The sequence below is a fragment of the Antedon mediterranea genome, chromosome 4 (assembly GCF_964355755.1).
Source record: "Antedon mediterranea chromosome 4, ecAntMedi1.1, whole genome shotgun sequence".
Taxonomy (NCBI): Eukaryota; Metazoa; Echinodermata; class Crinoidea; order Comatulida; family Antedonidae; genus Antedon; species Antedon mediterranea.
Window position 1 is genome coordinate 11,935,389 of NC_092673.1, and position 72,089 is coordinate 12,007,477.

General features: G+C 34.4%; 6 protein-coding genes across 6 annotated transcripts in view; 2 read left to right on the forward strand and 4 right to left on the reverse strand.

Annotated features, from left to right (window-relative positions):
- LOC140047554 (CUB and sushi domain-containing protein 1-like) overlaps positions 1–2,196 on the reverse strand; it is a 7,590-nt gene extending 5,394 nt beyond the window's left edge. The window contains exons 1-5 of the mRNA XM_072092594.1: positions 1,998–2,196; positions 1,717–1,890; positions 1,440–1,613; positions 1,161–1,337; positions 1–73 (exon numbers count right to left, since the gene is read on the reverse strand). The exon at positions 1–73 is cut by the window's left edge and continues 143 nt beyond it. Of these exons, the coding sequence (XP_071948695.1) occupies positions 1–73; positions 1,161–1,337; positions 1,440–1,613; positions 1,717–1,890; positions 1,998–2,196 (797 nt within the window). The remainder of the gene's footprint in view (positions 74–1,160; positions 1,338–1,439; positions 1,614–1,716; positions 1,891–1,997) is intronic.
- Positions 2,197–2,256: 60 nt separating this feature from the next.
- On the reverse strand, positions 2,257–8,073 carry LOC140047555 (E-selectin-like). The gene is made up of 7 exons (XM_072092596.1): positions 7,865–8,073; positions 5,257–5,395; positions 4,627–4,890; positions 4,233–4,454; positions 2,831–3,004; positions 2,555–2,728; positions 2,257–2,447 (listed from the first exon to the last, which is right to left on the reverse strand). The coding sequence occupies exons 1-7, from the start codon at positions 7,934–7,936 to the stop codon at positions 2,257–2,259; spliced, it is 1,236 nt and encodes a 411-aa protein (XP_071948697.1). The 5' UTR covers positions 7,937–8,073.
- A 134-nt stretch (positions 8,074–8,207) lies between these two features.
- On the reverse strand, positions 8,208–9,644 carry LOC140047556 (trypsin-1-like). The gene is made up of 3 exons (XM_072092597.1): positions 9,581–9,644; positions 9,005–9,379; positions 8,208–8,341 (listed from the first exon to the last, which is right to left on the reverse strand). The coding sequence occupies exons 1-3, from the start codon at positions 9,642–9,644 to the stop codon at positions 8,208–8,210; spliced, it is 573 nt and encodes a 190-aa protein (XP_071948698.1).
- A 13,095-nt stretch (positions 9,645–22,739) lies between these two features.
- LOC140046667 (ras-related protein Rab-14) lies at positions 22,740–44,960 on the forward strand. Its single transcript, XM_072091373.1, has 7 exons — positions 22,740–22,840; positions 27,562–27,675; positions 27,791–27,905; positions 33,056–33,185; positions 33,319–33,437; positions 36,317–36,385; positions 41,293–44,960. Exons 2-7 carry the CDS (start codon positions 27,570–27,572, stop codon positions 41,399–41,401), a joined length of 648 nt encoding a protein of 215 aa, XP_071947474.1. The 5' UTR covers positions 22,740–22,840; positions 27,562–27,569; the 3' UTR covers positions 41,402–44,960.
- A 343-nt stretch (positions 44,961–45,303) lies between these two features.
- Positions 45,304–49,069, reverse strand: LOC140048007 (tektin-like protein 1). Its single transcript, XM_072093020.1, has 5 exons — positions 48,602–49,069; positions 48,251–48,355; positions 47,635–48,105; positions 47,163–47,372; positions 45,304–45,896 (listed from the first exon to the last, which is right to left on the reverse strand). The coding sequence occupies exons 1-5, from the start codon at positions 48,992–48,994 to the stop codon at positions 45,714–45,716; spliced, it is 1,362 nt and encodes a 453-aa protein (XP_071949121.1). The 5' UTR covers positions 48,995–49,069; the 3' UTR covers positions 45,304–45,713.
- Positions 49,070–57,414: 8,345 nt separating this feature from the next.
- Positions 57,415–72,089, forward strand: part of LOC140046656 (uncharacterized) — a 17,375-nt gene continuing 2,700 nt past the window's right edge. Inside the window, exons 1-3 of the mRNA XM_072091357.1 lie at positions 57,415–59,266; positions 67,202–67,439; positions 71,287–72,089. The exon at positions 71,287–72,089 is cut by the window's right edge and continues 2,700 nt beyond it. Of these exons, the coding sequence (XP_071947458.1) occupies positions 57,536–59,266; positions 67,202–67,439; positions 71,287–71,480 (2,163 nt within the window). The 5' untranslated portion in view covers positions 57,415–57,535 and the 3' untranslated portion in view covers positions 71,481–72,089. The remainder of the gene's footprint in view (positions 59,267–67,201; positions 67,440–71,286) is intronic.

Here is a 72,089-nt window from a genome sequence, read left to right on the forward strand (position 1 = left end):
ATAATATCACCACCACTCAAGATGATGACGTCTGTCTGTGGTCTTGGTACTACACACGGAGATTGATTTGAATCTATACAAAAGCAAATGTATTAGTTTAAATAACAAAATAACAATAGTAGGTTCATAGTTATGATTATTACTACCAGTAGCAGGATACAAATAATACGATATTTATGTATTTAGTTAGTTCTGCATCTGCAGGCATTTATTGGTTGAAAGAAAAACAAAGTTTAATTGCAGTAAGTAAGTATTAATTATGCTTAATAATAATAGAGTATGACCTGTATATTTTCGTTGACATATAATTATTGTAATGAATGTAGGATGTGACTAAATCGTAGTGATCGCTCAATTCGTTTGTACAAGAATTAAATTATTCGAGTTACATTTTTTGTGACGAAATTGGTATCTACAGAGTACAGTTAGCTTTGAATTGCCTAAGTATGTCACTGAAACATTTCTACTAAATTTTACCGTTTGCTTTGAAAGATGTCTAAGCCGAAAAAGTTGCACATAGAGAGCTCAATGGAAAGGCAAAATCTAATCTACCAAGACTAATTTTAGATAAAATAGACGCAAAATTGTGTGAAATGGAGCGGGAACGATGAATCTTTATGAAGCTCCCAATAAACAGATTTTTTCTTCAAACTTCCAAAAGGACATGTCTTGATTGATGGAATGAATATATGTTTGAGCCACAGTCAATTATTACTTGGTAACTAATGACCAGTTTTTAGGGAAATCTTTATGTACGTATTCAACAAAAATCAAGAATTGTACAAATTGTCTACCAATAGTATATAGTTTGATTGCTATGTCTCATTTTTATGAAAATGTTTTCCTGTTCCTTATTTCAACATTCAATTTAAAACATCAGCAGCCGATTTTCCATATGGATTTATATATACAGTATATATATAATGAATGTAGGCCTACAAATTGGCATCATTATGATGTACACGTGTAACTGATCGCAAGGAAAAAATCCTGCAAAGAAATTTGTTTGGATGAGGCAATGGATAGAACAGCGACAATAGCATGGTCCGTAATAATAATAAGTAGAGGACATAGAAAAGCAATACAACAATGTTAGAGTACACCCACAGACAAATTATCAGACAAATACATATTGTCTTATTTTGTTAACCAATACCTACGAATAATACAAATAGTTAGTTCTCCAGACCACTGTCCATCTTGTTGACAAGTTCTCTGTCTACTGCCTTGAAGGTTGTATCCAGTGTTACAATCAAACTCTATGACGTCATTATATGAAGATCCCTGAGTAACAATAACGCCATGCATCGGAGGATCAAGTACTGGACACATAACAGCTGTTAAAAGTAACCAGAACGTCATAGCAATATTACTGTACATTCACATTCTGTATCCTTTAGTTTTTCTACACAAGTAGTCTATTTAGAAGCCATACTCACGGTTACAAGTAGTTAGTTCTCCAGACCACTGTCCATCTTGTTGACAAGTTCTCTGTCTACTGCCTTGAAGGTTGTATCCAGTGTTACAATCAAACTCTATGACGTCGTTATATGAAGATCCCTGAGTAACAATAACGCCATGCATCGGAGGATCAAGTACTGGACACATAACAGCTGTTTAAAAGTAACCAGAACGTCATGGTAACATTACTGTACATTCACATTCTGTATCCTTTGGTTTTTCTACACAAGTAGTCTATTTAGAAGCCATACTCACGGTTACAAGTAGTTAGTTCTCCAGACCACTGTCCATCTTGTTGACAAGTTCTCTGTCTGCTGCCTTGAAGGTTGTATCCAGTGTTACAATCAAACTCTATGACGTCATTGTATAAAGATCCCTGAGTAACAATAACGCCATGCATTGGAGGATCCAGTACTGGACACGTGACAGCTGTAAATTATACAGAAAACGTGATAACAGTACACAGTAACTGAAGATTCACATTCTGTATCCTTTGGTTTTTCTACACAAGTAGTCTATCTAGAAGCCATACTCACGGTTACAAGTAGTTAGTTCTCCAGACCACTGTCCATCTTGTTGACAGGTTCTCTGTCTACTGCCTTGAAGGTTGTATCCAGTGTTACAATCAAACTCTATGACGTCATTATATGAAGATCCCTGAGTAACAATAACGCCATGCATCGGAGGATCAAGTACTGGACACATAACAGCTGTTAAAAGTAACCAGAACGTCATGGCAATATTACTGTACATTCACATTCTGTATCCTTTGGTTTTTCTACACAAGTAGTCTATTTAGAAGCCATACTCACGGTTACAAGTAGTTAGTTCTCCAGACCACTGTCCATCTTGTTGACAAGTTCTCTGTCTGCTGCCTTGAAGGTTGTATCCAGTGTTACAATCAAACTCTATGACGTCATTGTATGAAGATCCCTGAGTAACAATAACGCCATGCATTGGAGGATCCAGTACTGGACACGTGACAGCTGTAAATTATACAGAAAACGTGATAACAGTACACAGTAACTGAAGATTCACACTTTTTATCATTTAGTTGTTCTATAGAGGTAGTCTGTTTAGAAGTCATACTCACGGTTACAAGTAGTTAGTTCTCCAGACCACTGTCCATCTTGTTGACAAGTTCTCTGTCTGCTGCCTTGAAGGTTGTATCCAGTGTTACAATCAAACTCTATGACGTCATTATATGAAGATCCCTGAGTAACAATAACGCCATACATTGGAGGATCAAGTACTGGACACATAACAGCTGTTAAAAGTAACCAGAACGTCATGGTAACATTACTGTACATTCACATTCTGTATCCTTTGGTTTTTCTACACAAGTAGTCTATTTAGAAACCATACTCACGGTTACAAGTAGTTAGTTCTCCAGACCACTGTCCATCTTGTTGACAAGTTCTCTGTCTGCTGCCTTGAAGGTTGTATCCAGTGTTACAATCAAACTCTATGACGTCATTGTATAAAAATCCATGAGTAAGAATAACGCCATTTATTGGAGAATCTAGAACAGGACACGTGATAGCTGTAAATAGAAACAGAACGTCGATACAAATAATCATTTACTTTTATTTTTAACTTTTAACTCAAAAGAATACTTAAATATATAAAGATATACCTAAGATAGTAATGTTGTCTTATGAAAGACAATGGGTGAAGTCACTAGTTTGACTATCAAGTACTAAGCATATAACTTGAATTCTGCTGGATTTAGACAAAAAAATACCCTATTTTGGAATCTAATTGCAAAAAATTTAGTTATTAGAAATGAGTTTTTGGACCATAAGCAACCATTATCGACGTTTGAAACTGAATGAATGAAATCTACACTAATAAATCATTTGATACTTAGTGTTCTAGTATGGTTTTTACTTTACTAGTTTTATTTACTGGTGGTATATGAGTTACTGTTTATTTTATTTTGTGATGTTCTAATGGCAATTGTAAACCTACCTGTATATTTTTATATAACTTCTGTCTATTTTTTAAATGCTTTAACTTTTTATATATGTAAAATACTCAAAATAAGAAAAACAAAAAAAAACTATAGATTATTGTAACAATTGTAAAGAATGAAATAAAAGTCAGTGAATCTCACAAAAGACAAAAAAAAATAAATCATTTGATTCAACAATGTGAATGAATGTGGTATTTCTTATTGGGTATCACGTCAACGAATTGTTAGTGAAATACTATACTATATAGGGCTTTAATTGTTCATATACTATTTATCTAAATTAATAGTTTAATGCAAAGTTTCTGACGTGTTGTGTTTGTGTGTCTATGCTCATACAAAACAAATTGTTGAAATCTAAATAGTCGAAAATCGTAAATTGTATTCATTTCATTCTCACAGATGTTTAGTCTAAGGCTGTGTTTATATATTATTATGATTTTGTATCAGTCTATAGTATTGTAAAGTAGTCCTGTTCATGCTTTTTATATTTATGACTCGGATTTTCCGTTTACACAATTTTGTAATAATTTGGTTGCAGCTACAGACTGTACAGATTAGTGTACTCATAGTGTAATAATATAGTGTCTTTTTTCTCAAACTAAATTTTAACACACATATTTATGAATATTAAAAAACTGTTTTGTATTTTGAGTGTATGGTCAGTATAGTATATAATAGATTGAGACTACAAAACAAAAAATAAGGGGAAAATAGGGTAAAAAAATCCAAGTTCAATTCCAAAAATTTCATTTTAGATTATCTCACTCTTCCTATCAAAATAGCAATATTTGCTTACCACAAAACGGTTCCTGTCCTGACCATTGTCCCTCGGTACAGATTCGCTTATTTTCAGTTGTAAGATGTAATTGCGTTTCATTAGCACATACTATTTGAAGCTCGTAGCCTTCCTGAAAGACGTGCTGTTGTGATGCGGTAAGTGGGACATCCCCTATTAGTAGAATTACGACGTCGTTTACCTCATTAGGTCTACTGCAGCTTATTTCTCTGTCAATAAGTACTATATGAAAAGGAAAAATATACAATTGTGTTCTAAAAAAATGCCATCAATTTACTATCGAGTGAATTAGAACGCACAGTGCCTACAATCAAATAAAATTAAACATACCACCAATTGTTTTGTATTATGATACATGTTATGAAGTAGTCATAGATTCAATCTATTTACTTACCACAATTAGGGAATGGTGAGCGCGACCAATCTCCATCCACACATACACTTTCTCGAACTATTTCTCCTAAACCATCTCCCAACACGTGATCAGGATCACATACAAGCTCTATATGATAACCGTGATCAATTAAGGTACCAGGATAAAGTGGAATTGTGCTTGCCTGATTAAACTCGTAAAATGAACCATTGTCGAGGTTCGGTATTATACAACTTCTTGGTACTTCAGGCATTGTGGAAGTTACTGGAGCCAGTGTCGTTGTTTCTAAAAAAATAGAAAACGGACTCTTAATGATGACAAGCTAAATTAATTACAAGAATTGTTATTACTTGAATAGGCTATTCCGTGTCTATGTTCAATTCTCCTTCATAATTATGTACGCGTATGAAACGCTGCTACACAAGTTTTTGACGATTCTATTTTTGACGTGATATCTTCATTCATCACATGTACTCCATCGTCATAGTTTTCAGTTGTCGTGAGCGTTGGGCAATTAGTCGATGCAATTTAGTTGATGTAATTTACCCGATATTTATCACATCAAAAAATCGGACAAAATTTGGCGTCGATTCAATATTCATTAATAAAGTAAAACATTGAATAGTCTAAAACTTTCTATAACGTTCTTACCAAAAAACATTTGCTTGATTGATTGCAACCATTCATGATGTCGATATATTCGTACATAAACCCCTGGAATTCCATCTCGAGCACATCCAACTCCCCAGCTAACAAGGCCAACTAACTTCCATTCACCGGTTTCATAATCCTGTAACAACATTTCTTGATTGTTTCTATGTAATATATGCTATTCATTGCGGTAACTTTAACAATAGTTAGCATGGAAGTACTGTACTGATTTGTTAACGATATCATCGAACATACATCAATTTTGATCACGATCATGTCACAGAATGGTTACAAAAATAGAAAATGACGGATTCAGACACACGTAAACAGCAAAGGATTTTCAACAAGAATTTTTTTCCACAAAATGGACGAAGTTCAAAATATCTAAATTGTGTTTTAATTAGTGATACAGCACACTATGTTAGACTTTCCCCAAGTCTGTATTAATTCATTGTCTTTTTTTGTATTTATTTATTTTTATTTCGATTTTCGAGTATCCAACATCAAGTAGTATACTTATGAAACGCCATATGTGCCAAAACATTTATCTTTTTACTAATATTAAGTAAAAAACTCCGTCTGGGACCCAGAATACACATATGTATACATTGTGTTTGTATTAAAAAGTTGTGATTAAAAAAAAACATAATAAAAAAAATCGCCAAAAAATTTATTTCGAAGCGGTTTAAGAAACATTTCTGTGAAGAATATTCCAGTGTTTTTTTAGATAAGATGACTTACAGATTTTGACCGACCATTTTCATATGATAAAAGCTTTAAAAATGACTAAACCACCTGATCATGAACAGTAAAATACCATTAGCTGGAGAATTTAGATGCCCGTTGCGTTAAAAACGCCGAAAAATATCGTGCATAGCCATAATTATACGTTATTTTGGCCACCGGCCACTTTTCCCGGTCCCGAGGGTGGCCGCGTACGAGGGTTCAACTGTATTGATTTTTACATTTTAAAAATATCAAGAAAAAACAAAACAATTTCAATACAGAAAATAGAGTTGTATTTCAATACAAAAAAAATTATTATGAATTGCCAACTCCAGACTTCATCACATGAGGAGACTTACTAGTCAACAATTTGTTTTGATCGCTTTGTAAATGAGACATCTTATTATCTTTAAATCAACAATTATTGTTCGTGTAAATTATTAAAAATCCAAATATGCCGTTATTTTAGGTATAGGCCTAATGCTAATTAGTAAGAAAATAATGTAATGTAATATATCACCAGCTTACGGCGTTTAATTCCTATTTAAATATATCTCTATGGAAAGAAAGACCATTTGAAGTTTTATTAATGCAATGGAGAAAAATCACCACACCAATGTCATGTAAAGGCGTCAGTAGAGTGTTTAAAACATATTATTTTTTTCTTCTGTTTTCCTTATGTGCTGTGATCTCATGATTCGATTATACGACATGTTAAACAAAAAGAGTTACTCAGATAAATTGAAACCATATTGTGGAGAGAACAACTGAAGATAAAATATTGTTCATAAGATTTTACTCAACTGTATTAAAGAGGAGAAAACAAATTAATGATGATTATGTTGTAGCCACTAAAATCATTACTATATAATACTATTTGTTGATTAATTAATTCAATTCAATTCAAATAATCTTTATTGCAATCTAAGTAAACAAAGATTGAATTTTAGATAGATAAAAAAAACACATTATAGTGATATCACATAGAGTAGTTATTGAAAAAGAATATAATGCTACAACAATTTGTTAATGATTTAAATAAAATTTTAAAAAACTGCCGTTTTTTCATAGTATGAAGAACCACTTGCATTTGATTATATATATTATTAGTATAAATTCTAAAACAACGCCTCGTTAAATATAACATTCATAATTGTATAATTATTCCAGTAAAAGAATGGTTGAACCTAGAACAAATTGCAACATATTTTTGTTTTACCTGGTTGATATGTTCCAAATGAGCATCATATCCAAAGTTTAACAAAATCAAACATCGAAAAGTGGGTTAATTAGCATATATTCAAAATGGCCGCCATTTGCTATTTTAAAGCCCCATATCTCCTTAACGGTTGGATTTAGACAATCTAAGTGCATTACGAGTAGATATAAATGTGATATTAAACATTCTAATTAGCATATTTAAATTCCCATATGACGTACATATGATGTCATATGGTAGTTGTGACGTCATACATTATGTTATAACTGCTTAAATGACTTTATATTATGCGAACAATTTAGAAACTGCAGGAAAACAAGTTTTTTAACGTTCTCCTTGTAGAAATGAACATCATTTTCAAAGTTTACCATAATCGGACGTCATGAAGTGGGTTAATTAGCATAAATGGCCACTATTTACTATACCATTTTGAAGCTCTGTATCTCCTTAACGGTTGTTTTAGACCACCTAAGTGCATTGCGGGTAGATATAGATGTGATATTTCCCAAGTAGCACATTTAAATTACCATATGACGTAACTATGACGTCATTGAACCATATTTACCAGACAAAACAAAACAAAATTCTGTTGCAATTTTTTCTAGGTTCATCCTATTTTTGACTTAGGCCTATCTTTACTGGACTCAATATTTCGTAATTTACCTGGTATGTAACTGGACCACCACTATCACCATTACACGCATCTTCTCCTGTATTACCTCCCATGCAAAACATGTTGTCAGTGATATCGCCTGTATGTGCTATACGGCATGTTCGCTGGCTAACCACAGGTAACTCAACCTAAACCATATACATAGGGTAATTTAAGTGGTAAGAATTACTTTTATGACACTAGAACAGCTATGAATCTAATAATAATAATAATAAGACAGATTTCTGTGCACACGCACAGAATGTCATTTATACTCGATAACTTCATGGAAGAATCCCTAATCTTAGAGCATACAACAGTTTAATATAAACTGCTAATGTGGAATGCTTTACATTAACATTGAAAATGCACCTTTTTTAAAAATCTTGATAGTTCACCGCCTTCCCGAAGTCTACCCCATCCAACAACAGTAAAAATATTATCCGGTATAATTAGACTCTCTGCTGAATCAGGCTCTGGTAGACATACTAATATAATATAAAAATAACTCATAAAAGACATAGCATGAAGGTGTTACTAAGCACAACGAATACATAGGACCACTTCGGCTAAATCGAAAAAAAGTTTAGGACACCAAAAACATCTCATCCAAAAATTCCCTGAATCGTAGTATTCTTAAATATAACAATTTTCTATCCCCACAAAATCTCAGACCCACAATTGCATGGTTTATCAATATTCCCAATGGCAGATCTTTATCCTCCCTAATTAACGCGTCAAATAGCCAAAATTGTTTACTTACTTTTACGATATGACCAGCAATTTATTCAGCAGTTAAAGAGATATGATTTCAACCTAATACGGCATCATTGTTCATTACCGACCCTAAACCTCATCTCACTCACCCCGTGGAGTCCAAGCCTTTGCAAAGGGTAGGATTAGGACATGGCGAATCTTTGCACAAGCCTCGGATATGACCCTGACATTGTAGTTTTAGGAATAAAATATTTACTCAAAATCACTACATGTAGTAACGAAAACTCCCATAACCTAGAATAATGTATGTGCAGTATTTAGACTACCAAGATGCAAAGTATTTACAGGAGTTAATAAGATATTACTTTTAGAAAAAAACAATTACTTAAACAATAAAATGACACTATGGGCTATAATAATTGTTTTAGGCCTACCTGGTATAACGTTGTCGGTAAAAGTAGCATCTCTGTCAAGTCGAACCAAAGCAATATCATTATAAAGTGCATCCAGATCAAAATCGGGATGTAAAAATACACGTTCAACTCCAAACGATTGTTCATGCGATTCAATTATTTCTCTGTTATGCTTTCCTAATCGAACAGTAAGTCCACTAGCATCTGTTACGTATGCATAAACACAATGTCCTGCAGTCAGAACCCATCTTTCATCAATTAATGCACCACCACAAAAGTGATCATTAAATGGTGATTGTGTGAAAGACACTGCCCATGGGACAGCCCCTCGTCGAACCAGATCACCACCAACTATTCTGTAATCCTGAAATATAGGTCTACCACACACGTAATCATCTGAAATGTTATGTAAACTATGTTATATTATACAATGACGTACATTCTGTTTAGCTAAATTGTAAGAATGATAATAAATTATAATGTAAGCATAATAATAAGCAAATCCATTAATAAATGTGTTAGATAGGCCTATAGGCCTACAGTATTCCACTACCACACACTAAGTTTGATAGTTATTGTATTATCCGTGAGGTATACCTATGCGGGTACAAGATGGAACGGCTCCAGACCACATTCCGTCTGGTTGGCATGTTCTTTCCATAAGAGTTTGATTAAACAAACGGTAACCGTCACGACAAAAGTACGTTGCAGTAGCTCCTACAGTCCGTGTGGAAGGTTCCACATCAACAAATACCCCGTTGTCATTGTCGTCGAAAAGTTCTTCGCATATGACTATGAAAACAAGATTACGTTATTAATGATTATCTATAATAAACACAATAATTACCATTAATTTAAAAAGATTAAAGATTTCACTACCAGATGGATACATTCAAACAGGATTTAAAACAATGTCTTCTTAATCCGATATTTTTTTTAAAGTGATTTAAAAAACATATTTTCAGTAATAATTCAACATTTATTAGTTTCTATCAATGGTATAACAATACAATAAAAAAAGAATGATAATTTATTCTTTTTTACACTATATCTTTAAAGTAGTAATGTAATAATATACTACTAATTCGACTACATACTAATAATGAAATGAAAACAAAAATATAATTTAATGCTTGCGCTTTTAGTTAGAGCCTGGAGGTGATTCTATAACGAATGCATTGTGAAAGGATGAAGAAGATAAAGGAGCTGTTCATGTGATATTTTGGTACTGATATGCTATTATCTTACCAGCTTTAATGCACACCGGAGAAGTTCCGGTCCATTGTCGGTCTCCTCGGCAAATACGGACTTCGTCACCTTCATCTGATAGCATGTAGCCAGTGGAACATGAAAAAGTAGCTATTGCTCCAAACCGAATAGGCAAAGGCGCTACTTCAACTTTTAAGATACCAGATGAGTTGAACTCTTTACAATATTCAGTTCTTTCTGTGTTACAAGAAATAATGATAATTATTATTAGGACGATCTGGCCAGGAAACCAAGGTGACAGGCCAAATTAAGCTCCGGGTAAAAATAGTTATTTTTACACTATATTACACTGTAAAACCAGAATCAAGTAAGTAATACTGATTTACTTAAAGATTCTGAACAAAACGACGTTTGTCGATTGGTATATTACGATAATATACTCAAGTTTAAAGTGTAAAATCAAACGTAGCAGAATGGCTACATACCAACCGAAAACTCCCGCCGCGGGTGCTATGAGCAACGGAGTAAACAAATCCGGTAGGCAAACAACAAGGAGGTGTGAAGCCTGTGTTTTTAAAAGCAGACCAAATTCCAGCCGATCTATGCATTACATTAACAAAAAGTATACCCGCCGATCACATCGAATTCATGTCAATGATAGGAAAGACAGAGTGCAACTAATAACTAACGGTATAAACATAAGACATTGTCAATTATCAAGAGGTCTCCGACAAGGATGCCCTTTCTTACCATACTGATTTATATTGTGTGCCGAAATATTGTCTTCTCATATTCGCCACAACCCAAGAATTAAAGGTGTTACAATTAATAATCGAGAAATTAAACTAATGCAATATGCCGACGATACAGTTATTCTCGATGGTCTTAAAGAGTCTATTTTGGGCACTATGAAAGTTCTTGAAAATGTTGCCAATATTTTTGGATTAAAAATATATCAAGGTAAAACACAAGTGATGTGTATAGGATCGGATTAACAGACCTACTAAAATTTGAAGAGGATACCAAACTAAAAAAACTTAATGGACAAAAGGTCCGATACTTGGAGTTAAATTTACCCTTGATCCTTCGGATCTGTTTACTCTGAACCTATTACCTCAGCTTGACAATTTTCTTTTTTAGAAACCTTGAATAAATTCAATTTAGGTATGTCATTTGTGAACTGGGTAAAAGCGCTGTATAACAATTGTATATTCACAAATAATAGTTGGCAATCAGAAAGTTGTGTTATGCATCAGGGTATTAGGCATACCCTGGCATACCAGGGTATTAGGCATACCCTGGCATACCAGGGTATTAAGCAAGGATGTCCCTTGTCTGCTCTACTGTTTATTTTAGTAGCTGAAGTTCTAGCTACAAAAATAAGAACATGTGATATAATCAAAGGCCTGATTGTTAAAAGATATAAGATTGCACAGCTGCAGATGACGCTGTATTTTTTCTAAAGGACGTAAATAAATTAAATAGTTGATGCATTGGAGAATACCCTAAAAAAGAATTACTATTGTAAACACATTAGCGCCCTAAAAAAATATATACAATTCCAGCATTTTACTAGTACCAGAAAAGGTAATAAAAGAGGCGGAAAAATTAATTTGGGAAACTAAGTAAGAAAAAATAAAAGGAAAAACCATGTGCGCCAATTACAGTCAAGGTGGTCTAAAAATGGTAGATTTCAGATCTCGGGTAATATCTTTCCAAGTTAAATGGTACAGGAGACTGTATGAAAACGATGACGCCAAATGGAAATATTTACCAACATTGTATATATAGAAAAAATGCCATATACATGGCTGCAGTCGCGTGCTCAAATTTGAGTTAGTGTTTACCGACCGACCGACCGACATAGTGAGCTATAGAGTCGCGTTGCACGCGACTAAAATATGCCCAAAATCAATAACCTCAAATATATCAAAAGTGTCGTGTAATCTCTAGGTTATTAATTCTATCTCAGTAGCTAATGCTTGTAATAATATATTAAATAAGAAACCAATATAGGCTACCGTATGATGATATTATTAATTAATCAATCACTATGGGGTAATGCGCTTATATGTATTAAAAAGAAGATGATATAGATCAGTTTTTAAAAGTAAGATGTAATAAATAATAATGTGTTTAAGTCTGCGATAGAGATAGAAAGAGGGTTAAGATGTACACAAAATTGGATTAGCGAATATTGAAAGCCATTCCACAAGAATGGAAATGTATTTTAAAAATCAACATGTGACATTAATGTAAATGATATACTTATTAGGACTTCTAGTCCATGCATATACACAGGACCGTTTAAAATTAATGTTTCTGTGTCTGTTTTGTAGAGTTGCATATGTATAAATCCAAATGTAGAAAAATTTCAATGCTGTGAGTATCAAAAGTACTAAGTAAGATAATAAATGAATATATAATTGCAAAATGACAAAGTTAAACAGTAAATTTGCATTTTATATGTGTGTTTTTTTTGTAAGATGTTTATGTATAAGTAGTTAAATGTGTATTTATCAAATGCAGTTCGGATAAAAATAGTCTAGGAAATGGAATATCGGGTGTGTGGGGTCTGTTTTTTTAGAATTATTAATAATAAAGTGAAGTGTGACTATCTTATACAAACTCTCCAAAAAATATTCGATAGTGTTCATTAACTGATCCCTCAAAGCTATACAGCGTATTACAAAAACAACCCTTTTAGAGGACTCGTAAGGTAAGTTTTAAGGAGAAATATATTTAAAAGTAGGTTAGATCAAATATTATCATTTTAGTGCATGGATAATTGGATTGTCAACACATTTTTATAACCTATCAATAAAACCTATAATTGCAGTCGTACAGAAATATGACGTATGAGATTCTTATAGCAAATTAATCGTCATGATTTTTAGGCTAAATGTAACTTAAGGTTTAAATTTTCAGTAGACAGCAGTGCCATTTTATTTGAAAATTACTCAAAACATTTTCATATTATAGATGATGATAGGTAAAACAATAGAATGTATTGTGTGTCAACCTATCCCCTCATCTTTCAATGTTATTGAATATCTAATAAATGGCCATATTTTATTTTGGAAGTCATTACCATGGCATCAAAAAATCGTTTAAAAAATGCGGTTGTAGTTAAGCCTAACATAATACACTTAATCTTCAGGACGCCCGCATGTTGACGTTTCTCCACTTTTACAGGAAGAACCAACTCAAGTGGTTAAGCAGATTGATAAAGTCAAAAGCGATGTCCAACCACTAAAAATCTTCTTCATAATTGAAGAGGTCCGGTTCAAAAATCACTTACTGACGGTGTAAATAAGAAATTTAAAAAACCGCACAAATATATAAACCTAGAAATATAGGTTAATGCTAAAATGACTAAGTCTAGTTTATGAATTTAAACAAATTAAACAAAAAAATTTTACAAATTTGCTTACGAGTTAATATACATGTCCGTCCACATATACCGTCACATACGCACTCTCTACGAGCGTTGTCGCATGATCTAGTCACTTCGCATTGCTGTGCTGCACAGCCTCGTCCTGTGGCCAATAAAGCTACTTCGTCTCTAATGCAATCTTGAGCTTAAATTAAATCAAAACGTAACATATAATGCTATTGTTTTTTTTCCTTTATCTAAATATGAAATAGCAAAGCTGTAACAAAACTGTACATATTTAAAGTGTATAGGACTAAATATTTTTTTCTGTTGTAAAATTTGTTTAATTAATTATTAATTAATGTGACTATGGCCTTTCTGATAAAATTTTCTCCAAACTTTCATAAACAAAAATAAAATAAATATTAGTATTAACAAAATTATGTAGGTCATGTTGTGACGTCATCAATATACTATTAGATAAAGATTAAGTCAAATAAGTTGTACTACTTTACTTTTTTTGTCGACCTTGGACCATGTAAATTCGTCATTATGAATCATTTAATATGATATAATCAAAACAATTATTGATGTAAAAGAACAAGGGGAACAAACAAAAAATATGATGAATGTTATAAATCATGTTTGAAAATTGCATAAAACAAGAACTGATAAGAGGAGGAGAGAAATAATTATACATATTAGTTCTTAGTAAACGGAAAAAAAGTTATTGTCTGTCACATCAAATTACGATACATCTATATTAATGATACGATTACGGTATATTCTGTCATTCAGTTTAGTTATTTTTGTACTTATAAATGTAAAATAGAGTTTAATTTATTTTAAATATCTTTGAAAAGGAGAAAAATCAGTACCGTATAATATGTGATTGGAATATTTTAAATACAATTTTAATCTACAGATTTTATAAATATCACATAAATTAAGACTATCCAATTTAAATAAAAAGACGTTCATAATGAGCATTATCATTCACATTCACATTATATGAAACAAGGGGAGAGAAATCTATTCAAATCATCAGCGGTTTCACTGTAACTTATTCTGATAACAATTACAATAGCCGAGTAGTGCGGCCTCCTCAATTTTGTATCCACCTTAATATAATGCGTATCTTAAATCGTACTCATAGGCCTACTCTACTTAGGCCTACTCTATTTAACTTACCCCAACATGGAAACGTTGACAATAAACAATAAGACACTAATAACACGGCTAACATAGCTCCACTCTTCAAAATACTACAGTTATAAAATAGGATGACAGTTAAACATCGAGCAGATATTTCGAGTCTAGAGATCTTTTTCCTAAGTCAGTAAAAACTTAAATGACCTCCACATGTCCTGGTTGTTTGTATTTAGTACAAATGCCCGGATGTTAGACGGATTAAAGTTTATATCCGTGAAAGTTTACCGTAATATAAACTTAATCATAGGCCTACTCTTGTTATACACAGTTATTAGCGTTGGTTACACAGCCTTTAGTAAAGTATGCTTTCGATGGAACATAGGCCTAATGATGCATTGCTGATACTATTTGTAAACGTCGGAAGAACAGTTTATTAATTCACCCCATTACTACAATGTAAGTTTCATAAGTAAATATCCTGTATTTGCTCTTCTGTTCCTTAGTATAATTATTTAAAAATAATAATTGATATTTGCCTTTTTGTTGTCTTTCTATTATGACTTCAAATTAAGTAAGACTGCGGTGTTATTATGTTGATATCAACTTGTTTGCGGTACACCACGTACATTATTTCTGAAAAAGGACTGTTGAGTTTGAATTTTGTCCAAAATTAGGAAATTTCTGTTCAGAATGGGGAAATATTTTGTCCAGAATAACGGCAAAAGCGATAGGTGGCGCTATACCGTGTCCAAAATAGCGATGCTGTCCAATATACAGAAATCCGATTTGTTCAAAATGGGGAAATTTCTGTCCAGAATGAGGAAGTTGTGTCCAAAATAGGAAAGCTGTCTAATATAAAGAAATTCGATTTGTCCAAAATGGGGAAATTTCTGTCCAGAATGGGGAAGTGCTGTTTCCAAAATAGGTTAGCTGTCCAATATAGAGAATTCCGATTTGTCAAAAATGGGAAAATTTTTGTCAAGAATAAGGAAGTTGTGACCAAAATAGGGAAGCTGTCCAATATAGAGAAATACAATTTGTCCAAAATGGGGACATTTCTGTCTAGAATGGGGAAGTGCTGTGTCCGAAATAGGTTAGCTGTCCAATATAGAGAATTCCGATTTGTCAAAAATGAGGAAATTTCTGTCCAGAATAGGGAAGTGCTGTGTCCCACCAGACAAGGAATTACTATTATTTTTTAGCTGTTGAATTAATGGCCATAAGCATTAGAAACAATGATAAGTGTAACGGTATAAAAGTAATCTAGATGAAGTAGCCTATTTTCGTTTTGCAAATTTGCAGTGATTGGTTCAAGTAAACAAAACCATTCGAAATTCAATGGGTAAAAGAACCAGTCAAGTTTTAGACATTTTTGGTGGATATCGTATAACAGGGTAAATGGGTTGAACAGTTGTGTGAATCTATTTGGTAAAGTAACTGTAAATAAAATCATTATCATTGCCAATGCATTTCCACAAATGTTTTACTGATTATAACTATGAGAAAACAAATGGGAAATTTGCTTTGACATAGTAAAAGAACTATACATTTGGGAAACATGGCAAACCAAGTATGGTGTATGGTCTAAACAAATTTGCACATAAGCTTTTGCACAACAATTAGTTTGTAATGAAAATCTCCAATATCATGTATGAAATGTAATGAAAGTGTCGTTAAATGAAGAGCACACGCTAGTAAATATGTTAAAAAATGGTCTAAACTTTATAAATTGTGTAACCGTTGCTTAAAGGCAGACCAGAAATTGTAAGCAGTAGGCTACTATAGCGTCTTTAAGCATATAGATAGTTGTTGGTGGCTGCAACCGTCTTATATAGACATGTTTATTTCAATTCTAGCATATTGTATATGCCTATAGTATAGAGCTCATATTATTAAGAGAACTGGAAATATTTGGTATTTGTTTTGTTTAGAAATCATCACATTAAGAGAAAATAAATACCAGGTGAATAAAGAATCAGCAAAAAGAAAATTGAACGTTCTAGATTAATATGTATTAATTAGAGCATTTTTTACAAATGTAAATTAAGATACAATAATGTAACAAACACATCATATATATAATAGACAGAAAATAGAGCAAAACCAATTACCAATTTTACATATTTGTCAATAAAGCACACAAGAAGAAGATACAAGATGCAATCAAAGTAGGCCTACCATTTGGATAATAATACATTGTAAGTAAAAATATATGAGACTTGATTGTTGAGATTAAAGGTTGTAAGGTAATTAATATTGATATTATACACGATCATATATTTCTATTCATTTAACATTCAAGTAGGCCTACAGTATATCTCAGAAAGAAATGCATACTATCAGTGGGCTTGATTTTGAGATGAGATTACTTTTTTTGCAAACTACAAAGGGGGGGGGGGGGGGGGTTCTTCTTAACGAGGTTTTAGAGTAGTTTATTCAGAATTTGATTCGATAGATTTCGTAATAAACTGACAACGACACTAAGGTGTTACTGGTAGAAGAGGACCAATCAAAATATTATTTTTATAGGTCGAGTGTTAAGTACGTTTATAAAGCCTAAGTACTTATTTGCTGTTTAGGGCATACTTAAATAAAATTCCATTGAATTTTGACCGGTTGTGTTGAGTCGAGGAGGTTAAAGCGAACATGTTGATGCAATAACTTATTACGCATAAATCAAATTTTTAAATGTTAATGACATTTTTTAATGTTCTTTTAATTGAATTTTAATTATGAACTAACAGCAACTGAATGCAATTTTATTTAAATAAATTAATGCATGTGACCATTAAAAGCACCAGGACCCACTCTACCCTTCCAAATTCACTTTCTTTCTGCCATTCCGGATGCTTTTTTTTTTTTTTGCAGTTCAATGACAATGAACTAGATATTACATCCTCTATTCTTATTCCATTGGATCAGTTCCATCTACTCCAATTTACAACTGCAACTTTAAATTATTGAATGTGCTGACGGTATTCATGCGAATGCCCTTCGTGGATCCTGATTTTTATGTTCTTTGTATAATGCTGTTCAACGACTCAATATCATCGGTTCATATCGCCCAAGATTGGAAATATCGATATTCAGTTCCAACAACCAATTTCTTGTCACCAACACGGTTTTTTTACCAGAAGATCTTGTAACAACACGCAATTGCTGAGGTAGCAGTTGAATTGACGTCAACTGGATTTCTCTAGCGCGTTTATATATATATCAATTAACAATATTGGTATCAAGAAAAACAATTTTGGATTAATAACGATCCTTACTGGTAGAAGAAAGTAGCCTAGCCCACTGGGTCATTCTTCGCAATGGTAGATCGAAATGAAAAAATGTAACAAAATGGCGTAAGGACTCAATGCTGGGGTCATTTGATCTTTCTTCTATATGATGTAAACGAATATATGTCCGTTGTCGAATCCACTGCCAACATGATTTTAACCATCTTGGTCACAGCAATAGTTTCTCTGCTTCAACGCATCCAAATGTGTAGTTCTATTTAAATATGCTTACTCGTCGCGTTGGTGGTGTGAGCGGGCCTTTAAACGGATCTTATCTCAAAGAAGCGACGAATAAAAAAATTAAAAAAAAGTACATTAACAATATGAAGAAGACATCACTGAATTAGAAAAGCTCAGAAAAGATGACTATTTTTGTCAAACTGAAATAAAAATAGAGGTCCCATTCCAAGAAATTCCAAAAAGTAAAATACAGTTCAGACATTGGAAAGAAGTTGTTTTAGCAACCGAATAATTGATAACTGAATGTTCTAATTGTCACTCTCGTGAGTCGTCTTTTAAGAAGAGTGAGACCCTTAAATGATATTATTCAATGTGTTGCTTAACGGCTATGAATGAAACATTTCAATTTTTTTTCACTTTTTAATTCCTGTATTCTGTATGTGCGAACCCTAGCCTAACGCATTACATTGCGAGACCCGGGGCACTACACCCATTCATCGTTCATCCATCCATGTATGGTATGGAGCTATCTAATTTTATACTAGCTCCATGGTGTTCATCCGACGACCTCACGTGACTTTCGCTGTTGTAGTAGAGCAGTTAACGCCATAAAAATGGCCAAGTTGTGCACTTTATTACCAAAGCATGAAACTTTCCACAAAGTTTCTTTGATGTATATAGATTCGAAATATTGGGGGTGCCAAATGTCCAACGTCCGGTATGGCGGCCATCTTGATTTCAAAACGGCCCCCATAAAAACAAAAAGTGTTCATATCTTGGCAACTATAAACAGTAGAGACTTGATTCTGGTGTTAAATTGTTCACAAACCACTTATTTCTATTTGCTCTAATGAAAAGTTTCGTCCAAAAATTACCGGAAATGACGTTTCTTCCAGTTTGACCTTTGACCTCTTATCTGTATATCTCAGTAACTACTGATCATTTTCAATCGATTTTGGTGTCATTTTGTTCAGAATAGAGACATTTATATTTGTAGTAATGAAACATTTTCACATAAAATTACTGGAAATACAATTTATAACCTTTGACATATATAATTATGTGAACATACTGTATGTGGTTTAATTGGTATAAATGCACCTAATTTTTTTACCGAAATAAATGACACGGAATTATTATTCTGAATTGTTAACTTTTGATGTGATAGGATAGGCATAAAGTAGCCTATGACAGATCACTGAGCTCATCTATGCCGACATGTTTGCTAAACTGTGATGTGTCAATCGTTTTTTCGTTGCATCTAAAAAATGTACTCCATTTTTATGGTAATGGGCCTTTGCTGTAAACCTTTCATCTGAATCCTTTTCCTCGATTTTCTCTAGTCATTGATTTTTTTAGCAAAATCCGAACTAAATCAATTCTTAAAAGACATCTCAATATAATTATTCAAGTAATCCTCAAATTAGTGACATGGACCTACAATATACTGTTCTGTACAAGACCTGTTTAGGCATCACCTGTGGACTTTCACTTTAAAGGTCTTGGTTTCCTAATCATACAAGAAACAATGTCTAATTTAATCAATCAAAGTAGTGGGTCCAGACAAAGAAGGGGGTGTAAGGCCACCAACAGACAAAGAAGGGGTTGTAAGACCATCCACATACAAAGAAGAGGGTATAAGACCCCCCACAGACAAAAAAGGGGGTGTAAGACCATCCACAGACAAAGAAGGGGGTGTAAGACCATCCACAGACAAAGAAGGAGGTATAAGACCATCCACAGACAAAGAAAGGGGTGTAAGGCCATCTACAGACAAAGAAGAAGATGTAGGACCGTCCACAGACAAAGAAGGGGGTATAAGACCATCCACTGACAAAAAAAGGGGTATAGGACCGTCCACAGACAAAGAAGGGGGTGCAAGACCATCCACTGACAAAGAAAGGGGTAGGACCACTTACAGACAAAGAAGAGGGAAATAAGGGGTGTAAGATCATCCACAGACAAAGAAGGGGGTGTAGGACCATCCACAGACAAAGAAGGGGAGAAGACCATCCACAGACAAAGAAGGGGATATAAAACCATCCACAGACAAAGAAGGGAGTATAAGACCATCCACAGACAAAGAAGGGGGTGTAAGACCATCCACAGACAAATTAAAGGAGTGCAAGACCATCCATACACAAAGAAAGGGGTGTATAAGACCATCCACATACAAAAAGGGGTGTAATATCATCAACGGACAAAGAAAGGGGTGTAATACCATCAACAGACAAAGAAGGGGTATAAGATCACCCACAGGCACAGAAGGGGTATAAGACCGTCCACAGAAAAAGAAAGGGGTGTAAGACCATCCACAGACAAAGAAGGGGGGTGTAGAACCGTCCACAGACAAAGAAGGGGGTGTAATACCATCCACCACTGACAAAGAAATGGGTATAGGACCACTTACAGACAAAGAAGGGGTATAAGACCATCCACAGACAAAAAGGAGGTGTAGGATCATCGGACCATCCACAGACAAAGAAGGGGTATAAGACCATCCACAGACAAAAAGGAGGTGTAGGATCATCGGACCATCCACAGACAAAGAAGGGGATGTAAGAATATCCACATACAAAGAAGGGATTATAAGACCATTTACAGTCAAAGACAGGGGTGTAAGACCATCCACACACAAAGAAAGGGATTTAATAATATCAAAAGACAAAGAAAGGGATGTAATACCATCAACAGACACAGAAGGGTGTATAAGACCATCCACAGACAAAGAAAGGGGTATAAGACCGTCCACAGACAAAGAAAGGGGTGTAAGACCATCCACAGACAAAGAAGGGGGTGTAGAACCGTCCACAGACAAAGATGGGGGTGTAAGACCATCCACCACTGACAAAGAAAGGGGTATAGGACCACTTACAGACAAAGAAGGGGTATAAGACCATCCACAGACAAAAAAGGAGGTGTAGGACCATCGGACCATCCACAGACAAAGAAGGGGATGTAAGACCACCCACAGACAAAGAAGGGGTGTAAGACCATCCACATACAAAGAAGGGATTATAAGACCATCTACAGACAAAGACAGGGGTGTAAGACCATCCACACACAAAGAAAGGGGTTTAATACCATCAACAGACAAAGAAAGGGGTGTAATACCATCAACAGACACAGAAGGGGGTATAAGACCATCCACAGACAAAGAAAGAGGTATAGACCGTCCACAGACAAAGAAAGGGGTGTAAGACCATCCATAGACAAAGAAGGGGGCATAAGACTATCCACAGACAAAGAAGGGGGTGTAGGACCATCCACAGAAAAAGAAGGGGGTGTAGGATCATCCACAGACAAAGAAGGGAGTGTAGGACCATACACAGACAAAGGGGAGTAAGACCATCTACAGACAAAGAAATGGGTGTAAGACCATCCACACATAAAGAAAGGGGTGTAATAATACCATCAACAGACACAGAAGCGGGTATAAGACCATCCACAGACAAAGAATGGGGTATAAGACCATCTACAGACAAAGAAGGAGGGTTAGGACCATATTAACCGAGGAAGCATACAAAAATAAGATGCAATCAAAATAGGCCTACCACTTGGAAAACAATAAATTGTAGAATAACTGTGGCTTAATTGTTGAAATAGAAAGGGTTCTTTGTAAGGTCATTAATAATATATTGATATAAACACGATCATCATACTATTCAATTGACAATCAAATACAGTCTGTCTCGAAAAGAAGCTCATACTATCACCTTTTCGAGGTTTTACAGTATTCAATAACATGTATGTTATTTCCTCTGTCAAACTATTAAAACTTTTAGCGAATCAGAAGGTGCCAACATCATTGAACTAATGGTACCACCAAGCACAATGTTTACCAATTTTATGTACTATATACAATTTAAGTCCATTAATCATTTAATATAATTACGCCTATCAGGTTAAAGTTCAAAATTAGGTGCACTTTAGACCAACAAAAACCACCTACAGTATATTCACATAATTAAAAATCAATAAATTAATGTCAAAGGTCATAAATTGTATTTCCGGTCATTTTATATGAAAATGTTTCATTACTACAAATATAAATGTATTTATTCTGAACAAAATGACACCACAATCGATTGAAAATGACCAGTAGTTACAGAGATATACAAATACGAGGTCAAAGGTCAAACTGTAAGAAATGTCATTTCCGGTCATTTTTTGACGAAACTTTTCATTAGAGCAAATAGAAATATATAGTTTGTGAACAATTTGAGACCAGAATTAAGTCTCTAATGTGTATAGTTGCCAAGATATGAACATTTTTTGTTTTTATGGTGGCCATTTTGAAATCAAGATGGCCGCCATACCGGACGTTGGACACTTGGCACCCGCTGATATTTTGAATATACATCAAAGAAACTTTGTGCCAAGTTTCATGCTTTGGTAATAAAATGCACAGCTCATGTCATTAACTGCTCTACTGTACAGAGTAGTACTGTTGACACGCTAGTTTTAATAGAGGGTCATAAATTTGATGACGTCATTAGAGCCGATCGACGACTTTTCTTTTTCGTACGTACGTACGTGATGATGAGGCTACCACCACTCGTCGATCTAGCTGCTGCTGATGAGATCGCCGGCCATCTTTCCATACACACAGTAGTACCTCCCTCTTCTGTAATTGTTTTTGCGAGCTTCAAAAAGGTAAGAAATTTGCCCTAATATGTGAGGTATTAGATGATTATGGTAAATTTAGTTTTAAGGAAATTGTTATTTATATAATTAGGTCTAAGCTTAGCCTCCTTCAGGCTAGACGCTAGGCCTAGCCTAGCCTGCTACTCATTCGTTTTATTTAAATAATTATAAATTAGTAGACCTAGCGTAGGCCTAGCCCTAGGCCTAGGCCTACTCTAGCCTAGATATTAGGCCAAGCTAAATAAAATAGGCCTACTGGCCTACACCCTGTAGGCTACCTATTCCTGGCTATCCTAGGCCTCTAGCCTACTATTAGCCTAGGATAGCTAGGCAGGCCTTGCTAGAATTGTTCTAGGGCCTAGGCCTAGCCTACCTAGCCTAATAGTAGGTACTGGTAGGGATTACTATTAGGCCAAGTTGAGCCGCCGCCAGAACAACATTATTTTCTACCCCTATGTTATGTTATGTAGGCCTATTAGTTAATATCACAGTTTTTAGTATATATTATTAAATATTACAATTAAAAAAAATAATTATGAAACTCTGACTTCTTATAGTTTCCGCAATATAAGGTCTAAAACATCGCTGAAAATGATAATTTTTTAGCCAAAAACGACGTAAACATGTTGCCCCTCAGTCGGCAGTCATATGAACTACACCATTTTTCGGTAAAATAATTACATAAAATAACGTTTTTTGTGTTTTGTGTATTAACATTGTAAAATTCAATAAAATATGATATTAAATGATTAGTAAATAAAAAATAATATTTATTTAACCTCATTCAAAGAATTTCAATACTTTATTAGTTCTGAGAGACAACGTGACTTCACATGGTACATGCAAGAAAAATATCATGCAGTGCACTGAATTTTTAACTTTAAAGATTTAAAAACAATTAAATTATTAAATATTATGTTAAACAACTTTCCTTTGTTAGTGTTAGGCAGTTCAAACCAACAACATTCTAGTATGTAATTATATATTATTTAATTTTATAACACAATAAACCTAAAGACCATGAACTTATGTACTACGCATAGTAATCACTACGGGAATTGTCGTAAAAGATGCACTGGGCGTTTCATAGAAATCACCGTCGGCTCAACTTGTGGGCGGCCAAACCGCTCATATGTCGTAGGTAGGCCGGTCCCAAACATGCTGCAAAGGATAAAATTGCGAATTCTGGAGCTTGTGTGAAAAAATTTACTGGATGACCCAATGGTCATACCCAAGAATTAATCTTTACTAATGCTTTTAGCCCTAACCTAGAGGCCTATGTTGAAAATAATCAATTTTGATAGTAATAATTGGTCTAATAATTGTACAATATTCCTGTTTTATTGTTGTCCATGTATACTAAGCCTGGCGCTAGTTTCATTCGCTTGTATTTTGACACTAAATTTGATAACTAACTTTATCATTTGAATACCACACCTTAGAAAAAGTAAGTACATAAGTACTATTATAAAGAAGAATAACATTAAAAAGTAGCAAATAAATCCTTAAATTAATGATTTTACAGACGTGTTTATCGCACACTGTTCGCAAATTTCACATATTGTTCAATATTTTTGTATATATTTTTCTATGGAGTGGCAAAAGAGCAAAGATAATAGAGGACTAAACTCAGTGGAATGCGTTAATTTCTAATGCATTTATTGGTGAAATACACGTTTAATTACAGTATTTTTGGTTAATCTATTGTTACAACTGGTAGAATATAATAATCGATCCTAAATCAACATCACTACCTAGCCTAGACCTAGGGCAATATATTGAGGATAATATTATGAATTTTTCGATTTTATTGAATAATTTATTGTTAATGAAATTTTGTACAGTATCAACAGTAACATTTTTTCTTATTGACAGTGAAAAATTTGATGTGCATGAAATGTGACAAAAAATTATATTATACAAAATACTCACAAAATGAAAACAAAATATATACCGTATATTTCGGTGTATAAGTCGCACTTTTGACACGCAAATTTGACCTCTAAATTAAGGGTGCGTCTTATACACCGAACATAAATGCCTCACCACACAGATTGTACATAGGCCTAGTTTAGGCTATCGTCACCTCGTTTGCTAGGCCTGAGTAGGCTAGGCCTAGCTAAAGTAACTAACGTAACGGCAACCTGCTTCTGCCTAGTTTTCAAGGCATTTTAGCATGATGTTATACTAAAAATATGATGAAAAGATTTGTTCATTATGGCGATAAAATTTAATTTGTAAACGTTTACGTACGATTGGAATAGTATTTATTTATACAGTAGTTATACGCACAATCGCCGTACCCCCAGCGCAAGCCCTTCTTGTCGGCCACATGGTGTACGGTATTCGACTAGTATATTCTCCAGGTGATTATAGCATGGACCTAGCGTATACACTTCTTAGATACATGGATACTAATCGAATACGATTGTCCGTGAAAACGTCCGCCCTCTCGAAATGATCGAGCGAGGCTAGCACACATGTACGTGTATACACACATGGTCATGCACTCGATGTTGCGGCTGTTGAGGCTGGGCGCGGCCGAGCCTAGGTAAGAAAAAACCTAAATAAAGGACGCCGTTGCAGATATAACAAAATATATTATTACAATAATATTGATTACAATTTAAAAAAACATTGTTTTGATGAAATATAAGGTGCGTCTTATACACCGACGATATAAAAAATACCGATATTTTACTCTCAGTTAGGGGGTGCGTCTTATACACAGGTGCGACTTATACACCGAAATATACGGTAACAATTGTGTGAGTGAAAATAAATTTGAAAATATAACCGTTTTTTGAAGCACACTGTACGAAACGCGACGGGCGTGTTGAATCTAAACAATACAACGTAAAATCGTCTAAAATCCATCATTATTTGTAATAATCACTATTGTGAAGCTTGTATACTATCCAACAAATTTAAATAATAAATAATAAAGATTATTTATCAGTTTTCAGTTTCTAAATCGTCATATTTCCATGTAAAAATGTAATACCAGCGAAAAGTCATGCCTGTGTCTTCCAGAGGGCCACACCATGTTGTTTACCTTTGATCTGTAATATTAACATGTCAGATGCATAATATATTTTTCAAACTCTGCGCAAAGGTCAGTTTGTTGAAGCTTAGCTTTTGACAATTTTAATACCCAAAATTACCTTGGAACAAGCTGCTTTAATGCAGGCAATAAGTTCTTTATTTGTTAAGGAACTTAAAAAAAGTAAGCTATCTTCTTGTGTCTGCTATTTCAACAGCAATTTATAAGTCTATTATTATGCTGCAATTCCTTGCATCTTTTTATCAAAATATACTAAGCATACAATATTGTCCTTACCGCCCATGAGATTCATTTGAAATGGTGTACGGCAGCATTGCGGCCATCACATGTGCTGCACGCTGTCTCGATATTGCTACTCGAGAATGACCAAATTGTCACGTACTGTAGGAAAATGGTCGAGGATTCAGTTGCAATAAAATTTGTCTAAAAAATACATTTTTCGTAAAATTTTCCGTTCTAATAAAGACTAATCGATAAAGGGGAATAAAAAGGTGCCCCAGCTCGAATGGCGTTGGTATCGTACTTGCGATTTAAGAGGAGATGGAGGACCAAATTTTGGCTTAGTGTTATTAATTATATTATAGATATCTTCTCCTGGTGAGGGACTCATGGTAATTCATCTGAATATGAGAATTGAGAATTAATAAGATATTATAATTCACAGCGCATGATTTATAATCCATCGAATTGTTTCACTTAACATGGTTTAGGAGGTACTGCACAATTTTTTAATTTATGGTGACCTGAAATTCCCTTAAAACGCTGTTATTTCAGTTGGTTACGCTTGGCTGGCCACGACTGTTTGTTATCTCACTGCAAGATGGCTTCCGTAGTACGAAAATCGTCTGTTTGAATTTAAACTTGAATGTATAAAAACAGGGCGGCGTACATATTGAAATGTTTTCGCAATGGTGCACAGTGGACATGCTGTCCAGATTGATGATAGCGTTGATCTGAGGTACACAAAATTTACATTTGAAATAAATCAGTATGGGCATGGTCGCTGGGTCGACAATGACTTTTATTTTTAACTGTTATTGTATATTGCATGCTCAAGCGACGATGACCTGCTGAAAAAGTATACCACCAGTTGTTATACGTTACGCCGCTGTACGTATAGCCATTCCCATATTATAATATGTAGTTTGGTCTAATAAAATATGATGGCTGGTGACCTCCCAACAACCCCCCACCTCCTATTTTAAAAACTTATTATAAAAGCTAAGGTAAAATTTAGACCGTCCATGTGTTACAGTAAGACGTCACCATATTTGATTTTTATCTCTTTCGGCAGTTCGTCACATTTAATAGAGCGCATATCGTGTAAACATAATCAATTTTCTTCTAATTTTCAATATGTTATTACTCAAACAAGAATATTTTTTTTCTCTTTGTTGTGCCTTTTGTTTCATTTTATTTGTCAATTAGACGAAAGAAAGAAGTGTTTTTTTTCTCTCACTTAAATTAAATAATTAAATCTATATTTATTTATCTAGGACCAAACGTAATACCTAATGCGTCCTCCTCACACAATTATATTTATTAATTTATGTTCTGTATTATATTGTATATTGTATTGTGTGAAACAATAAACTTGAACTCTTTAAGAGATCTAGAATATCCTAATATTTTGTATAAAATTACAGTAATATGTTTTTTTTTATAGATTACAATATGGCTGCTGGTCCATACAACTATTCCTATATATTTAAATATATTATAATAGGAGACATGGGTGTTGGGAAATCCTGTTTGTTACATCAATTTACAGAAAAAAAATGTAAGTATTTAACTAAAAATAAAACTAAAATAATGTCTTGTTTTACGGTAAACTGACTAGATGGCTTCTAGAATTACACATTTATTAATTTTTTAAAAATTTGATCTATTACTAGTTATGGCAGACTGCCCTCATACAATCGGCGTTGAATTTGGAACAAGAATAATTGAGGTATCTGGTCAGAAAATAAAATTACAAATTTGGGATACAGCAGGACAGGAAAGATTCAGGTATTATTTTGGTTTATAGTAATGCTTTTACCATTATACCAGAGGTAACTTTTTCTCGTCTAGCATACCTTTACTATGTTTTAATAATATAATGTTCCTGGACGTGAGATTATTACTCGACGTCTCATGCAGAAATCATGAATAATGCATGAGATTAATTATTTTCTATGTTAAAGATAGCTGACCTACTACTGTACCTAAATCTAAATAATCTATCTCAACTATTTTATTAAATAATTTGCCAACAACTATTTATACAACCTATTCATTGAACTTATAAACTTCAGAGGGCATGACATTGGCTGGAAGTCCTTTGAACAGAGGCGTGAATTTTCAATATCTTGTATGATGTACACATGCATTCATGGCCTAGCCCCTCAACGTCTGGTAGATCAAGTTGAATTAATCATTGATAGTCATCAGGGCTCGATTTAGTGCTAGCCCGGCGTACAATGGCTAGTAAAAACAGCTCCGGGCTACCTAAAGTATCTTCCTTTAAGCCCGTATGGCTAGTAGGTTGTGGGAACTCGAAATTGGGACGAACTGACCTCATAAAAATAACTCCAGCATAAAAGACATATGTCTTGGCAATATCAGCAAAAAAAACCACTCGCGCGCTGCTGTGTGGCCATAACAAGTGATGAAGTAGGCGGAGCCTCTCATAATCCCGAATTATGATTGGCCATTTATGTTGTCACCCAGGTTATTGTGAAGTAGGCGGAGCTTCATTATCAGGTCAAACATGTCACAAAAATATGACCATAAATAACGAACTGTGATTGGCCAAATGTAGTAGAATTTTGTCAATGTTAAAAATAACTTGTCTAGTCTTGTCAGGCCTGGTTGTCGCAGATCAAAGCTAGGGATATTTTGGAGGTCCGGGTGGCTGGCTCTATCCCTGTAGGTAGGCCATGGAGGCCATATTTTATAATATGCGTAGGCCCAGATAGAATCAAATGCCATCGTGATGGCTGCTCAGCAGCTAGGCCTAGCTAGGTACTACAATTTTGGTAACAGTAGGCCAGGTGCTCCAATGCGATCTAGGCCCTAGGCTAGGTAGGCCTAGCCTGTCTATCCTAGCTACCCTACTATAATAATAGGCTCTAGGCTAGGCCTAGCCTAAGGTAGACAGAATCTGATTAGTTTTCTTGGCTAGGTTGAAGCCCAACAACAAAAAGACCTCAATAAATCGATTCTGTGAATATGGTGAGCATGAAATAGACTATGCGATGCAAAATTTTTATAGTGTGAACAATAAAGAAATAAAATGTTGTGTAATTTTTCATGCAATAGGGAGGTTTCCCAACCTACGAATCAAATACGATAACGAAAACGGATACGTCATACATTTGTGAAACTTTTGAGCTGATCCACATTTCATATTCGTAAAGCGTATTCGTGTTGACGAATATCACCAGTCATTCGTAACTACAAAACGAGTATAGTTTTTGATCTATTTGCATATTTTGCATTTGAATCAGGAATGATTCATGATTATTATAATATAATTATAGATTTATTTAAAGCAATTTACTAAAGTAATTTACTAAAATGCCAAGTAAATTTTGATAAATAGCAGTCCTCACTCGCTTTGATGTTATGCTAGGCTTAGGCGCAGCCAAGCACCAAGCAACACGTACCTGCGCTTCGCTCAAATTTACCGCAGTCATATTTTGGACGCGCCTCAATATTTCGTTGCCATGCGAAACAGATTTTTTTATGGCTTATGAAAACGAATACGTTTTCATAACGAACACGTTATCGTATTCGTAAGATTGCGAAACCTCCCTAATAATAGTTTAATACAGTATGTATGTAAATGTGTAGCAATTCTCGAGCGTTTAGATTAGTGCGCCCTCTATTGTACAAAATGCCTGAATTCATTTATATGGCGGCCCTGCTATCACGTGGTGCGATATGAGTGGGCTAGTAAAATAATGTATGGGCTAGTGAAATCTACAGTGAACTAGCCCAGTGGGCTAGCAACATGAAAAAGATAAATCGAGCCCTGGTCATGGTTATAATAATCGATTGGCAAAACCCTTGGATATGTAATGTAGTTATACCCTAGATAAATGTTAGCAAAATAAATATCTCACTTCAAGTGGCTGGTGGGAAAGTATGGAATAACCTTCCTATATCATTGCAAGGAGCGACCTCTTACAATGCGTTTAAATATAAGTACAAAACACAACAAAAATGATGTATTTAAATAGAAACTTCAACTTGAGAACCTGTGTAATTGCGATGTACTTACTGTTTATTATTATTAATTCTGTATTAAATCTGTATTTTAAATGTAATTGTACTTGTATGTCTTTCTATAATCTAAAACAAAAAAATCAAAATTGTTGTAACTTATGACTTCACTATTATGCATGCATTTCTTTAATCATGGACCATTTGTAAGAACATTATTTTTAATGAAAATGTCATCCATGTAAAATAAGTTTGTAAATAAAAATAAATAAAATGTCCATGATTATAGAGCCCTTTATAATGTCCTAAATTTATATGCCTTAAGTAATATCATCATTCATGATTTCTGCTTGAGAAATTTTCGGTTCCTGGACAGCTAAGAGGATGTAGACATGCGCAATTGACCATATGCAATGTCGTCAACTTAAATTTTTATCTGCGACCATAGTGAGCAAATACACTGTAGGGGATCCAGGGCCCGAAGGTGTTCTAAGAGATCACTAAAGCGTGGTTTCCACTAGAAGTGGGAACCGACAAATACACTGTAGGGGATCCAGGCCCCGAAGGTGTTCTAAGAGATCACTAAAGCGTGGTTTCCACTAGAAGTGGGAACCGACAAATACACTGTAGGGGATCCAGGGCCCGAAGGTGTTCTAAGAGATCACTAAAGCGTGGTTTCCACTAGAAGTGGAAACCGACAAATACACTGTAGGGGGTCTAGGGCCCAAAGGTGTTCTAAGAGATCACTAAAGCGTGGTTTCCACTAGAAGTGGGAACCGACAAATACACTGTAGGGGGTCTAGGGCCCGAAGGTGTTCTAAGAGATCACTAAAGCGTGGTTTCCACTAGAAGTGGGAACCGACAAATACACTGTAGGGGGTCTAGGGCCCAAAGGTGTTCTAAGAGATCACTAAAGCGTGGTTTCCACTAGAAGTGGGAACCGACAAATACACTGTAGGGGGTCTAGGGCCCGAAGGTGTTCTAAGAGATCACTAAAGCGTGGTTTCCACTAGAAGTGGGAACCGACAAATACACTGTAGGGGGTCTAGGGCCCGAAGGTGTTCTAAGAGATCACTAAAGCGTGGTTTCCACTAGAAGTGGGAACCGACAAATACACTGTAGGGGATCCAGGGCCCGAAGGTGTTCTAAGAGATCACTAAAGCGTGGTTTCCACTAGAAGTGGGAACCGACAAATACACTGTAGGGGATCCAAGGCCCGAAGGTGTTCTAAGAGATCACTAAAGCGTGGTTTCCACTAGAAGTGGGAACCGACAAATACACTGTAGGGGGTCTAGGGCCCAAAGGTGTTCTAAGAGATCACTAAAGCGTGGTTTCCACTAGAAGTGGGAACCGACAAATACACTGTAGGGGGTCTAGGGCCCGAAGGTGTTCTAAGAGATCACTAAAGCGTGGTTTCCACTAGAAGTGGGAACCGACAAATACACTGTAGGGGGTCTAGGGCCCGAAGGTGTTCTAAGAGATCACTAAAGCGTGGTTTCCACTAGAAGTGGGAACCGACAAATACACTGTAGGGGGTCTAGGGCCCGAAGGTGTTCTAAGAGATCACTAAAGCGTGGTTTCCACTAGAAGTGGGAACCGACAAATACACTGTAGGGGGTCTAGGGCCCGAGGGTGTTCTAAGAGATCACTAAAGCGTGGTTTCCACTAGAAGTGGGAACCGACAAAGCAGTAGTGCCTAGTAGTGCATATAGTAAATAATCTTTATTTATTATATATTTAAACAAGAAGCTGCACAATGATTTTAGAATCAACACACCCATTGTGTGCTTCGAAAAACAGTTTTATTTTTTAATACTAATAATTCAAACTGCTCATGTAATTTCGGTTTACTTTTTATTTGTTGACAATTTGTTTATAATGATCTTGACTTTAAACCTCACAAGCGCTTTAAGTGCTGATCAGAGTGAATCAGAGACTGGTCAGAACATTGTTGCAGGCCTGCAATATTCAGTTTGAGTCAATAAATAAGCTATCTGATTTGATTTGCTTCTTTATGTTGGCAATATATCATTTTTGTTTTCATTTGTCTAGGTACTCAGATAACTGAGAATAAATAGTTATGTATTAGCCAGTCTAAGCAAAACAAAACAAAACAAAATGCAAATTGGGGTTTTTGTCTTGATTTTGTTTTTTTAAGCTGACCTACAGTAGTTTTCACTTTGGTGGATACGCGTCTAACAAATCTTCTATTAGTGGTTATTACTTTTTTTATCCCCCATTGCAATCGGAACATAGAGGTTCAACTGGCCGTAATATGTACTTACCAACCCAGTGAATTAATTAATCTGGAACCCATCCATGATTTTCTGGACTATTCAAACACTAGCCTGTGCACCAAAAGGGCATATTCTTGCATTAATTGCTGTCAATAATATGATTGTAAAGAGATAATTAACTTTGACGTTTGTTGTTTCACAACTTCCAGACACTATTCTGTAAAGATTTTAGTCATTGTCTAGTTCTGCAAAAAAGTTATGATTATCTCTTACGTGACCACCAGGATTGATTCCTGATTCAGATCATTTACAGTGAACATGATCATTCTAAGCATTGCTTTTTTCTATAGTTGACATTGACTTGGTTCTATTTGTCTCTAATAATGATCTTAATATTTTCAATAGGGAAAGAAATCCTTTGAAACGTACAGTATTTGCACTTAAACCATACGGTGACAAATCCAAGATCATTTAATAGAAAGAGATGGGATAGTGAATGGCCAGAGTCGTAGAAATTGTGGTTTGAAATCAAATGGTGAAGTTAACCTACTGTCGAAATTAAAGTTGTAGGTTGGGGTGGACTGGGCCACTTGGATCTATGCCCTATCCTGTGGATGAACTGTTGGATGGTCATTTTTTCCCCTCCTGCCACTGGACTATTATAGTAAAATGTTTTATTTTTATAGCAGTTTTCAAAATGTCTTTCTCATGTAGGGCTGTAACCAGAAGCTATTATAGAGGAGCCGCAGGTGCTTTAATGGTGTATGATATAACACGGCGAAGTACATACAATCATTTAAGTAGCTGGCTAACAGATGCTAGGAATCTTACAAATCCAAATACTGTAAGTATACATATAAACTAAACAAATTATCATGCCCACAGTCAAATTTGATGATTTACATTATTTAAAAAAATACCAACCATAAAAACTTGTTTCTTTCTATATCATACCTTTTATGTTCTTAATCACATAGGTAATTTTTCTGATTGGAAACAAGTCTGATTTAGAAGCCCAAAGGGATGTAACATATGAAGAGGCCAAACAATTTGCTGAAGAAAATGGTTTATTATTTTTGGAAGCAAGTGCAAAAACGTATGTATATTAAAAAAACGGTGTTTGTTTTTCTACATGGTCATGAGAAACATACAAAAAACTAGAAAGCCACTCTGAGAGTGCTAAAATTCTGCAAAATTCTTCTACATCAGATTTAGTCACCGGAAAGTGTGTGTCTTAATGCTGCGTGTGAATTAGGCTAATTACACTATAAGCATGTGTATGCGAGTTTGGTGTAAAGGTTATGTAACCTGCCTTTCAACTAACAATTAGCTTCAGCGACTAACAATAGAACAGAAACGTGAAAATCAAATGAGTGAATTTGAAAAGAAATAGGATTTTTAAACTACTCGCATCAAAAAACTTGTACATTAAATCTAATTAGGTTTTAAAATTACAAATCACAAAATATAACTCTTACAAAAATGAAGTTTTTTGGACAAGTTCTCGTGAAAATACAATTTTAGTTTACTTATTACTTTAAGACTGCTCACCTGCTTTTGAAATTTCTGTCCTATCTTTTAACACTAGCAGGGCTGAAAAGTATAAAAAAAAGTGGTCCAGAATTCCATAATGGTCCTACAGTAAAATGTAATGGAATGGTCCTTGGCCACATATCTATCTGTACATTCATTTTGGTAAAGATCTTGTAATTACTTTTTGAGTAATCCTGCTAACAAACAGACAAACACACCGGATCGATTACATATACCAGGGAGTTGTAAACAACTCCTGCATATACCTTCTTGGCTGAGGTAAATAACCAGTAGAAGTATTTCATAATTTAATGAATTATAGGATTGTTTTTATGATTTTGAATAATTAACGGGAACAATTAAACAAGAAGTCAAAATATTTTCCGGTTCTTGACACAATAGGTAGCCCTAGATATGTTATTATACAAATAATGAATGTTTATAAGTGTAATGGTACAAATCAGGGGCGGATCCAGGATTTTGTGTAGAGAGTCCGAACCAACTCAGCCATGGTTGGGGCTAAGTTTTGGCGATTTTGATGGCTGGAAATGGCACTCTTACGTTAAATAAATCTATTAAAAATTGATATTTTTAATATGAAAACTGAGGTACTAGCCTATTAAAGGTTGACATTTTCCCTTTAGGCCTATTTTGAGTAAAACCGTCACAACAGGGGCGTTTCGCGCGAGTCAGTGTTTGCACGTACATGGCAAAAAAAGGTGCTTGTCCAGGGCCGTCGACAGGACCTATGGCGAAGCAACTTAAATGACGCCCCAGGTGGCCTGAAGAAATGGTACTCTCGCACATAAAACTCATGATAAATGGCATCTCTAATTTGCAGGAAAAGACACTCTCATATGTAGCATGCTACCAATGAGCAAAACGATCATACTTTTTCCCTCCAATAAACACACGTGACTAATTACAGGACGATATAACAATTTGTTGCCGATTTCATTCACTCAGTATTTAGTTTTGTTTGCGTTGCGTTCAAGTTCAATGCGAACTTCTAGGGGAAGCCCCGAAAAAAGCGCAAATGTAATGCTTATTATAGCTAAATATTTATTTACATCAATTTGTTTAAGAAATTAAATATATAAAAATAAATAGGTATTGATACAGTTGGGTAGGGGTGGCCTAGGAAAAGAAATCGGTTACTAATGTATACTACAGTACACAGTTAGTGTACTATGTTATTATTAACATTATTATCCTCTATGATGATGATGATCTGTAGGTAACCACGGCGTTCCATTTTTGACGTACATATATACTTTTATTTATGCTTGCTGACTGCCAGTGATCTAAACAATAGGTAGGCCTACGCGGTTGTATGGCGGTGCCCTTTGTACGAATCGTTCGTGCCCCTGAGTATGGGTACAATACACGCGTCAATATCATGTTAAATCCAGGGACCAAAATGCGTTTCAGGTGAAAATAGGCTATTCATTTCGCAACTCTTAGAAATTTACAGACAGCAATGGCAATGGTGACCTCTAATAAAAAGTAAATTAGCACCGCGCTTAAACAATCTGTTTTAATCAAAAGTGAAAGTATTTTAATCTTTTTTACGCTTTTTTCCCATTTTTTTTGTTCCTATTTTTTTTGTTCCTTATGGTAGGATAATTTTTTTTTTCTCCAGATTTATAGGGGGGCGCCTGCCACTGCAAATAATGGCATTAGGTGAATGATGAAAGGTTATATATCAACGAGGCGACAGCCTAGTTGATATTTAACCTTTTATCATTCACCAAATGCCATTAGTTGTACCATTACACGAATTTAAAACATTCAAATGTTATTTGTTTTATATAACATCTAAATAGATTCTGTCATTTGAATCAAATAAAAGGTAGGTATGGATTTTATAAATGCACCTACTGTTAGTGTTAATTATGTCAACAAACAACTAAACAAGCCTAGGCCTAGAAAGCAATACCAAACTTATCTAGGCTAATTAGGTTTTTTCAAACGATTCCATGTCTTGTAGAAATGTTCCCATTAATTAATCAAAATCCTAAAAACGATCTATTAAGTTAATTTAAATGCCTTTTTGAATGAAATTAGTACATATATCTCTCTAAATCGTACTAAAAAATCTGCTGCTGGTGTTTACAAACAAAACAGGCAAGACAACAGGTGGCGCTGTTGTATTTCACAGTAATTTCTATGCTAGATTTTGTTTCCATCCGCGAAACATTTTTTTTTTTTTTCGTACACAAAATGTTTAAAAAGTACTATTAAAAGATGCGTACTATTGCACGGCATGTGACCCACAATCATCCAATCAAATAACAGGAACTTATTTAGGTGTTCCAACTCGGCCCTAAACCGTCTCGGCCAAAGTCAAGGTGGCCCCTAGTCAAGTTGGCCGCAAGCTTTCTCTATAATAAAAATACTTTGAATCTTATCTTTTGTTTTTTCCTTTTTGTGCTTGTAAAGTGGTGAAAATGTTGAAGAAGCATTCTTGGACACAGCAAAGAAAATATATCAAAATATTCAAGATGGAAGGTTAGTTTTTTTATAAGAAGTTCTAAAAATACAGTAACTTCAAAAGTGTATTTCATGATTATATAGTAAACTATAGTTTACAATATACAATCATTACTATTATCATAATAATACAGTGTTCTCCCTAGGATTCACATCAAGCTTCCGTCCTAAGCTTCCGTCGGCATTCCGAAACTAAGTACATGAGTCACAGCCCCACCATGGTTTGCGCTGTGGCGAAGCGAATTTTGTTAATTGACACCTCTAGATGGCCGGAAATGGTACTCTTGCACGTAACATTCATGTTGAATGAAACCTCTAGTTTGACTAGAAACAGTAAAAAGATCGTAGCTTACTTTTTCCGCCGGTAAACAAACGCGATAAGAGAATGTTATTGTGTTCAATACGAACATCAGGGAGAAGTCCCTGATGAATTAAAGCTAGGCCTACTCATCAGTAGGACAACTCTGTAGTTGACTGGAAAGGACACTTCATAGCACGCTAGCAAACCGCGCGATCGTAGCCTAGTGTTTCCGCCAGTAAACATATGCGATAAGAAACATTTTTTGTGTTTATTATTACGAACGTCAAGGGGAAGTCCCCGATGAAATAAAACTAGGCCTACTCATCTGTAGGACAACTCTGTAGTTGACTGGAAAGGACACTTCATAGCACGCTAGCAAACAGCACGATCGTAGCCTACTGGTAAACACGCGATAAGAAACATTTTATGCGTTCATTACGAACGTCAAGGGGAAGTCCCCAATGAAAACAAAAATATGCCTACTCATCAGTAGGACAACTGTAGTTGGCCAGAAACGACACTTGATAGCGCGTTAGCAAACAGTAAACCAATCATTGCCTACTACTAATCCCATCAATCCATAGAGAGTTGATTAATTCAGTGTGAAGTGATATTGAAAATATCATTGATATTTATTTTTTAATACACATAACATTTTTACAAGAAAAACAATACAATCAATCATTGTTTTAACTGAAAACTTTAGGACTGGGGAGAACACTGTAGTGTCCACAATGCGTAATTTTTCAGAATCAACTTTGTTGATTTTACTGTGTTACCCTTTTAGACCACTTGTTGTAGTGAAAGTGGTGTTATGCCATTGACTTGGTGGAAAAACAGAAATTAAAATTATATCAAGGCCTTCAAAATACTCATGTCCGCAAAGCGACCGCAGCTGATTTTTTTTTGTGATGGGCACATGTGTGATTCTCCTATCTATGGGCATTAAATAACTGGCTCTTTTAAAGATGTATTGTCCCCAAAAAAACATGAAAAATAAAGATTAATTAAATCAGACTTTGAATATGTTATTTTGTAGTTTTAATAAGGCGTCATGTCCAAATGTTTCCAAACGTACAAACCGCGTCAAACGGTCACCGTTGATAGCTTGATCGTTTAACGCGTGCAACGATCGTAAAAGAGCTAATTAATTTATGCATTTAGTATTGTACCGCCCACCGCCCACTGTAATTGTTTAGCCGTTAGACGCGCGTTTAACGTTAAACGTCGCTTGTTTTACAATGTCTATGTGTCATCGCCTTTAGAAGCATAGACAATACACACAAACAATGTATTGTTCGCTAATTAAAATCCAATTTTTGTAGCCGCCCTACGCATCAGTTATCCTAATTTGGCCGGAAACATCAGCCAACGAGACGACATCGGGCCCGTGGACCTCAGCTCACACAGAGAGAGTTCAGGCTAGCCTAGTTTCGGCGGCCTACACTATAAATTGGGAATTGGGTTCAATAGCGAATTATAAAAACAACGACACCTAGGCTAGGACGCCAACAAAATATATGCAAAATAAATATATATTCCATGTTAAGATTTTCCAGTCATATGCCTTTTAAATGATTAAGATATTGTGTAAAGAAAAAGGCCCGACCAGAATTTGGAGTGGGAAAAACATGCGAGTGGATCGGAGTCTGGGAACAGTTTAGATATAAATAGAGGAAATCCAGGAACACGATCTTAATAACTGTTTTATTGTCGTCAGCACAGCATCCACCACCCTCTAATGGACGGCCGGCCGTACTGAGTTAAAAAATATCATGTTAGAGGTTGGGGTAAAACATCGAGTAGTATCGCGTTTCATGCCAAAAAACCCAGGTCTGTATTAATTACGGTCTTCTCTGTCGGCAATCTTTTTGAGCGACTTGAACGTTTTGATACCATAATTAGAATGAATGTTTTACCATCTTTTTTGTGGGCATCGTTTCTGGATCAACGGATGTTCGATATATACGAAGATCGCATCCACAATGGATTTTTTTTTTTCTTCAAATTTGCAAAAAGTTTTATGTCACAAAAGTGTCTGGTTTTACAGTATTATATTATGCTAGTAAATTCTAACTTAGTTAACAAAAATACAGCGACGACAAAGCTCAAAAGCCTTCACATTCCTTGTTTAATAAGTATAATAATAATTATTATTAATACAACTAGGCCCTTGTGCAACGGAAAAATAGCCAATGATTTATATATTTATTTTCAAGAATATTTTACGAGGGTGGTCCATCCAGCCGAAGCTGATCAGGGACCCTCACAAAATTACGATATGACGAGACATATATAACAATAAAAATTTAATTAAAATAAATCAACTTTATAAAGATAAACAAAATAAAAAGCACAAAAATAGAATCAAACATTAAATGAATTAAATTAATGATCAGTCATCTTTTCAACGATCTAAATAAGATTACCGACCGGCAGAATTTGAAGTAAAAACATGTAAGCGCTGTGAACAGGAGGAGAAAGGGGATATCGCGTGACCAACATCTAGGTACTTGTTTACCTTTCTTATGTTATCGGCCTGCAATCTATGAGCGCGCAAACACCGACGGTCGGCCGGGCCGAGCATTCACTGCTGCTATTTTTAGAAAACCTTTTTTTTTTATCGATCGGCTACTGTAGTAGACGTTCGCTAATGCATTTAGAAGTGAGATGTGAATAGTTCACCAGTGGCGTGGCACATCGTGTTGCTTATTATAGGTGCTTATTTCTTCGTATGAACTTCCTAATGTTATTTTCAGTCGGCTATGTAAAAGAAAGCGACTAAAAAACATTCCAGGCCCCTGTTTATTATTAATATTAAATTATTTATTGAGGTTACGAACTTATAAACATTTTAGAATGATGTTTGAGATCGGCACCCCTGGAATACAATTCAGCTACAAACTCTCTTAATTAAAAGGCAAACTGAAACGGGAATTGTTTGGGCCTGTTTGTGATGACTCATCGTTAAACGACGTTCACGAAGCGATTCGCAACGATGTTAAACGATTCATAAAAATCAGTCAAGCATGTTAGTGGGCGGAACTATTACAAGCTATGCATATTGTCCATTTTCCAAACGGTCTGACGATTTTAGAATTTTCACGCTAACGCTAAAACAAAAGAAAACGCGATTAACACGCTTTGTCAGTTTGAAAACATTTGGACATGACGCCTAAAGTTAATCACTTCCGTAGAAAAAAAACCTGGAAAAAATAATGTTTTCATTTCATAAAATGACAAAATAAATGGTTAAATTCAACCAAAAACATTGGCGCTTTAAATTACATTTTTTCAGGTAAATACTTTTTTTTCGATCCAATTTTTGGTCAAAGTGGATAACTATTATTTTACATTAAAATGGCATATTCAACAAAAAAATGTGTTAAGAATTATTTTTTTAGGGGGACAATACATCTTTAAACTAACACCCTCTATTCATATTGTACATGCTGACACATGACAAACTTTTGCAAGTTACTACATTTTTTAATTGATATCAACTGCCATCGTAAGTTTTACGAATTCAAAACAATTCAAATTTGCAATTCAAAGAAAGTTTTCAACTTCGTTAGCCAATACCTGATACAACAATGCAAAAAGATTTGACTGTGATTCAGTTTTCATGTCTTTGTCATCCTCTTTGTTATGCAAATTTGCTAAGTCATCTCATTGGTCATCGGTGACTCTGTGAATTTGCGCTTGCATGTTTAACTTTATAGTCAAAATCTGTGATCCATGAAAGTTTGATCAAGGAATCTCATGAATGAAATTATGCCGACGGCGATGAATGCACATAAATCTCTGTAATTAACTTCTGGCTAAATAAAGGCAATGCGACAACATTGGGCCTACACTAATGAAAATATATTGAGTATGTTTTTTTAAAAAAATAGTTACATGCAGACTAAATAAAACGTCCTATCTCAGTACTGCAGAAAGAAAATCATGATAATAATCTTCTGTTCCCAGAGTGTTCACATGAGATTTGTTTTTGTTTTTTTTGGTGGCAAAGCATGTGTGTAGATCTGGTCTTGGCCTACTAGACTTTTGTTTACTTTCAAACATGCAAGCAAAGTTAACAGATTCAGTCCTGTCTTAAATCACTAACATGCAAGCAAAGTTAACAGATTCAGTCCTGTCTTAAATCACTAACATGCAAGCAAAGTTAACAGATTCAGTCCTGTCTTAAATCACTAACATTTAACAGATTCAGTCCTGTCTTAAATCACTAACATTTAACAGATTCAGTCCTGTCTTAAATCACTAACATTTAACAGATTCAGTCCTGTCTTAAATCACTAACATTTAACAGATTCAGTCCTGTCTTAAATCACTAACATTTAACAGATTCAGTCCTGTCTTAAATCACTAACATTTAACAGATTCAGTCCTGTCTTAAATCACTAACATTTTACAATTTAGTGTATTCTATTCTATATGTGTACAATATTATTGAAGATCAAAAATGTTTAAATTATGTACACATCTGAGTAGTGTATTACATCATTGATGCTCTTGTCATTTATTACAGGTTTTAAACTATAAATTACTGTACACTTAATTGCTTTACATTTACAATAAATAATGGAACTGCTGTACTATTTTTTCCCCTTATAATTAGTTTGGACTTGAATGCTGCAGAATCTGGAGTTCAACATAAGCCATCAGCACCCAGATCAAATGCTTTAAACAGTGATCAGCAACAAAATAAAGAAGGATGCTCATGCTAACATCATGTAAAAATACATACACAGTTGTAAATTTATTACTGCAATTTTATCCAAATTAATTTGAATAACATCAATGCTATAATCTTAGTAAAATGTTTGAAGTATATGTACACCTGCATTGTTTGTTAATGAAATTCCTTTTTTATAGTGTAAGGAATTATACCATTGTTTATAACCATTATTAGATAAATGCCAGTGTCAAACTATGATATACTGTATATCTATTAGTAAACTTGCCTTCTGGCTTGTCTAAACACAGTACAAGAATATTTATTATCCTCTGTAATACTTGTTTCCAAATATTGTCATTACTTTATGTTATGCAACTATAATAAATTGTAATTAGAATTTTGGGTTTAAAATTTGTATTTATATTAAACCATTTGCTACCAAATTGATAACCCAAATAAATGATATTGTCAGGCACCAGCCACCTGACTGACCATACCTGCTCTACCTTTTTAAAAGATGATGCTGAAGTATTGTATTATCAATTTGGTAACAAATAATTTGATATATTAGTACGGAGTAGAATTGTGTAACTGGATTTAGGCTCGTTGCTAGTTGAATGTCTATCCTGTCCCGAATGAGCTATTGGTTTGCACAACAAATGCCTAAGACAATCATCTATGGTAAACCTATAAAATATAACCTAATTTGATATTCTTTTTCTGAAATACTTTATATCAAACAAAACAGCCCTAGGGTCATAATGATGTGAACAACATTTCTTTTAACCTACTTTGAATACAACAGATATTTCCAACTTTGAGTTGTCTGTTGTAAATGTAAATTTCACCAGATACTCTGTGACAAATTAATTTAGAGAAATCAACATTATTTACCAACCTATGATTATTATTTTACCGATAATTATTATAAGATCTAGTAATTTGTAAAAACATCTATTGTTAAGTAAATTCATGTTGTGTAAACCTAAACAATTTGGTATCTATTTTGGCTGACAAATAGATTGGTACACTTGGACATATAGGTCCATGATACTATGCAGTATTACAAAACCCAAGTATGACGATCAGTGGCCAAATTGTGAAAAGCAAGATTAAATAAAAACAATGTGTGAATGCCACTGAACTGATTGGCCATTTGAAATAAGTAGCTATTGCCAATTCCATAGCTAATAGATTCGGTCAATTGATACTTGTTAACAGTACAGTGCAACATTTAACTATTCTGGAAACGTTCACATTGGATAGAATCCATTTCATGTTCAGATCTTTCTTGTACAGTAAATGGAATACCAATCGGTCGTTTCCTATGTAATCATACAGTGGTTGTGGCGGATCCAGTATTAGTGTTATAGATACTAAACAATATATACTATTGTTATTGAAATCTGATATTTAGAATAAATTATGTTTAAATTTCATCAAAATTTAATTATACTAGGGTATAAAAGAAAATGAGATTATCGTGGTGGGGAGTACAAGTTAGGCTATAAATGTTTTCATTAATATTCTCTGTTATGCTCATTATTCAGAAAAAAGGTAGATAGATACACATGTAAATTGGAATTGCATTGAATAACCTGTTGTTATATACAAGATGTATGTTATGTATTGATTATAAATATTCTTGGTAAAAGAGGAATTATGCTTGATTATATTCAAACATTGTGGTTTTGTTTTATCAAATTGAATTTACAATATATTTTGTTTGTGGCTGGTTATCTTTTGGTGAATAAGTGAATGAATATTTGCATGTAAAAGTGTTGTGTATGGGATCAATGGAAATGGACATTCCTGTAAAGTATTTTATGATATTAGCTAGTGTTTTTTTTAAAATACTTATTGCATTTTAAAGTTACAATAATTATTAATTTGTTGTTATAAAATGTCACAAGTAACAAGCTGCTGCAAATCATTATTGGCTACAGGTTCTTTTATCTTAATATTTGGTCATATTTATTTTAATAAACACCCCAATTGTTCAGGGGTTTTGTAGCAACAACTTTATTCTAAGGAGGCATTTATTCAATGGGGGCTTTTTTTTGGGTAAAATGGTATTCATTATACTCAAATACTACTTAGATATGAAAAACTACAAAGCAATATCAAATTGATATGTTGTTTACTAATTAATATTACTTCTTGGAATTTGTTGACATTTCTTTCTGTGTATAATTTTTTGTTGCTACTAGTACTGTGATCATTGATTTCTACTTTCTACTGTTTTTTTTATGAACTATTGATTGTTTCATATTATTCCATTGGAACTGTGTACTTTTACGAACTTTAGTGGAGAAATGTACATTTGAAATCTGTATTATTATTATTATTATTATAGTATTGACTTTGAAGTTGTCTATTCTAATACCAGTGGCCATATTCACCATTCACACTAAGCCTAAGGGAAACAAAAATCTCCTATCTAAGTGAATACAATTTAAATATTTACTTAATATTTAAGGAAACTATCTCACTTAAGTGTAGTTGGTGAATACGGCGACTGGTTTTGATTATTGTCAGAGACTAGGAGGAATCCACTTTTAATCAATAATGTAAAATATTGTTTTCATTACTAACAGTTGTAACATTCCAATAGTTATCCCTTATATATGGCATTTTTGGTTTTAGATCTTTTTTTCTATCTTATTGATATTGGGTATTATTGCTATTATTTTTGTAGAAATTAACCTCATAAAACTACTTGTTTACTGTATTCATCTCATTAAAGACAATTTACAAACAGCAATAGAGAACGGAAACTCTACATTTTAGGGGAGTCTGTGGCTATTATTCACCATTCACCCTTCCTACTCTTAAACGTTTTCCGTCAATCACATGATTGTTTCCATTTGAGGATTGTTTGTTATTGTGTTGATATTCACAAATTAAAATTTAGAAGATAGATATTACTTAATAGTAAGTATGGTAAGTGAAATATTTAAGTAGTAATAGTAACTGTGTCATGGATCTATAATATAGGTCCATGGTATAGTTGTTGTAGCTTTCTTGGCCTTTGAATTATTTTCAGATGTGTTCGTCTAAACAATCCTGCTGGATCCGCCACTTCAGTTGATTTAAATTATACATATTTAAACTTAGCCAATCTATGAAGGGTTATTTTTATCTACCAAGTACACCACACAACCAGTATGTAGAGTTAGTAGGTTGAAATACCTAATTATTATAGGTTTATATAATTTAAATAGGTAAATATAATTATTAATCATTAATATAATATAATTATATCATTGTTGTAACAAAGAACTGTATAATATAGGATGTTTTTAAGTATACTGCATCTTCACATACAATATAATTGTTTTAAATATTTTTATGGAAAGTGGTATAGTGATATGAAGGCGCAATAACAATGATCAGAAATGGTAAATCATGTTCTTTCTATTTCATTGTACAGTAATAACAATGCCGTAATATAATAAATAAAATTGTAAATGTAAAGGTTTTTTTTTCCTTTTTTGCCCACAAGTAGTGTTGATAGAATTGATTATTACTGTATCTATTAAATCTGATCTGAATTTGTTCATACCTAATCAGCTGATCAGCAAACTATTTGTAAATATTTCGCCACGAATAATTTATCAAATACAAAATAATAATAATTTTTAGAACCTAAAATCACATATGTACAAACAATAAAGGCACCTTTATAAGAAAAAGTTGCATAAGTACACAATAAATTGGCCTACTATTGAATTCAATCAGTTTTGCAAACATAGGCCATACTACTACTAGGCCATTTTTAAAAATGAAATACATTTATGAAATACATTACAGAGTCATTAACCAGTAACAACAGTGATACATTTAAAAGTAATTTGGATATCCAATTATTTGCCTGGGAAGACAGGGGCTCAGCAGATTAAAAAATCATATCTGTACAACACAATTACACTTTTATTAGCTCTTTTTAAAATCTATATTCTTTACAGTTATGATACATCAATTTGCTGGAAAGACAGGGGCACAGCAGATTAAAAAATCATCACCATACAACACAATCACATTTTTATTAACTCTTTTTAAAATCTATATTCTTTACAATTATGACAGATCAATTTTCCTGGGAAGACGTGCACAGCAGATTCAAGAATCATTAATTATCTTAAGAACACAATTATATTTTTAATAATTTAATAATATATTTTTTTAATTAACTTCTATAAAAGAAATACCATGTACAGTGTGAAATTTTGTATCACAGAAAATTATACAAATATCCAGTTTTTATTCAATTTATTAATTTCACAACATTATTTGACATATTTAATGCATATCAAATTGAATATGAAAAGCCCAATGTTAATTTTTCTGATGGTTGAAATCTACACGCTGCCCATTACCCATCGGTGGTTGGCTAAACGTCTACGCATTCGGACAACTGCAGAATCCACACTGGCTCCAGCTTTTTTGTGGTAAATATCTTCCTGTAAGCGATTTCTAGCCATTTGCATGAGAGCGATGTTTCGACTGGTAGTCATCAAAGATTGATCAAGTGCACCAGCTCCCTACAAGCATAAACAAATTTGATTTTAATAAATTATTTTCTGTACCAAGTTATTTTGGTATACAGTACAACCCGTCGTTTGGTACACTTGCCTGCGAAACAAATGATGAGCAATAATTGTTTTAAGACTAAAACCAACCCCTATTCAGGGGACACTTTGTTCCCTGAGGTTTTACTCTATTTCCAATCCTATAATGCAATGTTTTACAACCATTAGATAATTATATATTATATAACACCTAAATAAATTCCTGTCATTTGATTGGACGAATGTGGGTCACATGGCGTGCAATAGTACGCACTATTAAACGATCGTTTAATAGCACTTTTTAAAACATTTTTGTGTACGAAAAAAAAAAATTTTCGCGGATGAAAAAAAAATCTAGTATATATTTTTGCTGTGAAATACAACAGCGCCACCTGTCGCCTGGCCTCAGTTTTGTTTGTAATGTTTGTAAAAACAACCGAGAGATATGCAGCAGCAGATTTTTGTGTACGATTTGGAGATATATATGTACTAATTTCATTCAAAAAGGCATTTAAATTAGCTTTAGATCATTTTTAGGATTTGATTAATTAATGGGAACATCTCTACAATACGTGGAATCGTTGGAATAAACATAATTAGCCTGGATTAATTACAGTTGCCTGTCGAAGTTTCGTATTTCTGTCTTTCAGCCTAGGCCTGTTAGTATTAGGCTGGCCTAGGCGTTTTAGCCTTGCTAGGCCTAGGATTGTTTGTTATAAATAATAAATAAAAACCAAATGTTACTGTTAATCAATGTGAAACAAATGTAGACCTTGGCTAGGCCTACATTTTATTTGATTCAAATGACAGGAATTTATTTATATAAAACAAATAATGTTTTATATTCGTGTAATGGTACAAATAATGGCTTTTGGTGAATGATGAAAGGTTATATCTAACCTTTTATCATTCACCTCATGCCATTATTTGTACCATTACACTCATAAACATTCATTATTTGTATATTATAAACCTAATCATATAATAACCAACGTTAATACAAACTTGTGTACAATTATCGAATCCCAAATGACAACAATGTGTCCAGACGCTTCAAGCGTCAAACACGTAATAAGCAGTCATTTTTTGGGCCTGCTGTTTAGGTTGCATTTTACATGTTAACTCCACCCCATACATATTTGGAGTCATTGGTCGTAACATGGTCATCTAACCTATTGTGATGAGAATGAGACCTTTTGGATTTTTAAAGTAAAGGTACAGTTTTGAAAATAAACTAACCTTAATGATATCCTGTGCCTCTGGAAGGTTAGTACCAGGGTGTCGTTGGTAGACTCGTACTAAAGGTCTTGTAAGCCGTTCTCTTGTTTCCAAGTCCGACTGAAGTTCAGGGCCTACAGTGTAGCCCTGTGCCTTTTCTGTGGCATCATACCAACGCTTTGCTCTGTGAATGGCATGTCTGTTTTCTCCTAGTGCTACTTGAAGATGTTGCTGATAAATGAATAACAGAAAATTGTGACAGTTTCAAATATCAACACAAAAGTGGCATAATTATTGAAATGTTTTTCTAGAAATTCTGGTTTTTAAAATTTACTAATTTTGAAACCTTTTAGACCTAAAGTGAATGTTGGTTTTGGGAAAATTCCCAGTTTTATGAGTGCTATCCAATTTGTAAACTGTATTCAGAACCAGAACAGGGAAACAATTATAACTAATAATCTAATACAGTATTATGAATATTTATTCCACTCACTTGTAAAGATACAGTTTCTGCAACCTTTTTATTAAGACCACTATTGACAGCTTGGTGTGCTGTGCTCTGCAGTTTATGTGTGTTTTCAATTGCTTCTTTGATTTCTTTTCTTAGTGAAACTGATCTCTGTCTGGCCTCTCTAGCTTGTGCCATAGATGCTGCAACTTCTGGCGTGAATGGTCCCAGTGGATCTAGCACTGGATTTTCTGTTAATTCACCATCATTAGTTGGTGATTTCTCTCCTTCATTTAAATCTTGAATATTTGCATCTATTTGTTGAGTATATCCAAACCCGTTAGATCCAAATGTCATTATCTTGTCCTGTCTAGATGTGCGGCCACTATTTCGGGAATTTCGACCACTAATTCGGTTTGAGTTAGTCACCGATGATAAAGCATGGCATAGCAGATCCAACACTCTGTTTCTTTCTTGTAAAACTGCATTCAAACGTTTCCTACACACATCCAGCACCTGTGAAAGATGTACATATTCTTGAAACAAAAATACCAACATTGCAAAGAGTAATCTAAGGAAATATAGGCACAGTGAGTGCTTTGAAAATAATATAGGCCCACCTAGGCCTATTATTATGCATTCATGAAGAAATATTTTATACCTGTAGTTGTTTCTGAACAACTCTTAACTTGTTCTCCAATGACTTTTTAAGATGATACAAATGTTGAAGCTCTTTTTCAAGCAATCCATCTGCTCCATCTCTGGGCTAAAAAATATAAAAATTATAATGTAATGTCTATAAAGTTTAGTTTGAAATAACAATCATGCATCAAAAGATATAACATTAAAAGATTTGTTTTGTTTCTCTAGTCTTAATGAGAATGTGCATTTTACAACCAGTCCCTACTCGTACTAGGCCTAGCCTAGCCTAGTACTACTACTAATAGTTACTACTAGCTTAGGATAGCCTAGATAGGTAGATAGAACCCAGACACAAACTAAATTAGCTTACCCTTTCTCGCGATGGTCTTGTTGATCTTACTTCTGTACTTATTTTGTTAAGAGCAATATCTTTACGGATGTGTTCAAGTTTCTTTTCTAATGCCTCTTTTCCACGAATAAGTGATTTAACTTCTTCATTCGTATCTAAAAAGCTTTCACGTAGTTTCACAAGAACAGCTCTTGTCTCCCTAACGTATGATAAAATTACTGTATTGCTTTGCTGCACACAGTTATCTCGCAGTGATGGGAGGGGATCAGTTGTCCGACCAAAATCTAAGCCTTTCTTATCACTTCGCTCAACAACGGCCTGGGAAAATTTAATCTCTTTTATCGTCGATTCCCTCCAAGAAACTGGTCCAACGCTAGCAGTAGCTAATGGAAGCTGCGTTCTTGATGTTAACATTATTAAAAATCAATGTTTAAAAGTTTAATTTCAGTTTTTCCGCCGGTGGTACGTGTGGAGTGTATGTCGTGTTTTCACACGCCAAAAAAGACACATTCCTTTATGTTGTGTTGCGTCGCGTTGTCATGCCTCTACTAGTTGCCATGGGAAATTCTATTCACGCCACCAGCGGCCGGCTTCTATCGGACTTTTTTCTCTTGCGCGTGGGACGTGGGGAGAATTGAAGCAGCCTGTCGGACCCCGAGCTGGACCGGACAAAGATGAACTTTTGTCGCCAATACATGATTTTGCTTGAGTTTTATTAATAATTATTTTTAGAAAATTAAGGTAGCCGAGCTCTATACAATTTGGATGTTATAAAATTACGGTACGTGTTGACCATGACATGCCACAAAATGGTATATAAAAAAATCACATTGTAAATCTTCTAATAGTAACCCACACTCTAATAGTAACCTCTCTTCTAATAGTAACCCACCTTGTAAGTCAATCTATAATAATAACTACTCTAATAGAACCCATGGAGGTTACTAGTATAGTCACAAAAACCATAATATCTCTATGCAAAAACTTATGATGCAGCCGTATTTAAATACGGATAATGCATCATGTTGATCTCGGGAGTGGGGGAGAATATTGAATGTTTTTGAGTTTATAAAAAGTTAGAGTTCAACCAAATGTGTTTATTCATACTCTTTTATTATTTTGACCAGATGGGTTACTATAGATGTGCCTAATTTAAGATTAGTAATAGTAACCCACTACTCTAATATAGTAACCCCACTTCTAATTGTAACCCACCTAAAAAATCAAAGAATACTATAACACAGGGTTACAAAGAAGATTTACTGTAAGTTTTTGATAATATCAGAAACAAGCTAAATTATTGCAATATACATCATCCCTGCATCCAAAGACATGTAGGCCTGAATCAAGCAATCTGTCTCTGATGCAGAGATTACAAGTCCGTCAATCGCTTAAATTTCTATTGTTTTACCGTTTATAAATACCAAACTAATGTTTAGGCCTAGACCAAACAGAGCGGAGTTATTTATATTGTAATTTTGCTATATCCAAAAAATTGTAGTCATTCATTGCCATCATCTCTGGACTAAATAGGTTCACAATTGTAGTCATTCCAGGGCCGTAGCCAGGATCTGTTAAGGGGGGGTTCGGACACTAAATATTTGAATCAACCCCCCCTCCCCCCTCCTCCCAGCCTGATGCGAAGCGAATTTTGTTAAATGACACCCCTAGATGGCCGGAAAAGACACTCTCGTGCAGCATGCTATATAACCAATGAGCAAAAAGATCGTACTTTCTTCCTCCTCCTCAAACACGTCGATAATTTAAATGACGATAACTATTTGTTGCCGTGTTAGATGCGCGTGCTCTGTGCGGAACCGCCGATTGTTTGATCATTTACTCCGTATTTTGTTTTGCGTTCAAGTTCAATGCGAACGTATATCTAGGAGCAGCCCCTAAAAAAGCACACTGGGCGAAGGCAAATGCTATTTGCTAGCTCTATCTATAATATTTATTTACAGAAATTTGTTGAGGAATATAAATATGTAAACAGGTGATATTGATACATTTTATTACGTATCGGCTGGTGGTCTAGAAAAAAATAATCGGATGCCATAATGTGAACTACAGTACTTGATACCATAGATATTATAGTGTAAAATATTAATATTCACTATAATTAATCCTCTATGATACATTATACTTCATAGTCACACATAAATACTGATGTACGTCGGAAGGCTATATACTTTATGCATGCTGCCTGACTGCCAGTGATCTAAACAATTATAGGTACGCAGTTTGTCTGGCGGTGTCCTTTGTACGAATCGTTCGTGCGCCAGCTCGCTATGAGACGCGTCAATATCATGTTACATGCAGGGACCAAACATTTATTTTTCAGGTTAAAATCGGCAATTCATTTGCAGCTTTTAGAAATTTACAGACACGTATCACTAGTTGACGCTCATACAGAGAAGAAGGTTCACGAACAAGTTTACGATTTTTCAATTTACAAACAACTTTTTGTACTGTGGGGCACGTATTTGGAGGATTTTTGGAGATGAGGGTGAGGTATTGGGCATGTCGGGGATGGGGGTTCACAGTTGGTTAAGGGGGGTTCGCTGTAAGGGGGGGGGGGGGGTTCGCCCGAACCATAAAAACCCCCTCTGGCTACGGGCCTGCATTCATTGCCATCATCTCTGGACTGAACAGGTTCACAATTGAAATTCCGGGTCCGGATTATTTCAGTAGTTTACATTAGTAAAATATTTTAAATGGTTCAGAGTTGGGTCCGTCTTTCAGTTTGACGTAAACAAATATATCGCAGACAAATATTCATTTTAAAAGGATTGCTTCGCACTTGGTCGTTGCGTTTTGTGTCTATTATTATACTAAAAATCAAAATATAATAGACCCAAACAAATATTGTGTTTTTTTCAAATTTTGTCCAGCGGTAGGCCTATAATCAATTTGAAATTTATTTTAGTTTATGGCATGCTGGTCTATGCTGATCTGTTATATATATATAATTTGAAACGATAAAGATGAGGAAATCTGTGAGAATGAGAAAAAGTCGCCCAACCTAGACTCGAACTCGGACCGCCTGCTTGATATGCAGATGTCCTAACCAGACCACTGGGGCTTTCATGGTATTGTTCGAACTCGATTGGATAGCGACTCTTTAACGCTCCTAAGTTGTACGCACGCGCACCAGAGATCAAATTGATACGCCCTCATCTTACAGTATTTTTATTCACGAGGCGGGATCTCCGAAGAGAATTTCCTCATCTTTATCGTTTCAAATTAATTAATTAAATTTCAGTATATCACCGGGCGGTTTAGAATTAATGTTCTTTGCCTGATTTGTTTATATATATAGGCCTATATGCGTACAACTGAGGACTAGTGCTGTTCCGCCGTACCACGCCGAGAATGTTAAAGAGTCGCTATCCAATCGAGTTTGAACAATACCATGAAAGCCCCAGTGGTCTAATGGTTAGGACATCTGCATATCAAGCAGGCGGTCCGAGTTCGAGTCTCGGTAGGGGCGACTTTTTCTCATTCTCACAGATTTCCTCATCTTTATCTTTACGTCTCACTTTCAACAGCCTAGCCCTTGTGATAGAGATGTTGTGAGAGTACAGAAAACATCGTAATAGGGACAATTAATTCGTTCCCTCCCCGAGTTATTGTATTTTGCAATGTTGTATTGCTTTCGCAGGCTCTTCAGCTTTGAGTTTACTTGCTTTGGAGACAAGTCTATTCCATACTCCTGCTTTATTTTTTTTAGAAATGTCTTTATAAATGTGGTTGTCCCTTTTATTACCTTTTAGTAGGCCAGACATTTAGCTTCCCCACACACATTTATTTAGTGAAACTGTGACGTCTTCGCTCCACATTTTCGCCGAATATATCTATACACGTGTGTAAAGCAGCTGACAGCGACAGAAAATAAAAACACGAATGTTGACTTTTGTCATGTAAAAAAAAAATACGGTATTTTTTATTGGCAGCAGAAACGTGTACAAAAAATACGGTATAAATTTGTAAATACCGTATTTTATCCACAAATTTTGTGCGGAAAATACGGTATACAAAATACGGTATATTTTTTATGAGCGCAGTTTCTGCTGCCAAAAATATACCGTATATATACGGTATTAAAAAAATACCGTATAATATACGGTATTTAGTTGGCAGCAGAAACAGGGCCATTGATAAGCCAAGGGTCCCATGGCGTTAGCCGATATCTTGAGCATTTGACTCATGTGTCAACCTGTAACACAAATCATTCTTCAAAATCTAAAGAAAGAACCTCACACGTCTTTTTTGTGAGTGATACACTATGGATATGCCCACGGAAATAATATGTGGACATTGCAAACAATCATAGGCCTACAGTAACACACATAACATGGCTAATAAGCATAACATTCAGACTTTGTTTTCTAGTGGATTTTTATTTACTTTAGCATGTAGAATAAAACTAGTAACAGTGGCTATATTAATAATTATTATTATACTGATTATCCTTGATGTTATCGCGTCTAATAATAAAATATTTTGTTGTTGAATTTTTCAGCCTTGATTTTACATTTTGAACGAAAGTATTTATTTGTTGACAAGCCCAATTTTGCAGTCTTAATAATGACTCTTCCACAGTGCATTTTACATGATATTGACCGAGGGTTTTTACGCCTCTATAGCCACTGATCAATACCACAATTAATTTACTTTTTTAAATGAATATTGAAATGTTTCAACATACCCAATTTATCCGTTTATCCGTCCGTTTTCGAGTTCAATCTTTTGATTAGAGAGGTTGGAGTTTCATTTTGAACGAAGGTATTTATTTGATTGATAAGCCAAATTTCTAGTCCTAATGATTTAAGATTCAACGGGTTTTGCTTTCAATTGTATAATAATATTATACATATATATAAATATAATATTAAGTATAATTATGAATTCACCAACACTTTCAGGCCCAATAACAATGATCCCGGGCCCGAGTTTTTGTAGACCGGACTTCCATGCACAGCCACATGTTAAGGAATATGAATCTCTTTATGATTTTAATATGGTTCGAAATGATATTACACAACAACGATTAGACAGCAACTGTGCAATAGTCCAACTAATAAAATCGGAATGATCAATAGGCCTACACTAGGACGATAATGATCGACGATAAATAGACAAATGTGCATTTTTAATACATAAACCAAAAGAAATATAGACAATTCCTTTGATGAAAATTATATTTTCACACGTCCAATCAAATGACGTCATGATTAGTAAGACCAATAATATCGTGACAATACAGCGATTTTATTGTTTTTATTTATCATGACGTCATTTGATTGGAATTTGAAAAACATTATTTTTATCAAAGACAGGATAAATGATTATCCTATAGGTCTAGAACGAAAACCTTTCTAATTTCTTTTGGTTTATGTAAAAAAAATGCATGCTATATATTTATCGCCCGTCGTTATCGTCATAGTGTAATTGGGTCTTTATACAAAAAAAAAATAAATTGATTACGAAGTTACATGTCATTTTCACCTATCACCAAAAAACTAACTTTTTCAACACTAATTAATTGTTACGAAGCCAATTTATATTATATATTTCATTAAAACTGAACTTTACGGTAAATGAAGAGTAAGTATCAGTTAATATGAATAATATAACTAGTAGGTCTATGAACTTGCGTCCAGACACAGAACTGTGACATTACTATCATAAATGTTGAAACCACTTATAAAACCTTTTTTTAAAGAAAATATAATTGCTACCTAGACTGATTGTTCACCTTCTGACGATAATTGATTGGGCCCCACCCACGGCATCTGATAACCAACAAAAAATTTACCAGGACTGTTTCAATGATTTAATATCTGACGGCGTATTATTAAAGAAAGTCATTGTAAATACCTCCCTTTATGTTGACAGAGCCAAAATAAAGTTTTGACCATTATCGAATGATTGGACAGTGACTTATTATAATACCTGGTTGACAGCAAATTATTATTTATTGAACAAGATTTTACAGATTTCCGTCTACATCTCAATAATACTGTATTATCAGCAAAGGCTTTCATATAGACTCTCTTCTCCCAGACGTTTTTTGGGTCCAGCAGCTACCTATAAATTATAGTCGAGTTTCCAAATTCACAAAACTTTGCTACCGCTATGAAACAGCTTATTAATGAATGTGTCCTCCTGGGACGTACATAGCTGGCTAGAGCCGCGGCGCGAAAATAAAATTTGGTATTTATTGCATTAAAGGGGGATTCTGGGTTTAAAATTGCTTTTAAATATCGTTTATTTATTAAATAAAAAATATTATAACAATATAGACATGTCAGAATGAAGAAGTAATAACGAGAAATTAAAAAAATTAAATTTCATATACATTTTAGGGTAAATTCATGGAAAATCTGTTTTTCAGCAGCTTAGGGAAGCTCATTAATATTCATGAGATATTCACAAAATCACGTCATCAGTGGATTCCAAACTCGCGACGTCAAGCTTAGTACGTTGTGTTCTCTCTCCTCTCTGTCAAACGACGACCTCGACCACCCGATCATTGTGAAATACATTTTTTGTAGATTTGCTAAGCTAGGCCAAAAGTGTAATAATAACAGTAGAGTAGCATATTTATTTGACATTTAATGAAAAACAAAATTTAGTACAGATTACGGAGTCATAAATTATACTATTTTTATACCTTGAATTAATAGTACAGATCGTATATCGGCTTCACGTACTAGGCTAGGCCTAGCCTAAATCATTTTATTCATGCCGGGGTGAGAGCCATTTCTGACTAGGGATTCCATGCCACGATGGCTACGTTAAAACATTGGGGCCATCATTCATGGGCCTAGCTAGCCTATTAATAAACGATTGGCCCATCAATAACAAAACTCAGTGGATTCCAAACCCATCCTATCAACCAAACTCCTAAACAATCTAAACCTAAAACGTTCTACAAAAATCGGCTGTAAATATTGAGGCAAAACAAGGTCCGATCGCCGTCCGCACGTATGGTGTCCCGATCGTCTAATGTAATAAGTAGGCCTAGTTTACTCTCCAAAAAAGCGGATACTGCATCAAGCAAGTAGACCGGTAGAGTAGGAAGGAGACCCAGCCTAGCCGATCCGGCCCAGTTAAAAATTGAGCTAGCTAGTGTAGTAGACCCTATGCGAATTGATACTACCAGGCCTTTTACTATAGGCTACACTTGTTAAAATTAGCAATACTGTACTTATGTTTACAAATATTCCAACTCTCTCATTCGAGCTATATTATCTATACCATTCCGGTAGGTTGAGTCGACCTTCAATCAAATACTGTACATCGTTCATGTTGTGATTATAGACGGGGTATACTCGACCCGACCAGTTTGGTATTGTATACTGTATCTGATTATCACGTGATGATGCCAGGCAGCGGCAGAGAGAGCACGTGTATCGTCGTCTCGCTCTCCTCGCTCAGCAGGAATGTATACGTTACGCTTCATTGATTTTGAAGGCTTTCCCTAAGTCAGTGCGAAAATCGGCAAACGTAAAGTGCAAACTTATCTAATTTTTCACTGTTTTGATGGATTTTCATAGAAAATTGACTTTATAAATGGGAAGACCGACTAAAATTACATCAGATAAGTATAATTTTACAAAAGTAATTGATATGGTTAATGATAACGAGTCGTCGGAAGATTGACCATTTCACGAATTTCCTATTCTGTAACCACAGTGTGATTTTGCCGTAGCTGCACTTGTAATCTGGCCTCATTTCACAGCCTTCGTTCTGCTTCACTGGGCGCTTATATAAATTGAAACTTTTACCGTTCAAGAGACAAACAAATATATTTTACATTTTTTACTATTCATTTTAAACCCGGAATCCCCCTTTAAATGCATAATCGCTATCAAGAGTACGCCCTCAGTCGATCTAAATAACCTACGCTTATTGTTAACACAGCAAATTCTTTGCTTTTAGCAAAGAATATATATCACAAGAATGAGTAATCCGCGATTTTCCCTGTAACAGTAATATTGTCCATGTGGTAGGGCGCCGCCATAAGTGTGGATGTATCTGGATGTATACAACTTTTTGTGACGGTTTCAATAATCAAAGGCTAGACCACCGGTAGTATTTTCATAATAAAAAATGTCATCAACTACATGCCAACATCATGTTAAATACTATTTGGATATTTAATTGTTCGTTTTATGCAATTTATTTAGTAAAAACTGCCGTATAAACAGTTTGCTTTATCAACCGGGCGCTACGATAGCGTGACCGGGCGTGTTGGTGTTTACGCGTTTTCACAAAGGATAGTTTAATAATATTCCTATATTTAACTTCTTTCTGGTAAAACAAATAAATGTTAATAACATTTAACATTTTGTCCTATTAATAACATGTATTTTATACTAATTTATATCATAAAAACAATACTTAATTTACCGGGCGTAGAGTAGTACACGGCAATGGTAAAGAATAGGCCGTGCGTGATTGTTGGTGTTGCTGTGTTAGGCCTTTTTTGTGAACTAACTTAGCATGTTAGTAAATAATTGTCTGTAGAAGTGGATGTACACTAGTTTGTTAATAAATATGTATTATAAAATAGTTTACAATTGCAAAAACTATTATCATAATTCTATTTAATGTGACATGTATAATATCTATTAAATCAAGTCTTATTTTAGTATTTATACATCCGCCCTTATGAGGGCGGGCATCACTCACTGGAGCTCTCTGTTACAAATTTCTCATGCAAAAATCGCGGAATACTCATTCTTGTGATATATTCTTTGCTTTTAGGTAGTCACTCATCCATTACCACCACACAGCGACCTCACTCACTTACTTCAGGCCAGGGTTTACAGTAGTAGCTTAAGTACGTAGGTATAAAAAGGCTTGGTTGTTGCTGGGTGGAAATTTTGATTGGAACCCTGTTTAAAAATCTAATGCATCAATTGTATCTGTAACGTTATAGTAAATATGTCGATTCCTTTATGGAAGCAAACAATATTGGAACGGAAAGAAAAAAAGAAAGAGGAAGAAAAACGGAAAGCCGCTGAAGCTGAGCAACGCCGGTTGGACGCCCTACCGCCGTGGAAACGCGTTATCGAGGAAAGAAATGTCATCATTATTTCGGCGGACAAAACAGAAGTAGGCCTAGGTCTAGAAGTTAAAAAGTCGGATCGAAAGGTAGCTGAAAAAATAAAGGATCATTTGAAAAAAGAAAAAAATGATGATGGTGTTTCTGAGGAACACTGCACGTCCGTTGGAGACAACCCATTTTTGAAACTCGACAAAAACAGATCACATAAAACACAAAATTCACGAAATGTTGGTGCATCAACTTCAAAAACAACTAGACCAGAAGGACATGGAATAAAAATTAATAAAACTGGTGTAACTTTTATTCAACAAAGTACAAAACCTGATGTAGCAGCAACATCTTTCACCTCAACACAGAAAAAAACTGAGCATAATGTACCAGTATTGTCAGAAAATAATGAATCTGTAAAGCAAAATGATTTTGTTGACAAACAGCAACTTAGTGTAAGTGAACTACTTGGACGATTCAAGTATTCATCTCAAGAAAACCTTTTGGATGTAGGTATTACATCACCACCAAGACAATCAAGGAGTACATCAACAAATAAGACCTCAAGAAGCAAAAGTTTAGATCGCAATACAGCCAAGAAAGTTGATAATATTTCACATTCTGTACACTGTTTACCAACTGCTGCAAAAGCCTCACCATCTTTTCCACATTCAAAACAAGTTTTATCAACTCCTAAAGTAACTGAAAAGGACAATTTGCACTCTGCTCTAATAAATAGCGAGTATGATATCCTGACAAGAAAGAAGAATAAACCAGATTTGTCTGCGAGTGAGTTAATTGATTTAGGAGCAGATGCTCCCATTAGCCCCTTGTCAACATTGTCACCGTTCAATTTTGAAATTATTGAAAGTGCTCGTATACAAAGAAAGATTAAAGCTGATAAAAATGAAATTGCAGAGACAGAAAAAGGAGATATAAATACAAATCTAGGTAACAAAAACTACTCTGTTTCCACGCAAAAATACAAGAATGAACATGTAACCCAAAAAAAAGGAAATAAGAAAGAAGATGTGTCTGTTGATACAAACTCATTTAGAAATAATGACAACTTGAAGAAATCTGTTTTAGGAATGCCTTCAACACATACTGTTCAAGACCTTTCTCCAGTACCACCACCAAGAAATAAGAAAAAGAAAAAAGCTCCAAAATTAGAAGAAGCTGTCATGAAAAAAGAATCTCATAAAGAAAACTCAGCTAATGAAAAAACATTTTCTATAAAATCTGTCCCACAGCAACAAAATCTTAAAAAAGAAAACAAAGTTCACTTAGTAATTGGCGATGTTAAAACAAAACAAGTTGGTGTTAAAAGTGAAGTAAGTGCAGCCAAGGAAAATCATATATCATTGAATGATAAAGATGACCTACCTGTTTCAAATATAGATGACATTTTATTGTCACCTGTAAAACGAGAAGTAGGTGAAGAACTTGAAACGTATAAACGAAAATCAGATGACAAATTGGTTAATCTAAGTGATGGGGAGAAAAAGAAAGGAGTTGTTAAAAAAATAACCTCTGTAGAGTTTGTCGGAGAAAACGAATTTACTGGAAATCTTTCCATATTAAAGTCAGTTGATGGAAATCATGCAATAAAATCAAAGGTGAGTCAGTTCACAGTTATAATATAATTCAGAGAGAAATTCTAGGCACTGTACTGTGGGAATATTTGCTGTGTTAGTCTTATTAATGTATACTACTAATTTCAAATTTAATTCATAATTTTTGAGATTGTGTTTACTCAATATTTAAGATGCCCACAAATATTTTAAAAACTTGAGTACCATAATTAAAGTTAAAAAATATGAACCAAAGAGAAAAAAATAGGGTGTTTCCTGAATTAGTCAACCATTGAATGAGTAGTATACAGCACATTGTTGCCCATTCATGCATACAGCACCTACTGTACTATGCATACAAATAAAGTACTTTTTTTCTTTTGTGATTTACTGTACAGTATTGTGTTGGATATGCCCTTTAGACATCTGTAATTCAATGACGTATCCATGCTGTACCTGCTGAGTATCAGCAAAATACATACAACCAAATACAAGTTATCATGTGTGGGCAATGGTCATATTGACATTTTAAGGTGTAACTGTAATAATGTTTGAACAAACTTGATTTTAAAAATACTGTTGATAGAACTGGCACAATCTAAAATTCTAAGTTGGATCATACTCTTGAATTTATAATACATGTAATAACCACATTTAATTAGGTTATACTGTATGCATTGTTGATATAAAGTTAGTCTGGGCTCCAGACGGAGTTTTTTCTTAATATTAGTAAAAATATAAATATTTTTGCACATATGGCGTTTCATACATGTATTACTTGAGTTTGGATACTCCGTCTGGGGAAACACGCAAAAGTCACGTGGTTTGACACCAAGAATTCTTGGTGCATAGATTATCCGGTTGACTAGTTTCAGCTGCATGCGATTGGCTACTCACTCGTACACCGTTTTAATATTCATGTTTCAGAATTTCAAAGACTCAACAACTAAGAAGGTACGCATGCGCTATGTTACGTTTAGAAAATGTGTACTTGGGTACATTAATGACAGTTTCTGAAGGCTAGAAATGATTTTATACCGTATGCCTAGTAGTAGTCTGGTAAACATTTGATAGGATTTTTCCCAAGAAAACTCGTCTTGCTTCTCCGCAAATCAAACATTGAATGGATTGAATGGATCATTACGCGGAGATAATTTGATTTAATTCCCACCCAGACCCTGTCCTGTTCTGTGTAGTGGTGTAGCCCTGTCTGTTGTTGTGTGTGAATCCTGTTGTGTGCCGGTGGTGGTATGTACAGTAGGCCTACCTTATTGGCGTTTTATTTGGCAGGTCATACGTGCCAGTTGAGTAGGACCTACGAAGGAGGCCTAGGCTAAGGACTAAACAATTAATAAACAAAACAACTTGGCAACACGATTTCATATTTCAACAGTTCTCGATCGTACATTCAGCACTGTACGTACTCTATCTTTTTCATTTTGAAACAAAATGATCATTGGTTGATTCGAAATCCATATTTACATACCGCCCGCCCCATATAGCCAAATACGGTATGATAACCTACGTCATTCTTATCGGATGTTTGCGGTCTGCAAATCGATTTCTATACGTGTTTCACAAGTCTGTATTTTCAGACAAAAATCGCAGTCGAAATAAAAACAAATAAATAAAAATAAAAAACAATACAGACTTGGGGCAAGTCTAATATAAAGTTTGCGGTACACCACATATATATCGTCGATTTCAATCCAAGTCTGCCCTAAACCGTCTCGGCCAAAGTCAAGTCAGCCCCAAGTCAAGTCGGCCTCAAGTCAACTCGGCCAAAAAATAATCGGTCAACTCTGCCCCATTAAAGTATGGAACGCCAAAAGTGCAAATGATGGGATTGATAAAATAATATTTCTTCACAATTTTTTAACTATAAATAATTCTGACTTTTAATGAATATTAATATTTAGACAATAATATATTTAGCAAAAAAAAATAGGAATGATTTCACCAAATTTCCTTTATTTACGTTCAATAAAATTTCAAATTGCACAATTGAAAACAATTTCGTAGCTGCGCCTTTTGGCAGCTTTTTCGATATCTACAACTGCTACGTGTTTTCACTGACCAGGGGATTCCCCTTTTATTTAAACGCAAATCATGGACAAAAACAATGTACAATCATTTTTTCTATGGCCAAATGGTGGAACGTAGGCCTCCGTTTTCGATTTACTAAAATACCTGCACGTGTTTTTGTAACACGCGGGTACTATATTCATATCGGCAATGAGTTCATTTTTTTATATGATATTATTAATTATATTATTTTTTTTATTTCTTCATTTTTTTTAAAGAATCATAATAATATTAAGCACTTTTTGCGTTCCATACTTTATTGTGGCCGAGTTGACCGATTAGTTTTTGGCCGAGTTGACGTGAGGCCGAGTTGACTTGAGGCCGACTTGACGTGGGGCAGACTTGACGTGGGGCAGACTTGACTTTGGCCGAGACGGTTTAGGGCCGACTTGACCTGCACCCATATCGTCACACGAACCGGCGAATCCGCAAAATGTCCATTTCGAGAAAATCACGATTGTAAAAAAGGCACTTTTTGCACGGTCATTTCTCGCAAGAAAAAAAGCGAATGTCCATTATTTTTGTGGTAATTATGTAAAAATATATCAAATGAATAATTTTAAAGTGTCCATAAAAAAATAAACTCATTAATTAAAGAGTAATCACTTAATTAATACATTCGTCACTTCGTGTGAAGATTATTTACCGCGTATCACGTAACTAAGCGATATTCGACGCATATTCGTCACTTCGTGTGAACAAGAATCTTACGCAATGACTATGAAATATGCGGTATTCGCCGTGATTGCGTGGTAATGAATAGGCAGTTCCACGTAAACATCTTAGATAGAGCCCTAACGATAATAATATAAAGTAAACAAATTATTCTGTTAAAAATCCAAAAGAACAATCACAAATCAGTTGCAAAATATAATTTATAGTAGCCTAACTGATGCACAAACATCATTTCAGCTATTGTAAATAATAAAATATTGTAATTTAATTATTAATTTATACATTATTTGATCTCTACATAAGGCAAGGCAATGTTATATAGTTAGAATAAACGTTTTTAATTCAATATTCCCTTAGTAGGCCCTACGGGAACAGTTAAAAAATAATTTAGACAGTCCATTGTACAATACGGCTTTATCAGCATATTAGGCCTACAATCATTTAGCCATTCATGGCCAATATAGTATTTATTAAATAACATTTAATGTGTTATCTGCCTTTTCTAATATCCGTATTAAAAGGCTAATTTTAATTATTTACTAATTTAATGTGATACCGTAGCAATGTGGTCTTATTGTAGGGCATATCACAGGATAACATTTTTTTTCAGAACTAATATTCGTGGTGTACCGCCAACTTTATATCAACATTTGATTTTGCCATGCAAACTTTCAAACAATACTTTATATGCATATCGTAAGCGTCCGCGTCTGTTGCTTTCAACTGGTCAATGTGTCTTTTCCACACTCTGCCATCCTGAACACTAATTACGTATGATTTTGGAGCAATATGTTCAAAGGATAACCTAGAGCAAGAGCCTACGCGCATCAAGCGGGGTACACAATGTGCTCGTGCATATACTACAGACAATCAAACAAAATATGACATTTTCTTGGACCAAAATAACAATCTTAACATTAACCTTCTTTCAAATGTTCATACAGTACACTATATTAATGTTAAAAGTATATACTGTACAGTCAGATCTGTACAGTACTTTGACAGTACATCATTTTTCAAAATGTTTTTTTCAAGATGTCATAGTAAAAAAAAAAGATTCATTGCAGTATTATACTTTTACAGTGCATCATTTTTCACAATGTTTTTTCAAGATGTCATCCTAGTAAAAAAAAATGCATGCGGAATCTTTAACTTGTGTATGGCTCGGTTTAGTCTGGACTCCAGACTGAGTTTTGTCTTAATTTTAGTAAAAATATATATATTTTTGCACATGGCATTTCATACGTGTATTACTTGAGTTTGGATACTCCGTTTGGGGAAACACGCAAAAGTCACGTGGTTTGACATAGTGCATAGATTATCCAGTTGACTAGTTTCAGCCGCATGCGATTGGCTATTCACTCGTACGCTGTTTTAATATTCATATTTTAGAATTTCAAAGACTCAACTCAACTGAGATGTAGCGCATTCGCTATGTTACGTTTAGAGCTGTAGACAATGTGTGGGGATGTACACACGTGACGTGTGTACTTTTGTACATTGATGAAAGTTTCTAAAGGCTAGAAATGATTTTACTGTATATGCCCAGTAGTCTGGTAAACATTTGATGGGATTTTCTCCAAGAACATGGAAACACTTCTTGATAATGATAGGCATAGCTTTTTCGCAAATCAAACATTGAATGGATTTATTATGCAGAGATTATTTAATTCCCACCCAGACCCTGTCCTCCTCCTAGCCTGTCCTGTCTGTGTGGTGGTGTAGCTCTGTTGTGTGCCGGTGGTGGTATATGTACCTTATTTTTTTAATTTTTTTAAATTCTCATTTTAGGCAAATTGCCAAGGATAACCACAAGTAAATTCATTCACTATCCTTCTCAAAGGTGGCAATCCCATTTACAAGACAAACATATACACAAGATACTACATAAACAAAGACTTTGGAGTGGAGTTGTAAATTGTTATGAGAAAAAAACCTATGACAGGACTTTAACCTAGGACCCTTAGATTGGTAGCCAAGCATCATAACCACCAATCCACAGCCCCACTCATAGGCCTACGTACGAGTTGAGTTGGCCTACGAAGGAGGCCTAGACAATTACCGTAGTTCCTCGGGTATAATCCCACCTCGAGTATAATCCCACCCCCGACTTTACGATTACCTTCGCACGCAAGCATATCCCCGGGAAAAGTCCCAATGTATAATTTATCATTAGGATAGAGGTAGGCCTAGTTAGCTAGGCCGACATCGATTTTTTTAAAGAAATTCTCACCAAAAAATAGAGTAATTTCTCTGAATTCGGCTGACTTCATTTCATTTCATTTCATAGTAACATTTATTTCCTTCATAATATACAAAATAAATAATATAATACAAAATTCATGACGAGAAGAAAGATAGTTAAAACAATACAATTTTTTTTTTTCTCATCTTTAAAACTTATTAAAACTCATCAAACATTGGCCATCGTAAAGTTGAATACAACCTTAATATCATTGCCCCGAGCTTCGCGTTTTAGGGCATTTTTTAAGTAGAAATCTGGGAGAAAATCTATACAGTAGGCATAGACCAATTAGGCCGCCTAGGCCTAGATGACCTGGCAGTCTAATGTCTAGGCCTACATCGGAATATAACTTTAGATAGCCTAAATCGTAGCCAGAAGAAATATTGTCATTTTCAGTTCATGCACTGGGAAATCCCCGGGTATAGTCCCACCTCCAAAATTCGGGCAAATTTCACGTACAAGGGGGGTGGGATTATACCCGTGGAACTACGGTAATAAACAAAACAACTTGGCAACACATTTTTATATTTCAACAGTTGTTCATTCTCGATCGTACATTTAGCACTGTACGTAATACGGTATGATAACCTACGTCATTCTTATCGAATGTTTGTGGTCTGCAAATCGATTTCTATACGTGTTTCAGAAGTCTGTATTTACCCAAAAAATGATGTTTTTCGCCCAAAAAAAAGCCAACTTACAGACATTTCATTATTTTTTTATATAAATTACCTGCTATAATAGTCCTAGTCATGATAGAACCAATAATAAGTGATTTGGAGGAGGTTTGCGCAGGTTTTTTTTAGGTTTGCACGATTTACACTGTAAAATCTGACATTTTACCCCAAAAAATGATGTTTTTCGCCCAAAAAAAAGCCAACTTACAGCAATTTCATAATTTTTTTTTCATAAATTACCTGCTATGATAGTCCTAGTCATGATAGAACCAATAATAAGTGATTTGGAGGAGGTTTGCGCAAGGTTTTTTTAGGTTTGCACAGGTTTTTTTTAGGTTTGCGCGATTTACACTGTAAAATCTTACATTTTACCCAAAAAATGATGTTTTTCACCCAACTTTAACAGCAATTTCATTTTTTTTTTCATAAATTACCTGCTATGATAGTCCTGGTCATGATAGAACCAATAATAAGTGATTTGGAGGAGGTTTGCGCAGGGTTTTTTGAGGTTTGCGCTTGGTTTGCGCAGTTTAGCAATATCCAAAAATGGGGTATGTAATTGCATGATGCGCTCTATTAAATTGGATTAACTAGTACAAAAAGAGAAAACAAATTCTATTTGTGGCCATATGGTGACGTCAGAACATCCGGTAGGTACAAATTTACATGGATTGATTTCTACAACTCATCAGCTTCCATAATACATTTTTAAAAATGGGGGCAACTAGCATTATACTTAGCACACGATTATTAAAGTTTAACGTGCATGTGCGTCATTATTTTGCAACTAAAGTTTATCAAAATAAATGAAATCTACTACAGAAAATATGAAAAATAAAATTCAATTTTATTATTGAAAATTGTTAGAAAATTGATGACTTTTACGCGATATGCGCTCTATTGAATGTGACGAACTGTGTCGAAAGAGATAAAAATCAGATGGCCATATATGATGACGTCATAACATATTTACAGTCTAAATTCATATTTACAACTCATTACCTTTAAAAAAAAATTTAACATGGATAGATTAACACATTATTTTAATTTAATTTCATATTTCACATCATTAATTTTTATAGTTTGATTAAAGGCATTTTTATCATTGTTTTATTTTCTTTCATTTTGTTTGTTTTATGTTGACATATTTAAATAAACTGATTTGCCACTAGAGTGTAGAGTTTTAAGTTTAACAGTTTTAAACCTACTGTGGACATGGTGAAACTGAATAATAAAATGCAGTTTAGTTGTGTCCAGCTGTTACTACAGTACTGTGTAGCTACCTCACAAAAACATATTTTCTTTACACCATCTATCAAATACTGAGAATGCAGCTATTGTGTGCCATTTTCCAGATGACTTGCTCAGTGGCTGGTGTAAAGCATAATGCTATTACTGTACAACAGAATAATAGATAAGATTTTAAAATGACATTTCTTATTGATCTATTTGCACTTTTATTAATTGGGTTTTAAATCTCTAATTTTGTTATCTGCATTAATGTATTAAATTAATACTCTAGCCAAATGGGTATCGCTTTCCAGACACAACTGATGATAGCCAGCCTCTTTCTATAGGCCACAGACCCTGTATGCTTGGAGCTTTAGTAAGTTTTGGGTTAGCCAGGCTAAGTTTTGGTAAAGTTCAAAAGGATGAACCTATAATACCATGAATGCATTTTCATTGTTGTGATCGACCATAATTTGTTATTGTTCAAAAGTTCCAAAATTAATTTCAAAAACTATGCTCTGTTTGTTAAATCGACCAACTAAAGTCCCAAAAAAGAGAGGAAAGTAAACGAGTGTCATTTTCATTTTTATGATGTAATTTTATAAATTGGGTCACATATTTTCAACAACAGTATACTGCTCCTCAGAATGAAAGGTAACCATCATGTTTCAAAATACAGTCTTCCCAGTATAATTCTGGTCATTTTGCATGGATCAATTATTATAATGAATATGAACATGTTGCTCCCAGATTGCAGACAGAGAGAAGATTGTATTACGATTTTGTGGCAAAATTTCTATTTATATTTGACGTGGTCAATTTCTTTTTTTTTTTCAGATCCAGCATTATAGATTAGTAGGGCTAAATATTTCATAAATGATAAAAACAATCCGTCAGGTTGCAAAAAAATATAAATATCCATTATTTTGTTTTAAAAAGTTAAATCCGCGTCTGAATAATAGATTTAATAATACTTCTAAAAAAGTGCACCTTGTAAAATTCAGAGATGGAAGACAGCTACTATACTGTATCTACTGATATTCACTTTTTATGTCTATTTCGTTTCAGAAATCTGTTACATTTAATCAACAGTTAAGTGAAACCTTTGATTATGCTTCGGAGGCAGCTGCAAATTTGTTTTTTGATGAAATTGAATCAGTTGGCAGTACAGAAAATGAAAATTTAAAGGACAGTTCAGATGTTAAATTAACTGACGAAGTTACTGACAACATCAATGAAGATGATGAAATTGAACACAAATCTGTTGACGATGGCCTTAAAAGCAATACATCAATAGGAAATAAAGGTGACTTTCTTTTTCTTTGCTATTTTTTTGTGGTGTCGCATGATTTTATAACATAAGCCTTGTTGAACCATGAGCCCCTTTCACACAGAATTGCAGCCCTATTTTGATAAGCAATCCAATTCAAATTCAAATTTATTCGCCTCAAGAAACATAAAAAAAAACTGTACATTTAAATAAAAGGGTTTTAACAAATTAAATTAAGTGTCAAAATCATTTTTTAAATTGCTATATAATAGAAGCAAGTAAAAATGACCTAGATTTGGAATCACTAATAAATATCTGGTGAAATAAATTCACTTACATTTAATAATGTTGGACAACTTAGGTAAATTTAAAGAGTGAAGGAGAGCTGTGTTTCTACAGAATTTAGGTAAACCTAACGCTTCTTTTAATTAATTTACCTTGTGTTTTTTCCAAGTCAAGAATATCCTTCTTGCTTAGATTACACATTGTAGGCCATACTGTACGTTAGAGTTGTTTTTCAGACATGTAGTTTTACATCTGTAGACGAACCATGTTTACACATGCCAGTTCCTTGCAATGCATAGAAAGCTCTCTGACATTTACTTATTCTGTTCCTGACGTGAGCATCGCCTAGGTATGTGACGACATCAACACATGCCAAGATACTGTTATCTACAGATAAATTTGGGATCTTAAGATTACCACTTAGTTTAATGCCTAGGTATGTGACGACATCAACACATGCCAAGATACTGTTATCTAGATACCATTTGGGATCTTAAGATTACCACTCATTTTAATGCCTAAGTATGTGACGACATCAAGACATGCCAAGATACTGTTATCTAGATACCATGTGGGATCTTAAGATTACCACTCAGTTTAATGCCTAGGTACGTGACAACATCAACACATGCCAAGATACTGTTATCTAGATACCATGTGGGATCTTAAGATTACCACTCAGTTTAATGCCTAGGTACGTGACGACATCAACACATGCCAAGATACTGCTATCTAGATACAATGTGGGATCTTAAGATTACCACTCAGTTTAATGCCTATCCATAACTTATTACGATTGAAACTATATTATGGTTGAAAACGGTATATTACCGAAGATTGTTGGTACTATAAATAAATCGGACAACAATAGGCCAACATAACATTTACAGTAGGCCTAGGCCTATATACTACATATAGGCATATCGTGTAACCGCCCAACTAGCCTACCAACCACCAATTCATTTTAGTTACGCTTTTGGCGGCATTTTTTAATTGAACGACCGTAGCTTGCTGCATTGTTATCCCAATTTTGTTTTTTTTTACTGTTGCCTATTACCGGAAGACGCTCACTGCTGAGGGTGAGGAATATCGCTCAGTTCATTGAACCCAGTACGGTACGGTAATAGGAATCTTGACTATTTTAGATAGATAATACAATTTCAAGATGCCTCTACAAACCAGAGCCCAAATACATGCGACGCCACCACCAAAGTTAACACCCATGACTGACCAATCATCATCACCAACCAACAAACAAAACGAAAACTCACCACCCATACTAACAAAAATATGCGCTGAACACCCACCAGCAGATGCAGAAGATACCTTGTCAGATGATGACGAGTTGACCCAGTTTAATAATGACAACAACACATCCTTCCATGAGGATTGTAATCTAGCCATAAATAGTCTAGAAAAACTGTTCATAGACATGTTGGCAAATACCGTGAAAGAAAACTGCGAGTTAAATGTTAAAATAACCAACGATGAAAACCGCCGTCTCTTAATAGAAAATAACAAACTGAAAAGCGAGATAAAAACCTTAAAAGAGAAAATAAAGTCAAAGACACCAAATGACACACCTAGGGTTGAACACAGTCAACATTGACGTCACCCCATCGTTATCTCCACAAAAATCACACCAGTAGCCACAGCAGAGGTGAAGGTAATGGATACACTAAGCTCTTTGTAACTTTTCTCCCGACGCCGACTAGTATCTAGTCCGGTGCTTTCATAGACTACACAAACCAACAGTGGTGTTGGTAGTCTATGAGTGCTAGCTTACCTGGATAAATGCCCTCCCACCGTCCTATCAGACAAGAGGTCTTGCGAAATGATGGTGGCAGTTTGTATGGAGGCTTCCATCTGATGGCATAGTTAATTACTATGCCATTTGTGGAGAGGGGTGTTCAATGAAAATTTCTACTTTTTGAGGTATATTTCGGTCTTTGAGGAGAAAGGGCTATTGTCGGTTTATCCAGGTAAGCTAGCACTCATAGACTAACAACACCACTGTTGGTTTAAGTGTAATTTATTTATATCCCTAAATTTACAATCGCGTATTCTGTAATTTTATTCGGCGCTATTCAATTGTTGTTTGACATTCATCACGGAGATGAAATACATTCACCAATTTGGTTCAACAAATTACACAAGAAACTCAAATCGCGAAAATAAAAGGTTGCGAAATAGTTAAAAAATGTCAAATCACGAAAAATAGGGCCGCAAACATTTTGGGCTTTACAGTATATATATTTTTTTAATGTCATTTACATACGATTTTACAGAAAAAGGGGGTAAAAATCTAAGTTAAAAATCGTTAAGATCTTCAATCGTTGAAGTTGAACCAAAGTCAACTTCAACGTTACGACCTACCTAACTGACCAATCAAATGGTTAAAAAATTGCATCATCATAGTTTGTTAAAAACTATATTCACGATGACAATTCTTGAATTTTTAGAACGTGATGATGATTTTTCACCTTTTTTGTTTTCAAAATAACAAGTGTAAGTAAAACAAACTAAATTATAATATAACAAGGCCATATACATGGCTGCAGTCGCGTGCTCAAATTAGTGTTTACTGACCGACCGACCGACCGACATAGTGAGCTATAGAGTTGCGTTGCACGCGACTAGAAACAATTTCATTTAATGTTTTTTTTTAGTGTACGCCTGAATTAAGATATCAGTGAGGGTTGAAGCCGGCCCGGCTCCGCATGACTTTCATAACACTCAAAAGAATCAAGAAACCATTAACAATTGCATAAAAATGAGTAAATATTATTGAAAATTTGAGACGAGGCGAGCGCCTCATCTGCCTCTTTTCACTCAAACCATTGTGTTAATATTTATTTATCTATATACTTTTTTTCTGTTGTAAAATTTAATTTTGAATTGAATTGAATGCTGGCTACTGCCCTGGCATAGACAAAACCATCCCCAATTATTCCATCTTGTAGGGACCAAATTGAGAATTTCCTAGTCATCACGCATGACAATAATCATGCTTTATGGTTGTTTTCGACCAATATGTTTTTTTATATTAATTTTATTATTATATAGTACAGTACATGTCTAACTTTGATAATATTACAGTTTTTGAAAATAACAATTTTTGTCTTGTTTATCAATACTGCAAAAATATCTAAAATTTCTCAACCTTTTATCATGCTTTAATGTGTACAGACCCTTTCACACAGATCAGGATTAATACAGTCACAACTGTAATACAGTACTTTCGAGACAGGCTTCTTTTCAAGATGGGCTTTTTTCAGAATTACTTTTACAATCTAAAAAAGACAGCTTATTTTCTAAATAAATGCTGTAAATTTTGCTTAGCGAATTTCAACTTTTCAAGGTTTTACGGTATTTACGGTATAAGTCCTGACGTGGTCTTATGTAAGCCAACATTTTTTTTTGTACGACCTTGCTTTCTAATGCTGATGTCTGATTTTTACTCTGTTTTTTCTGATAATACCTGTAGTGGAAAAAATAGATTATATTAAATTGTTGTTGACTCAAACTAATGCCATTGCTATAACAAAAATAATGTATGTGTATTACCGCAACTTAATAATCATGTATTTTCTTGAAGGTCTCCAAGCCTACGTACCAAACTACTTACAAAATGCTTACATGAGTACTATTGAAAGAAGACGTAATCAAGATGAGCCTCAAACAATACCAGTTAAAGGAATAATTGAAAATGAACCCATTGAAGCTGAACCTGAATCAACCTCAAACATCTTTTCTGGTTGGTCAAGTGGGAACTCTGCAATGCTCTTTTAAACATGTACTTTGCTTGACATCATAGTAAAGGCGTGGTCACACCAGACAATGATGATGTATGATAATAATAATAATAATAATGTCAAGTAAAAATTAATTTAGGTGGTCAGATTAACCATACTACTAATGTATCGTAATTGTATCGTATATAATCACTTTTTATGATCATGATTTGGATATGGTCAGTTTTATTAGTCATTAGGTATTTAACCATAAACACTTAAAATGTTGAAATGGTCTGAAAAGACCAAAAAGAAAAATTGACACGCAAAGTCAGTTAGCTGTACAGTGTAACATTTAATAGCTTAGTGTTGCATCCAATTATTATTAGGTCTGATACATTTATAACTTATTGGGTTTCGAGTTAAAAACCCTTGGTAACATTAGATTGCTTTATTAAACAAAAATTATAAAATTGTAATTTATTATTTATTTTAATGGAACAGTAAGTAAGGTACAATAACTAAAGTAAGCAATTTTATTAAAATGTCTATAATTATATAGCTTTTTGGTGACAAATAGAGATGCCGTTTTTCTGTAAATCAATTAAAAAAAATGTGTACTTAATGATATTCACAGTAACAATTAAAAAACTTCTGATTAGATTAC

What these genes read in the sequence shown, in the direction of transcription:
- LOC140047555 (XM_072092596.1), bottom strand. Translation starts at nt 7,936, where the DNA reads ATGTTTTGCATGGGAGGTAATACAGGAGAAGATGCGTGTAATGGTGAT. An exon ending in GTGGTCCAGTTACATACCAG is followed by an intron (nt 5,396 to 7,864) that starts GTAAATTACGAA and finishes ATGTTGTTACAG; the next exon opens with GATTATGAAACCGGTGAATG. An exon ending in AATCAAGCAAATGTTTTTTG is followed by an intron (nt 4,891 to 5,256) that starts GTAAGAACGTTA and finishes CTATTTTTTTAG; the next exon opens with AAACAACGACACTGGCTCCA.
- LOC140047556 (XM_072092597.1), bottom strand. Translation starts at nt 9,644, where the DNA reads ATGGAAAGAACATGCCAACCAGACGGAATGTGGTCTGGAGCCGTTCCA. An exon ending in TCCATCTTGTACCCGCATAG is followed by an intron (nt 9,380 to 9,580) that starts GTATACCTCACG and finishes ATAACATTTCAG; the next exon opens with ATGATTACGTGTGTGGTAGA. An exon ending in TACCGACAACGTTATACCAG is followed by an intron (nt 8,342 to 9,004) that starts GTAGGCCTAAAA and finishes ATATTATATTAG; the next exon opens with TATGTCTACCAGAGCCTGAT.
- LOC140046667 (XM_072091373.1), top strand. Translation starts at nt 27,570, where the DNA reads ATGGCTGCTGGTCCATACAACTATTCCTATATATTTAAATATATTATA. An exon ending in TCAATTTACAGAAAAAAAAT is followed by an intron (nt 27,676 to 27,790) that starts GTAAGTATTTAA and finishes ATCTATTACTAG; the next exon opens with TTATGGCAGACTGCCCTCAT. An exon ending in GCAGGACAGGAAAGATTCAG is followed by an intron (nt 27,906 to 33,055) that starts GTATTATTTTGG and finishes TTTCTCATGTAG; the next exon opens with GGCTGTAACCAGAAGCTATT.
- LOC140048007 (XM_072093020.1), bottom strand. Translation starts at nt 48,994, where the DNA reads ATGTTAACATCAAGAACGCAGCTTCCATTAGCTACTGCTAGCGTTGGA. An exon ending in CAAGACCATCGCGAGAAAGG is followed by an intron (nt 48,356 to 48,601) that starts GTAAGCTAATTT and finishes TATATTTTTTAG; the next exon opens with CCCAGAGATGGAGCAGATGG. An exon ending in AGGCACAGGATATCATTAAG is followed by an intron (nt 45,897 to 47,162) that starts GTTAGTTTATTT and finishes TTATGCTTGTAG; the next exon opens with GGAGCTGGTGCACTTGATCA.